The sequence below is a fragment of the Oryza glaberrima genome, chromosome 6 (genome assembly GCF_000147395.1).
Source record: "Oryza glaberrima chromosome 6, OglaRS2, whole genome shotgun sequence".
Lineage (NCBI taxonomy): Eukaryota > Viridiplantae > Streptophyta > Magnoliopsida > Poales > Poaceae > Oryza > Oryza glaberrima.
The window spans coordinates 10501621-10570000 of NC_068331.1; the positions used below are offsets into that span (position 1 = coordinate 10501621).

A 68380-nucleotide genomic window follows, 5' to 3' on the forward strand; every position below is an offset into this window, starting at 1 on the left:
CTCACGTGAGCATACGAGCCCGTGCAGTTCAGTAAAGTCCACTATGGCATGGAGGATACGAGAGGCAATATATGCCCACACAAATGGAACAAAAGGAACCGTGTCCACGATTGCCGGCCACAGGCTGCATGAGATGGATGGAGCCTGCGGCTATCTTTCTCCTTTCACCGTCTAATTAATTTATTTCCAACCACTTCACAGTTATCATTTAAAATTCTATATGAAATGTTTACTAACAATTCTTTCCTCATTTTTTACTGGTTATTATGAGTAGATGCCGTATTTTGCTAAAAACGGATATTGCTTGTAAGCTGCATTTTGGAACTTTGATCTATCAGCCATGCACTTTTGCATTACAATTGCTACAAACGGGAAAACATAGAAACTACTACTAGCATTATTATTATTATTATTATTATTATTATTATTATTATTATTATTTTTTAGTTGTGGTATAGTACATGTGTGGGACATCGGGTTATTTTTTTATGTTTAGGATTCGCCCCTAGATGAACCAAACTACTCATCTCAATTTTGGTGTGTTTAGTTCATGCTAAAATTGGAACAATGTAATAGAAAAATTGGAAGTTTATGTATGTAGGAAAGTTTTGATGTGATGGAAAAGTTGAAAGTTCGAAGAAAAAGTTTGGAACTAAACTCGGCGTTTGACACTTGGAATAAACTTGGTGCTGCGACGACGGCGCCTTCAACGCTGCGCAGGAGGATCTACTCGAGGACGAACTCCAGCAAGGCGGCGGCGACGCACCACAGCAGCTGGTGCTGGCCGCTCGGCGTGCAGAGCGCGCCGCCGCGCCTGATCCACCGCACTGCCGCACGCGCGTAGGCGTCCGAGGTCACCGTGAACGGCGAGAGGCGCCTCTCCTCCATCAGGTTTTGCACCATCCTCGTCGTCACGAAAAACAGACGCCTGCGCATGTATAAATAAAGGGTTAATTGGATACATGCCATTAAAAATTTTCCAGTTTTGAAATATGCCACTGGTATTCATGTATTTGGAAATATGCCATTATAATTTCCGGAAATGCTAAATTTCTGTCGACAGAAAATACAACCTCAAATCTTGTAAATTTTGGATCACTGGATGTGCTTCACGATTCGTGCTCTTCTTCTCCAACTCCGGCGACCACCTTTTCTTCTCCGGCGCCGGCGAACCCAAACTCCGGCAGAGGGCCGATGAATTAGAGTCCCAGGATGGGGTGGGGGTGGGAGGGGGAGGGGAGGGGGAAGAGGGGGGAGTTCGCCGGCTTTAGAGGGATGGCCGTGGAAGGCGGCAGCCCGCGGTGGGCGGCGGATCGGGCGGGTGGCGAGGCTGCAGCGGCGCCGCCGAAGCCGCGGGGTCAAGAGCGGGCGGTGGGCCGGTGTAGGCGGAGGGGGCAAAGCGGAAAGAGTGGTAGGAGGAGGCAGCCGGTGGTGGTGCTCCACCGCCGGCGACGGGGAAGACGACGGACAGCGCACCGCCGCCGGCTTGAGGAAAAGGAGGGGAGGGGGAGGGGGAAGGGTAGAGGGAGGGGGCCAGCCGGCGGGGCCTCGCCGGCGCCGTTGACACTTTTCGGCCAGCCGGCGAGGCCGGGTGGCGGCACGGTGGGGCGGCGGGGGCGGTGGCGGTGAAGGAGGCACGCGGTGCTGAGAGGAGGGGAGGAGCGCTCGAGCGTTGTGCACGAATCTGGTTAGGGTTTGGTGGGGTTTGCACGAATCTCAAATCAATCCAATGGTAAAAAATTTGCAAGATATTAGGAGGTGTTTTCTGTCAAATGAGGAGTAGACAGTCCCCATAATTTCACACATATTCAAAATATACCACTACTTACCCCTTGGATGCATTTCTAGATAAAATTGGACCAAACTACCCATTTTCCCCTCTTCTTCCTCCTCTGTTCCTTCTCAGCAGCGACACGACGCGTCGATGGTAGCAGCAGCGGCAGCGCGGCGCGTCGGCGACGGCGGCAGCCGCAGCTGCGGCGACGCGATGCGGCTCGGCGGCGGCAACTGCAGCGGCAGCAGCGCGACGCGGCTCGGTGGCAGCGGCGCGGTGCGGCGGCACAGCAGCAGCGGCGGCGCGACACGGCTCGGCGGCGGCAGTTGCAGCGGCGGCACAGTAGCGGCTCGGTGGCGGCGGCGGCAGCAGCGGCAGCGCGGCGGCGAGCGGCGGCTACAGCAGGAGCGGCACAATGTAGAAGACAGAGAGGGTAGAGGATGGGGAAGAGAGAGGGGGTAGAAGATGAGGGCATTTTTGTCTAATACATGTAAAATACGTATCTTAGTGGCACCACTAAGATTAGAAATAAGTAGCAATGTCATCGTTATGAATACGTAAATAGTAATGGTATATTTTAAAACCGGCAAAATTTTAATGGTATGATCTAATTAACCCATAAATAAAAGATCATCACTGGCGTAAATTAATTTGTTGTGAAAAACCACGAAGCGTTTGTTTTTGGTTGCAAATTTCGTCGGATCCGATCTTGTCAGTATGAGGAGAAGGTTAGAGATTGGTCGTCGATTACCTGGCATTGCACATGGATTCCTTTACTTGCCTACTCGACATGTAGGCCCCGGGAGAACTGAGCAACGTGCCTCGAAATGAATGCAGTCAATAATATACTCCCTCCGTAAAAAAAAAAAAAAAGCAAACCTTAGAGGTATGTGACTCCTCACAGTACAATGAATCTGGACACCCCTCTGTCCAAATTCATTGTACTAGCAGGGATCACATCTCCTCCTAGGTTGCGTTTTTTTGAAACGGTGGGAGTATATAGGTCATGCTGCGGCAGTTGAACTTGGCGAGTTTAATTCTGGCGCACGTAAATATATATGTCTGTTCGAATAATTTATTTTGGTTCAGCGAGTAAATACTTTATGATAAAAAAATTAAAATATTATTGTAGTGACTTATTGTGGTGAAAATATTTTGCTCTCGAGGGGATTCCCCTCATTATTTGCATGTCACTCAAATGGTTATGAAAAAAATTGAGAAGATTTATTAACATATGATATAACAGTCCATAAACATGTAAGTTAAAATTCAACATCTATATCTCGTAACGAAAAAAACAAATTAAACTACAGCTAGATAACGTATATTCACAGTAAAATTTATTTTTTTTCGTTACGAGATGCAGAAGTTGAATTTGAACTTGCATATTTACGAAGTGATATAATACATGCTAATACATCTTCTCAATTTTTTTCATAATCATTTGAGTGGCATACAAATAACGAGAGGATATCCCCTCGAGGAATTAAAATCCATTCTCTTATTGTGCAGTTGTTAGTTGTATCGTCTTCATCTAATTAATTGAGTTCGACTAAAGCTTCTAGTATCTTTAAAAATTATTGCAACTTGGTGTTAGATGTGGACTGTGGTATGTACGCACCGTTTGGAAGCAGCGTACATGGTGCAGAGGGGAAGGATGGGATGGCCTCCGACGACGTCGAGCCGATGTTGACGATGGCGCCCCTGCAGCGCGCCACCGTCCCCGGCAGCACCGCTGCCATCTGTCGGGTTTAGTCTCACATCGGTAATTGATGATGGAGGAGCACGACTTAGAAGGTGGAGGCGGTCCTCACCCATCAGACTAGTCTTTTGGGTTGTGTAGGCTCAGGACCTAAAGTTGTGGCTCCGGTTGGAGCTGTGGTGGAGCAGGTCCAATATGACCTGGGTGACCCACGGTTGGTGGGCCGGGTTGCGCACTCTAACAAGTGGTATCAGATCCCAAGGTTTGGAACCCGGAACAATTTCCATGGGTCACATGGGTTAACAAGGGTTAACAAGTGGTATCAGATCCTAAGGTTTGGAACCCGGAACAATTTCCATGTCCCACATCGGTAATTGACGATGGGGGAGCACTACTTAAAAAGTGGGGGCGGTCCTCATCCATCAGACTAGTCGTTTGGGTTGTGTAGGCCCAGGACCTAAAGTTGTGGCTCCGGTTGGGCCTGTAGTGGAGCAGGCCCAATGTGACCTGGGTGGCCCACGATTGGTGGGCCGGGCTGCGTACTCTAAAACTGGTGCACTGTCACGCAACACGTGAATGACATAAATAGGGAGGACGCTAATACGCGGGTGGTCGCGTGCCCACCGCGTGGTGGGTTTCTTGGACCCCACCTCCTCTAGTATAATGTTTATATGTATGCATATCGATATATACAATATATATTATATTTTTTTATACTTTTGGTGTATAAAAGTATATATACATGTATACAAACTTTATATGTGTATGCGTACATATTCAAAACATAAAAAAACAAAAAAGAACACGAATACAAAGTTTGTATATGTATGTATAAAAAATATACATGTATAAAAACTTTGTATACGTAGGTATAAAAACTGAACTGAAAAACAGAAAAACCAAAAAAAAAACTGAGGAAAAAACAGACAGAGAAACCCGGAAAAAAAAAGTAACTTGGTCAGGCACGGCATGGTACTCCTCGTGCCAAGCTGGGCGCTGGCACAGTGAAACGTTATCTGTACCGCTGTAGTAGCTTTGCTCTCCGTAGCCCATTTGGCTTCGCTATGATTTACATTAGAGAGGTTTTACGGTGTTTACGTTTAAAAAAGATAATGATCCAACACTCCATAATAAAAAGTGCCACTTAAAAGGTATTTAAATATTAGCACATGTACTTAGATAGTAAGGATAAAAAGATAATTTTCTAAGAAATAGAGAAGGGTATAATTGTCTTAAGTATTAGTTATAAGTACATAGGTACCGCATCAGTATAGCCATTATCTTCAGGATGTTGTTTGCGTGTTCTTTTTGAGATTTACGTTTTTTTTCTTAATAACAGATTCGTACGGTAATCATATGTTACGTTATTTATATGTTTTGTAGAATTCACTAATTAAAAAAGTTATATATCTTAGGGAATTAAATAACTTATTTTATAATACCATTCATACACTTAGATTTTAATATTACCTAAAAATAACCATCTCCTTGATTTACTTCACATCTGATAAAATGGAAACTACCTCCTGCATGTCCATTTATTGGGCATATATGTGCATGCATGCCATCCATGGATTGCATGCCACTTTAGAAGGCCTGCAATGCCACAACGTCTACACCACATGCCAAATATCCATTGATATATATTCGTTGTAGATTGCATAGATGCTCAACCATGACGACTGTGTCTCCTTGCGAGTGCACCAATTCAAAATCTGGAAGAATAACAGGGGAGGAGAACTCATTCCAATCTCTTATATATGAATGAAATTGTGAGCTATGTAAATCACAAATCAACTGCGTAAATGAAATCTTGCGGATGCGCTTCGCTTTGCCATTGACCGGCTAACCTTGTCTCGCTTCAATCCTCAACCATATTGACAGTTCTCCCTCCTTTTTTTTTCTAGTGAACCAATTCAAACCCTAGTAAGAACGAAGCGATGTGGGAGAAGAGAAAGAAAACATAACCTAATTTTTTTCTGTGTAGATCTAATCAATGCCTAGGTAGATTTACATTTTCTCTATCGTACAGTAACGATCAACGAAGCAAGGTATTCAATTCGGCAATAATGGCAATATTTCACTAGTTAATTACTTCATTGCCATTGGTTATGATAATTTTATTTCATACCTTGCCCCTCTCTTGATCAACGGTCCATATTACTCCACCTCTCAATACTCTAAGTACTTCGCAAACACTGTAAAACCTCTCTTTACATTAACCGGTTAATAAACCAGGTAATACAGTGGGATTTTGTAGATTGAAATTTCTACTCCCCCGTCCCAAAATATAAGCATTTTTAACATAGTGACAAGTCAAACATTTTTAACTTTAACAATTAATAGCAAAAAAATAAAAAAAGATCAACATGTAAAATTAATGTTACTAGATTTATCATTAAACAAACTATTATAATATGCAACTCATTTTATTAAAAACATCTTAATTTTATAGATATTGATGGTCAAAGTAGCATCTCGGAGATCGTGTCAGGGTCAAAATGCTTATATTTTGAGATTGAGGGAGTATATGATATGGTCAGCATAAAACCCAAAATGAAAAATTCAAGCATGCGCAATGCGCAAGTGGATCTTACCGTGGGTTCTAGGTGGACCCCACTATTATATACCATCTAGAGTATTTTACAATGTATATAGTAGTAAGGGAGTGTTAAGTTAGCTGTGCCCCACCTTTTACCATCCAACCAATGACTCCTCTAGTCCTCTTTACTCCATTTGCTCAATCACTCATAACACAAAGACCAAGAAAACATTAATTTAATCTTCTTCTTGGCTGGATCACCTTGATGCATGTAAGCAATGTGATTGGGAGGTTTGATGGTATAGGATTTAAAACAGATCAATTTTATTGGACCAAGAGGTGCTAGTTAATGTATGCATGCATGCACGACTTATATTATGAGACATGAGAGAAACGTGGTTGTGCCGTATATTTTGGGATGGAGAGAGTATTTTCTTCCCCACCATCCCAACCAGGAAGAGCTCATATCCAGCAATAGTTACGTTGCCTCGTGGAAGGAAGAGGTGGTGGAAGCAGTGACCATGGCGCCATTGGGAGGAACTCTACGGCTGTGTGGTAGCTCGTGGGAGGAGGCTACATCGGCGGGGGCGGCTGAGCAAGCAGCGGGGCTCACAGGAGGAGGAGGCCGCAGCAGCATAGCACTCGTAGGAGAGGGATCTGCGATGGAGAGAGATGAAGAATGGTTTTTTATTTTTTATTCCTCGTAGCCAGTCCTTATGGCTAATGGTGGCTATCTAAAAGATCATTATAAGGTGCCCTAAAACAAGGAGGGATTTGCATGCAGATTTGTATGTAGAACCTCGGTTCAGCATACATGGTTAATGCAGTGATGTGGAAAGTGTCGATGTTATTCAGTTCGCATGTCAGGAGGCTGAATAAATAAATCACGGATGCTCATCTCCCCTTTTTTACACATGTAAGGCTTCTCCCTTCTTCTCTACAACTCAACTTCATTTACTACCATCGCCTGTGTGGGATGGCCAATGGTCTACTTCGTGATGTGAACTAGGAGCGAATGTTATGGGGTCAATGTGGTCGTGGAAGATTTCGACAATGTTGGCTATGGTGGAGTTCCTGGCCAGCAAAACTCAGGTGCCGGATTCTCAAGTACAAAGCGGATGACGTCTCACATGAGTGCGATTGTTGTGGTTAAGTCCACGGTGACGAGTGTTGCGCTCGTGCTCTCATTGTGGTATCGTACACAAAGCTCGTGCTCTCATAAAAGTAAATTCAGTAAAACCTAAGGTAGTGTTTGGTTGCTGGGATGGGATGGGATGAACCCATTTTTAGAGGTGTTTGGTTCAGGGGTGAGTGGGATGGGTTGGTCCCTAGAGAGGAATATTCCTCTCAGATCCAGGACCAACCGATCTGGCCAAAACTGGCGGACGAACTCGTCCCAGGTGGGACGAGCGAACGGCGTGAACGAGCGAGCACGCTCGCTGCCCTGCTCGCGCGCTCATCCTCGAGAGATGGCGGTGGATCCAGCGATGGCGGCGGCGGTGGGCTCGGCGACAGCGGCGGTAGACGGCTTGGGCGACAGCGGCGGCGGTGGGCTCGGGCGACGTCGGCGGCGGTGGGCTCAGCGACGGCGGTGGCGTGGGGCTCGGTGGCGGCGGATCCAGTGGTGGGGAAGGCGGCGGCGGCGGATCCGGCGATGAGGAGGGTTGCGGCGACGGATCCGGAGGCGGTGGGCTCGGCGACGGCGGTGGCGGGGAGGCTCAGCGACAGCGGCGGTAGACGGCTCGGGCGACAGCGGCGGCGGTGGGCTCGGGCGACGTCGGCGGTGGTGTGCTCGGCGACGGCGGTGGCGGGGGGCTCGGTGGCGGCGGATCCAGTGGTGGGGAAGGCGGCAGCGGCGGATCCGACGATGAGGAGGGTTGCGGCGACGGATCCGGAGGCGGGGAACTCGGCAGCGGGCCGATCGTGCGTCGTCGCGCTTCTCCGCCCGCCTGACCGTGATGGTGGCCGTGCTCGCCCTCCTCTCCACCGGCCTCTCCCTCTCCCTCTCCCGCGCGGACCTCGTCGCCGTCGTCGTCGCCGAGCCGCAGCTGCTCTGCGCGAAGGCCAACACCATCGCAGCCAGCGCTTGGTTGGGTCATCCCGTCCGTCGTCGTCGCGCTCCTCCGCCTGCTCATCTGCGATGCCGACGCCATCATCTCCGCGGTGCGCGCGACCCAGGTCCCCGACCAGACCAAGCTCATCAACGCCATCAAGGAGGCCGGCGGCGACCATGTCCAGAGGTGAGCAGAGGCGGCGTCAACCATGGTTGTTGCAAACGGCGTTGTCGGTGGTTGCAAACGGCGCTCATCCCATCCCTCCCTCGTTCCTTCAACCAAACAAAAAACTGGAATCGTCCTATTCTACAAACCAAACACCCGAATGGAATCATCCCAATCCTAAAATCAGGGATGGTTTCATCCCATCCCACCTAGTCCCAGAACCAAACACACGCTAAAAGTAATTTACATATATTATAGAAGTAACTTAGAACAAAACGAAGGTAACTTTAGCATGTCATTTGAAGTAAATCCGTTGTAGAGATAAAAAACATGGCTCTATCTAGAAATTAAATTAATCAGCACAAATTATGGAATTAACTAAAAAAATAATAAAAGTAATCACCTTAGAGCATTATGAATGTATAGGAATATTTTAATCAAATCTAAAAATAACTTATATATATATACGTATATACATATACGTATATATATATACGTATATATATATATATATATGATAATTTGTTCAATGAAAAAAGGCATTAATTAAAGTTACTTTCGTTTTGTTATAAGTTACTTCTATAATATATGTAAATTAATTTTAGGCTTTACTGAATTTACTTTTATATGTCTAAGAAGACTTAGTGAAATCTAAAAGTAAGTTAGACGTATCATAAAAGTAATTTGTGATTTTTTATCAAAATATAATAATGTGAGATCTTGTTGTAAAGATTTAATTATTACGAACACAACGGTATAATCGGATTGTAAATCGGATGAGTAATTTAAGAGAAAATTTTATTTGAAGCATAGATGATAGGAATATTTCCCCTACTTGCTTAATGGATTAATAGCAACCAAAACTCCTAAAATACTAGCACGTGGGTGTCTCTAGTTAAGACTAACTGGAGAGGCCTCTCCAATTTGATTTACCGATAGGGAAGTGTTACCAGTGCAAGAGGGTCAACAGTAGGGATGAAAACGGAGTGAATAGTTTCCATCTGCTCCGGATAAAAACTGATACGGATACCTTTCGGATCGAATAGTTCGGATATGGATAGCTATACAAATATGGATATTTTCTCCCAGATACGAATACTGATATGTTATTGGGGTTTCTGTCGGATACGGATAATAATTCGGATATCCGGTGAACAGTACTATTCGGATATCCGTAGAAGCCATGAGTCATACTCTATTTCTTTCTAACTCTATAACCTTTAATATACCTTTATAGATTTTAATAGTAGTTTATCTCTTAACACTAGTCCATACTATTAGTATTATTTTAATTTTAAAAAATATTTATAAACTATACTTCATTTTTATATAAAATGAGCTAATTATATATGTTGATATTTGTTTCTATTAGAAGTTGAGTTGGCATTTGTGTCCTGAGAAAAAAATATTTCTGTATTCGTGTCCGATCATATTCGATTCTTATTCGTATTCGAGATAATCCGTATTTGTTTCCGTATTCAAGCTATCCGTATTCATTTTCGTATCCGGTAAAAAAAATGAAAACAAATATGGTATGAGCATTATCCATCCGTATCCACTCCGTTTTCATCCCTAGTCAACAGCGGTAGCGAGCTTGCTACTGCAGAGAAGAAGATGACTTGTTTGTTTGCTGCTATTAGTTTAATGATGTGAGCTAGAGTAACAAAATCTGTGTTAAACTTGTTGTAACCGTGAAGCTTGATGACACTTATTATTTTCCTGGATGATTTTTGAACATTTGGTGGTTTGCTACTATCAACTAGAGCTCAAATTCAGTCACTTCTCAACTGAGCAAATTTAGACACTTGTCTAGCAGAGAACCAACAGCTTACCATCTAAATTTTAGTCACTAAATACAAATTCAGTTTTAGCTTTTCGACTTGAAAATTTAAGTTTCAAACTTCAGAACTTGACACATTTAGGACTTAAAATATCAAAACATGACAACATTGACAATATCAGATGACATAACTTGACAATTCTCTAACTTTGACAACTTCCGGTTTCATAACTAGAGTATTTCAATGAGAATTCATAACTCCATGTTCATGAAAAAACACAACAGAATCTAACACACAAATTGCAGATATTGTTTGTATTGGTGCACAGGACACAAGAAGCTTATGGGAGAGATCACCAAGCATCTGGTATGTTTTCTTCATGAATAGGATGTTATAGTGCTTACCTCCACCGTGCTTCATGATCTCCTTCATGCAACCCTACTGGGTTTGGAAAATCTAGTTGGCACTTTTCAAAGGGTACTCGCGATATGCGTAAACAATCTTTGCTACAATTTAATCGACATTGTTTTGAGTGCCATTTTAAAAGAATGCCTAGATTGCTGCAAAAAATAAAGATCCAATATATTAAGATCAGGTGAGTTCAGAGGTTGGCATGTTAGCCGTATGTTCCACCCATCTGCTTGAGCAACTTGTAAAAATTCTAAATCATTTTATGTCATTATGCGCCTTGTTGTTGTCTTTTTGTATTAATATGGACAATCCTCTTTCTTTGGCAAACTACTTTAATTTGATTGTGGGCATGACATTGTTCTCAAGGAATTCTTAGTTGATTTCGTCAGTAACCGATGTCATTTTCTTTGTTGCCAAGGTACCTATGGTAGTATAAAAACAATTTTAGCATAACTTGATCAATTAAGATGGCAACTTTAAACTACACGTGCATGTCATACCGTTGGGCCTTATTTGTACTCGATCTCTTAGCTAGCTCTAAAAAGACAATGGAAAAGGTACTAATTTCACCATCAAATACACAACTACCATGCTTGTCAAATCGGGGCCGAGTAACCGCAACAAGAAACATCACCTTCTCTATGAAGTATATGCTCTTAACCCCTCTTTCCGGTCTTGGTTCAATGTTGATGAAATAGTATTTCTAGTCCTGCATTGTCCTATAGAACTATTTCTCATCAATGTACACAATGTTACGCACTCGCCTGAATTTAAATTAAGTTCAGAAATCAATCATATATTGTTAAGGACGAAACTGTTGTGATTTGATTAGTTCTGTAACATGGAGTATTACACATCTTGTTCTCAAATCTGAACATGTATTGAACATTGCCTTTAACAATATAGGATTGATTTTAGAAATTAACTTAAATTCAATCCAATGCACGGCAATGTGTACACAGATAAAAAAAAAAGTTCTACAGGACAAGACAGAACTAGAAATACTATTCACCAATAATGTTGAACCAAGAACGGAAAGAGAGGTTAAGAGCAAATACTTGATGTTCATTGTTGTGGTTACTCGACCCAAATTTGATGAGCAAGTGTGGACGAAAAATCCGTGCTCGGTCGATGGTGCCGGAACTGTGTTGGCACGAACTAAGTCGACAACAGCAACGGCCTAGGAGATCTGCTTTGCTCCAGTGTAGATCTAAAAATTGATGAGATACGGGTGTGCCAGCCAGTTTGATCCTGCAACTGACAAGATATGTAAACAACAGATCAAATAGCTGATTGGCTGACAAGCCGACGGAGTAGTTCCAGTCGATGCTGATACTAGCCGATGCCAATAGGGTTTTGAGCAATCATTTATATGTCCAATGTAGATAACGATATAAAGACAATCGGCTGATGGTAATGTAACAAAATAACAATATAATCCGGTAGAAACCAATCAGCTAATAGTGATATGATAGAATAAGCGACCTGATCCAAAGGTTAAAGCATACATCGGCTGGAGGTCTGATGTCATAAAATCCACAAGATTAGATAAACATTAAAACCTTTGTTGCGATTGGCTCAAACCAACTTGTATGTAATCCTTGTAAGCCGATGCAACATCCATATAACTCATCGGCTGAAACCCCGATGAAACCGTTACTATAATTAAAGACAGGTTAGCCTTTATGATTCTAAGCACAGCTAGGAATGATGCATCGCGGAGTATGCAAAGAAGCATAAAGTCTAAACAATCAAGCCTTTGACTAATTTTTAGGGTGGTGAATACCTTAGTTAATTTAATCTAGCTAGATAATTTAGCCAATACTAACATAGACCCTAAAATGAATCTCAGCCGATATGATCAAATTAAGATTCTAAACTAGATTAACTAAGATATATGATAAATATGTAGGGAAATATATCAACCGAACCGAAGCGATCCAAAAGATCGAAGCAATGCAGCCTTGAAGCACACCAATGTAGCCGATACAATTGTCTGGGCCAACGGAACATAGGACTTACCCCTTCGCCGGAGATCAAAAGCTGATGCAGCCCCGCGTCAGGTGCCATCTTCCACTGGATGATAAGTAAAATCCTCGGAAAAGAGGGTGGCGATGCGGCGAAAGTAGTTGTATTGATATGTAAGATAGTTTACAATGACTCCATGTGTACATATTTATATCCATGGGTAGATACTTATTGGACAAGAAAGAAACTTTCCTAAAAATAAAAGGAAACTACTAAATCCTACCTAATTAATAGATAGAATTATGCCGCCATGCCATAGTCTTCACGATTCTTTCTTAAACTCGGTCTCTTCTAGGGAAGTTTCAATCGGCTAAATGTGCTCTTTTCTTAGCCGAATCCACTAAAGAATCTTACCAATTTTTGGTGTTAACAACAAGGTAAATATGTATTTGATGGGAAAATTGGTATGTTGCTCTCCGTTTATGTAGAACCAGCTAACAGATCAAGCATAAATAGGCCTAAAAGTATGACATACATGTATATTTTAAATTTGTGGTCTTAATTGATCAAGTTATGCTAAAATTATTTTTGCTACCAGAGGTAGCTTATTAATAACAAAGACGATGATGTCCGTTACTAAGGAAACTAGCCGATAATTCCTTGACAACAAGGTTTTGCCTGCAATCCAGGTAAAGTGGAAAGCCAAAGGAAGAGGAATGTCCAAATTACTCCAACAAGACAACAAAAGACGCACATTGACGTAAAACGATCCAAAATTGTAGAAATTCCTCAAATAGATGGGTGGAACATATGACTAACATGCCAACCTCCGAACTCACCTGATCTTAATGCACTATATCTTTTTTTACAACAATCTAGGCATTGTTTTAGAACAGCCCTCCTAACAATATTGATCAAATTGTAACAAAGGTTGATCAAGCATATCGCAAGTACCCTTTGGAAAGGGCCAACCAGATTTTCCCAACCCAGCAGGGTTGCGTGATGGAGATCATGAAGCATAATGGAGGGTAACGCTATAACATCATGCACATCAAGAAGAATACATTGAAAATGCACTGTAATCTTCCCATAAGCTTGTTGTGTCCTAGACCTATACAATCAAGCTGTGCAATTCATCGATTGGATGAAGTACTGAATTGCCACTGAAATACTCTCTCGTAGAAATCTAATGTTTCCAAGGTCTGAAATCAACAAGTTCCGATATTGTTAGGTTATGCAATCTAATGTTGTAAGCATGGAGTGCTGAATTGTCACTGAAATGGGCTATACATCTAAAATCTGAAGTTGTCAAGTTCTAGAATTGATAACTTCTAAAATTGTCAAGTTATGTCATATGAACTTGTGAACATGAAGTGTTGAATTGTCACCAAAATACTCTAGTACTGAAATCAGAAGTTGTAAAGTTCTAAAATTGTCATGTCATATAATGTTGTGAAGTTCTGAAATTGTTAAGTTCTAATTTTTTTAATTTCTCAAATCTGAAATCTGAAACTGAATTTAAAATGAATAATGAATGAAGATTAGATGTCAAGTTCTGGTTTCTCCCTACTTGACAGCCGAACATAGTGCAAAAAGTCGGACCGGCCATCGAATTGGTCGAGCCCTTGGTTTGACCGTCTGGTCATGCAGTTCGACTACAGAACCGAGCCTTCATTTGGTGTGAATATTGTTCACTAATTAGGTGCATGGGTGGTCTCTAATTGGCTTAGGGTGAGTTTGTTTGCTTGCATTCCTTTAGCCTGGCCCATCTCTCTCATGGAATCAGAGTTTAACCTTGATGAGGAGATACTGTTTGGTTGTTTTCATCGGTTTTGTTTGGCTGGGATGAGATTTTGTTTGATTACTTGCATGATAGATACTGTTGGGAAGAGATTTTGTTTGGTTGGTCGTATGGCATTGAGCATAGACCTCTTCATTTAGTTGGGTGAGCTTACCTCTACAATATCATATGACAAGTTTATATTACCTCTACTATATAGCAATAGTGATTCTCCATATAATCGATTTTTTTTTTCAATTTTCATAGTGAAATTGATAGTTAAAAATAGACTTCTTCAAAAACAAGTTTATAAGACGAACCGGTCAACTAATCTGTAATTTATTACCTGAGAAAAACAGATAAAAAAGAAAAAAAGAAAAAGATGGGAGGTAGAAATAAAGGGGATCGGCTATAGATGGCCATATGGCCCGAGGGCACGCCCAAGGCCCGGTGATTTGGCCTGGCCCAGGCACCACAAGACTCGGGTCATGCCCGTGCCGGCCTGGCCTAACAGCCGTGTCGTACCGTGCCTGGACTGCTATCTCGGCACGCTGGGCCAGCATGGCCCGGCATGAAGTTTAGGGATGTGAAACAGACTTATTTTCAACCATATGTAAGGCATGGCACAAAGAATATAGTGGAGAAATAGATATATTATATGGCATGGCCCAAAGAGTAGGGACGTACAATAGACTTATTTTAGCTATATATGTATCAAAGCCCAAAGATGAGGGACAGGAAATAGACATATTTTAAACAATGCACGATGGGCCGCCCGTGCCTTCGGGCCGGCATGACACGGCCAGACTACTAGTGGGCTGTGCCTGGGCCTGAGGTGCAGCCTGTGGGCCGGCACGACATGGCTCGAAGTGCCGGCTGTGCCGTGCTGGCATGATCATCTCGGGCCGGGTCGGGCCGGGCGGGCCTTACGACCATCTATGGGATCGGACGTGGTGCCTCGTTGTCATTGCCGTCAACTCGCCTTGCATCCGGTCTCTCTCCTCTGACCTAGCATCTCCGACAGGGCCTCCTACGCTCACCGCCGTCATCGTAGTAATTGGATCCTGTGGCCTCCTGCTCCAGCCTCCAGGCCATCCAATTTGGTGCCTTTGGCTTCCAAGGAGGAGAGGGTGGTAGGAGTGAGGAAGAAGAAAGGTGAGGAAGAGAGGAATCTGAGGTAGAGAAAGATGGTGTAGGCCCAAGCGGTGATGACCACAGCCCTACCTCCTTGTTCCCTTCGATTACTGCTCCTCCAAGACTCCACCCCCACCACTCACGAAGCAGCCAGATCTGAGGTGGCACCCGTAGCACCTGCTGAAGAAAACGACGATGGAGGCGTCGATGACTTGGGAGGAGTCAAGCATGCAAATGGGGTGAGGGAGGTAAGGGGATATGCGACCCCTCTTGCCTACTGCACGCGCGCATCCCGCTCTATATATGCTCGTCCCTACGCCAACACGGCCTCGGCCTAGACGAGAAGCGAATCTCAATTCGAGCGTTCCCCTCGGGCCTGGCTAGAGAAGCGATTTTGCACGCATAGAGTCAACCGTGGTGGCTTTGCAAACACCCATCCACTGCACGTGCGGATGTGAGCCAACCCTAGTGTAGGTAACCAAAAACACCCTTAGCCCATAGGTGGTGACTGGTGAGCTAGTACATGAGCAACCATGGTTCGACGCACGCATGACTTGGGGCCTAGTGGGCAGCGTCTCTTTCTAGCCGGGACCATCTGCTCGTTGGGACCACCTGTTCAGAAGCCTCTGATTCACTGGCTTTTGACCAAAAATTATCCGGTTCATCCGAGATAGCTTGGTGGCGGTGGCGGTGCCTGGGTCTGGACGGCGGCGGCGCTCCTGCTCGGAAAGATGGACACAGCAAAATCTCCCCGAAGGGCTGGCATGCATGCATGTCCACAACATTAGAGAGGTCCCTATGAAGCTACACATGCGAATAGTTGAACCGTGGCTCACCGGAGAAGAAGATAACGACAACAGCGACGGTGGCCGAAGTTGAGAAAGAAATGTTAGATTAATGGGCTAGGCCTAATTAAATCCTAATAAATTCCATTGGCCCACCTTGAAAATCTAAGTCACCTTGAAAATCTAAGTGAAAAGATCTCAACTTAAATACGGAGCTAGTGGAGAGTCTATGTTGATTGGTTGAGATGGTGCGCTAACAGCCAGGTAGGGCGGGGAGAGGCGAGGCAAGCTGCTACTGCTGTTCTCTCTCTCGTTTTGTAACAGACGGTAATAAACACGGAGAATTGAGATGTTCTTCTGACTCTTGCACTTCGAGTTCCTATTGAGATGTTCTTCCGACTCTTGCACTTCGAGTTCCTGCTTGAGAACTTGCACAGGTAGCGCTTGCACGGGAGCAGGAACTTGCACGGGTAGTGCTTCAAGCGCGACTGCTCCTGTTCTTCGTTCTTCGACGACAACGTTGCATCTTCCTCTGCTTCTGCTTCATCATGGCTTCTACTGGAGAGAACGGAGGAGACAACATCAACGAAGGCAATACGAATGCCTCAACATCTTCTGCACCATTCTCTGGATATAAGATTCTAATTTTATTCGATTTTCTTCTTGTTATTTACATGTTCACAATGTTATCCATAGGATTTCAATCCTATGTGAATGTCAACAATGTCTATGCTTATTTTACCTTAAGCATGCTCATGTTTATGTTTAGCCTTATCACTAGATCGCTTCTCATTGTGTATGTCATGTTTATCGTCTTAATATTTTAGATTAAAATATGTCGAATTATGACCAAATTTCCAACAAGAAAGAGAACGATCTCCCCATTCTTTGTATCTCCCGATGGGGCTATTGAGGGATAACGGAAAGGAGGTCGAGGTGATGAAGATGGCGCGGTGGTTTGGCCTGCAACTGTCCACGGCCGCTAGAAACGGTGATGGGGATGCGGCGGAGTGCGCTCCAGAGCGTCCGAGTGCGCGGTTGCATTCCTGTTTAACCGCTGCATGGAATAGCACAAAATTAGATGGAACGGACACGGCATCGAGAGTAGATAGAGGAACGCAAAAGAAGAGGAAATGACCGCGGCTCTATGGTGTTGGCAACCTTCGTCTTCTCGGTGGCCGACGATGGAGATGAGGGCGACGGAGAGACTGAGCCTCCTCCCTCAGTTTGGTCGGCTCTGGAATGAAGTGTGAGCAGAAGCAACCGAGTAGGGGGAAGTTGGAGGCGAGATCAGCCACGGCCACATCCTCGGACACACGTCGAGCACCTTGTTCTCCCGGCTTTTCTCTCTCGCGCGTGTCCCCTATGTTGAGCAGTGATGGAGGAAAGTGGAGTATGATGCACAGAGAAGGGGCAAGTCTACGTGGCTGCCAGGTGGGTCCAGCGCATGATAGGCTAGGATAGAGTAAGGGGTATGGGTGGGGGATTGAGTGAAAATCGATTTTCAGTTATTGTCACGATTAATTCTCCCCTTTACTTTGTAAATTCAATAGTTTAATTTGTGGGAGGTGACTAGGGATCGGTCGCCTGATCCAAATCTTCTAAAATCGGGCGCTGACATTAGCATGGTCGCCTGATCCAAATCTCCAAAAATCGGGCGCTGACATTAGCATGACAACAGGTATATGCAAAAACCACTTTAAACTAATTTTTCTCTTAAATTATTTATCCAAATCATGATCCGATTACACCATTAAATTCATTGCAATTAAATCTTCAAAACAAGACCACACATGGATATATTCCGACGAAAAAAAATTAGATTATTACTGAATTTTTTTAAATGTTGCACGATGTTCCACCAGGTATATCGGAATTGTTTCACTAAGTAGATCAAAAATATTTCAATCATTTAAATCGGGCGTTGTTTCACCTTATATAAAAACAATGTTTCAGCAAATAGTGAAATAATGTTTCAGTTCACTGCAACATTTAATCCATACATAGTGAAACATTATAAGTACACTAGGTGAAACACTTTTGGTGGAACAAAAAATAAACCAAATTCCCTTAATAAAGGGTTTCCAAAATATTTAGGTGATTTGTTGCAATGGAGTATTTCAGTTCACTGCAACATTAGATCTATACATAGTGAAACATTGTGAGTGCACTAAATGAAACTTTTTTGGTGTAACAAAAAAATAAACCAAATTCCCTTAAATAGAGGGTTTCCAAAATATATGGATGATTTGTTGCAATTGAGTATATGCTGGAGACACGTGGCAGGTGGGGGCAGGGACTGTGGTGAGGCCCAGGCGGCATGCACGCGCACTGGAGGTGGGGGGCGGGGGGAGCACCCGACTTTTGCTCCCCCCGCCCGGTCGACCGATCCCTGTCATTCTCCTAATTTGTGGGTGGGATAAATTAGAGTTTTTTAGATAGATGATGGTACCTAGATTCCATTTTCTTTGGTTTCACACAAAAATTATGTGTAGTTTGCTCTCAGAAAAATAAAGAAAAGGGCTCGGTAGATCTAGTTTAAATTTTTAGGAGGTTCAAACTAAAGAAATAAATTCTGCAAAAATTATATTTATTTATGATAATTAACCTAGTATTTGAATAAATTATTTTCCTTATACTTATTTATGCATTTTAATTCACATTTTGGTGAGGTAAGATTTTAAACATTTAGGCCCCCTTTGATTCAAAGGAAATTCATAGGAATTTTAAAGGATTTCATTCCTATATGAATATTTCCTATATAGCTCTTTCAATTAAAGGAATGAATCCTATGAAATCCTATGAATTTTCTATGGAATGCCTAATGCCATGCAAGTTTCGGAGGAAATCTAGCATGAGGTTCTACCTCATGGAAACTTTCCTATGGGTCTTCATCTCTCCTGTAATTTCTGCATTTTTCCCGCGGTCCAATCAAATAGTCATTTATGTGTTTTTCCTGTGTTTTGCAATCCTTTATTTTTACCCTTGTATTCATATCAAAATCATGCGTTTTTCCTATTCGTATGTTTTTTCAATCCTGTGATTCAAATGGTCCCTTAGGGTTTATAATTAATCTAGTATTTGACTGGTTTGACTTATTAACTTAAGTGATAATATTTGACCAAAATTACAGCGAATACACACTGGATAGTATTTATGTGAATTTTGTTCTAAAGATTTTTAGAATTTCATCTAGTCATTCCTTTATATGTGTTTTCATTTATAGAAATGCATCTGAGCAATTTTATAAAATTTATAATTGAACACTTCTTGCTCTGAGATGGTGTTATTTAAGCTTAGTTTCATACCCAACATGTACACAAGGACTCAAACCTAGCCATGCTCTATATGCATATGCTTGCTCGCACTAAGTTTGTAAAATTTCATTTTGGGTTGGAGAGGAAAAAGTTTATATAATTTGCCCTCAAATTCCTTACATTCAAAACTTAGATTGACCTCAGCTAGGTTTAAAATGAAAATTTTAAGCTCTCAAAAATGGAAAAGTTATATTCCAACTACTTTGTCAAGAAATTTTAAACCCCTATAATTCGGGTACGTTACATCATTTAACACAAAAATCCAAACCAAACGCTTGACATGACTAGTCATTCAACTCAACACAATGAGTTTACAATAACTAGGTTGCCAACAGCGCGGTGAAGCAATTTAAAATTTTAGGGTCGTTACACGTTGCAACATGATCTTAAATGGGTTAGGTTTTACGGTATTTTTTGAGACGGTTACTCTGAGAAGGGGATAAAACAGTTTTTTTAGATTGTTTTTCTTTGAAGGGAAGAAAGGACAACAACGGCAGATTCTCTGCATAAGAGCACCTAATGTAATGTGAGAGATAATAAATAGAGTACTGTTCATTCCTTTTGGAGGGGGAAGTGCAATTCAACTCAAGTTCCTCTACTTCAAAACTAAAAAGAAAAAATCCAAATCCAAATCAATTGATATATTTCGAGGAAGAAATGGGGTTACCTGGAGCCTGTTGGATTCACTCAGTTATGTGCAAATTAAATGACCTACTTAGGTTACATGGAATGATACCATGGCTAATAAGCAAAGTTCAGGGCAGGTGTGGTGCTGCATTGCTACATCACGCAGCAGACGGTCACCTGAACCGTAAATTTGACAAATTGGCCCCTTTAGAAAACTTATTTCAGAAAATAGGCCATGCAAAAACTTATTTGCAAAAATGAGCCATGGGTATTTTCTGCGCGGGTATTTTAATTATGAATGAAAACGGTCAGAAAAACCCTACCATTTTCATTTTCATATTTTTTCTTCTCGAAAACAGAATCGGAATTGTAGACTTGAAAACGGTAACGATATCGGTAATATCGGTACATCAGAAATGGGACGTCAGAACGGAATATACCGATATTGGTAGGAAGTCGAAAAGTCATGTCGAAATAAGTGGAGTGTGGCATAGCACACATTTAATTATGCACGAAGATGACTTTTAACTTTATTTTTGCATCATCACACTCTACATAACACCATTATATGATGATTAATTATATGATAATAAGTTTAATGAACAATATAAACAAAGTTCAACAATACTACAACATCGATTAGTTGAGGAGACCAAAGTTCAGGAAAATCCACATGCCACGTCATAGGATTAACAACATTTTCCCTGGTCACTTCCCATTTTTTGTGGGCTGCAAGTCTACCATGCTTCCTTCCTTCACGAGCTTTCAATGTGTTGGGCTGGCTGAGCCGCTGGGGAACTTTCGGAATTTTGACAGAAATTACCGTACAAATACGGTTACCGACAAAACGGACGGAAAAACCTCCATCCCATGTCCACTACCATTTCCGAAAGATATTACCGTTTCCATTTCCACCAACGTCGGCTACATATACCGACTGAAACGGTCGGTACAAACTGAAAACGGCAGCCGGAAATCTCATAAATTTACGTACCGTTTTCACCCCTAGTATTTTTTTGATATTTTTCTTTTTCATTTGCCACCTGAGGTTTTGCCATCCCATGTCCTAACCGTCGGATCAAGAGTTGATGTACGAAACATTGCTGACAGATGATTGATGACTAAGTTTTGCTAACATATAATTAGTTTCTGCTCTTAATATCGCTGACATATATTTTGACTAAAAATATATCTAAAATTGCCAACATATAGCATGTATTGTTACCTAGTATTGCCGACATATAGTTTGCCAATAACTTTTACTAACAGAGAGTCTATCAGTAATTGTTTATTTTTATTGAAAGATGTCTATTGGTAATGTTGTGTCATGGTGTAGTGTGGTTCGATGCGGCATCAGCACGAGCACTTCTGGATATTGTCGCCGCACTCATGTGGGATTGCCAGTGAGATACTGGAGGAAGGTGGGGATGACGTCAAGTCCGCATGGCACTTATGGGCTGGGCCACACACGTGCGACATATGGCAATGACAATGGGAAGCAAGGCTGTAAGGCAGAGCAAATCCGGAAAGATTGCCTCAGTTCGAATTATTCTATGCAACTCGGGAACATGAAGTTGAAATTGCTAGTAATCGCGGATCAACATGCCGTGGTGAATATGTACCGGGGCCTTGTACACACCGCCCATCACACCCTGGGAATTGGTTTCACCCGAAGCATCGAACCAACAGTCACCCATGACTTCTATGTACCACTAACGGAGGAGTACCCTCCCTAGGAATTTGTCTTAGGAATAATTACTAACGTGGAGGAATATCCGTATTGAGCTGTCACCATCAGTGGCCCACCTCTACTATCCTGCAGCATATATTCCTAGATAATGAGACACCACGTCTACATTATTAAATACTACTCTATATCCCTATGAATGACATACAGCAACCGGATAATCGGACATTAAACCCACACATTGCACCTCTCTGGTAGGCTAGCTACACAACTATAACGATACAGATATAAAGTAAAGCCGATACTCAGATAAACTAAAGTACCGAGAGTATATAAAGAATAATATTCCATTAATTCCGAAAGTCTTCCAAAAGAATAAAGAAGAGCTACTAGAGCCATACCCGAATTCCTTCGAAGACTCCGCGAGAGCTGTTCTATTCTACTCCACTTAGCAATAGAATACTAAACTAAAGTATAAAGAGAAATGTTGAGCTTGCTTGAGTGTAGGGGTGAAAACGGTAATGGTAATTACCGGCCGACCGGCGTTCGTTTCTAACTTTCTACCGGCCGAACCATATGGAAATGGTAATCGACTGAAAAAATATGGAAATGGTAAAAAATACGGAAATGGAAACGTAAATGGTTTTGTTGTTATACCGATCGTCTCCGTATTTACCATATTTTTGTGGAAATTACCGTTTCTTATCATATGGTAATTACCGTATTTCTAAATATGTTGATATTTATAAGGCATATCTCTACTTGACCCATAGTTTAGACATTGATCGACTCTTCAATCAAATCCCTAATTTGAGTGAATGGCTAAAATGAAGTTAACTTATAATTTATATAGTATGAGCTTGAATTTATTTATACATATAACATACTTATGTAAAGTTAAATATATGTTTTTATAGTTTATTATTTACATATTTGTTACCGGTTTCCGATCTGTACCGATATGTTTCCGTCCATATTATTCCGTTTACGGTTTTCCGATATTTCCGATATTGTTTTCGTTTCCGACTTTACCGTTTTCGATTTTGTTTCCGAGAAAAATATGGTTATGGAAATGGTTGAGGCTGTTTTCTGATTGTTTCCGACCGTTTTCATCCCTACTTGTGTGTGTGTTGAAGTGAATGAAGCCTCCTTCTTTTATAGGCAGGTAATGACGGTTACACTGTGTGAATTGTCCAAATTGCCCTGCAACCATCATTGAGGAGCAATCAAGAGCATCCACGTGGAAGGCCGGGATGAGAGGAGCTTTCCAGGGTTTGGCCGAACCCTTGGCTCAGCCGAACCTGGGCCGGCTCAACAGGCCTCCACACTTTCCAGGGTCGGTGACAGGTGGATTCTTAGGGTGGTTATGGCAGTTATGGCGGTTTCCGGGACGGTTACACCTGACATGTGGGTCCATCTTACCCTTAAGCTTGCTTCGGAGTGAAGTGTCCTTATTTCTTCTCCATTTATGTATTAATCGCTGCAAAATAATAATACTCCAGGTACAAGTGGAACTACATTATTGTAAAATAAATATGCATTGCAAGCATAGCTAGTTCTCCTTTATTTTAGTTATATTGACGGTCGAAATTGGTCTATAACGACCATCAACAATACCCATAATTAATTGGAGCCAGATCAAACTGAAAATTGACCACTTTGATGAAGATTCCATCTAAATATATCATGCTCCATTATTAAGTTAGCATTCACATTTGAACCACACAAATTATGCCATCTAATTAAGTTCAAACCAACTAATGCTCTCCTAAAAGGGACATTAAGTGGAATAGTACTCATAACACTTGCAATCGAGGAGTTTTTCCTTCTAACTATAGAAGATAACGATTGGTATTTGTCCTTTAAAGATGAATTACCTAACCACTTATCCTCCCAGAATCTAACTTGTTCACCATTATTAATAATCCAGTAACCCATATTTAGAAAAGAACTTTTAACCTTCATCAAACCTGACAAAAAATGGAAATCCCCTTTTTTCCTGTCAACTTGAGTTATAGATTTAATACCAAGATATTTCCTTTTCAAAAGATTTTGCCACACACATTGCTCATTTATTAATTTAAACTACCACTTACTTAATAAACACTGGTTTTGGATCTCTAAATTATGAACACCAAGGCCCCCTTGATCTTTAGGCTGACAAATAATATCCCATCTTGTCAATCTATATTTATTTTTATGTTCATCATCTTACCAAAAGAAATGAGGTCTATAATAATCAATTTTTTAAAGAACCTCTTTAGGAATCTTAAAAAACAAAATCATAAACATAACTAAACTTGATAACACAGAGTTAATCAAAACCAATCTCCCACCTACAGACATATGTTTACCCTTCCAACTACTAAGTTTTCTCTCAATTCTTTGTTCAATTGTTAGCCAATCTTTATTATTAAGCTTTCTAAAATGCATAGGAATGCCAAGATACCTAACAAGAAAACCTCCTAGTTTGCATCCAGAAATATTTGAATATTGCTCATGACATTTCTTTGCTCGGCCAAAGCAAGATAATTCACTCTTGTGAAAATTTGTCTTCAGGCCAGATAATTTTTGAAAAGCAGTTAAAATCAATTTCATATTTTTAGCTTTCTGTAAATCATGCTCTAAAAAAATGATAGTATCATCAGCATATTATAAGATAGACAAACCATCATCAACCAGATGTGGGACCACTCTAGAAATTTAACCATCATCTTTTGCTCTATTAATATAGCTAACATATCAACAACTATATTAAAAGGAATTGGAGATAACGGGTCCCGTTGCCTAAATCCCTTATAGGTTTGAAATTTTGGTTCCACTTGATCATTCACTTTAATGCCAACATGTCCACCTTGGATAAAAAAAGCAATACAATCACACCATTTTTGAGAGAAACCCTTCATTTTCAAAGTTTGTTGAACAAAAGACCATTTTACTTTATCATAAGCTTTCTCAAAATCAGTTTTTAAAAGTACACCACTCTTTTTTTTCTGATGCAATTCATGTATCGTTTCATGAAGAATAACAATCACCTCCCTAATATTCCTCCCTTGTATAAAAGCTGTCTGTGTGGGACTAATAACCTTCTGAGCCACTCCAGAAATTCTATTTGTAGCAACTGTAGTAAAAATTTTCAAACTAACATTAAGACATTAAGTAAACAAATAGGCCTATATGTTTGAATTTTCAAAGCCTCTTTGCACTTGGGCAGTAACCAAAGTTAAGAGAGTAAAGAGGTAAACTACCACTATGAAAATCATTAAATAAATCAACCAAATCGGACTTAATAAAATTCCAAAAAACCTGATAAAACTCAGCTGGGAATTCATCCGGACTCAGAGCTTTATTATGTTCCATTTGAAAAATCGTATCTTTAATTTCCTTCTCAAAAAAAATCTTGTACTAAAGCATTATTTTCTAATTGAGAAACCTGTGGAATATCAGTTATTTGGCTTTCATCTAACGTTAAAGAAGAAACTTCAAGACGCCAAAAAGACCTGATATGCGCCTTTAAATTCGCATCACCATAAATTACCCAATCACAATCCTGTAGCTTATAAATCCTTGTTTTCCTATGCTTACCATTTGCTACCAAATGAAAATATTTAGTATTTGAGTCCCTTTCCAAAATATCTTTAGTATTAGCTCGCAGATACCACTTAATTTACTCTTCTATTAGCACACAAGATAACTTATTCCTCAAATAAAGTCTTGAATCAAGCTCCTCTTGAGTTAACAAAGTTGATTATGTTTTTTTATCAAGAAAATAAAATAACGAGACCTTCTTCTTTTTTCTATAGAAACCACTAGTCTGTTTGGCCCATCCTCCTAAAAATTATCTTAGTCTACGAATCTTATCCTGCCAATGCTCTAAATGAGTATTACCATCAACAACAGTTAACCAAATTTACTTAACCATATCCACAAAACCATCTCTTAACAGCCAATTCCTAGTAGACTTAATTATAAGAGTTAATTATATATGACCAAATCAATAATATGTCTTAAAACTATTATCTTTTTTCGTTGTTATTTTTAAAGGGTGGTTTGTGCATTATAATGTCTTTACCATTAATGGTCGGACTATATATAATTTTGAAGGAAATATGACTAGTTAACATGGGCATATGTATCTCATATAGAAGCAGACAAGGATCATCACTGTGGATAATGTAATCTATATTATACTCATCAAATAGTTTTTTCATGAAATCTTTAGTTATGGCATAAAGTACATCTGGAATGACATCGTGCACTCATTTTACCGCACAGAACATTATCAACCTGTGTACTAGAAAAGAAAGCATTAAAAAAATTAGATACTTAGTTTGGAGATTAGGATGAGATATCAGTCTTCACTATATATATACTATCAATTCTATATATAGTGAGTATATTTAATACAATACCATCTAGATAGATTACATATTCTCGGGATCTGTTTGTTCTGTACATTTTTTTTCACCAATTTCGAGATGATATGGTATCTAAATCTATATTCTCGGGATCCATTCGTCATGTTAATTTTTTTTGTCACTAATAGTATTCTCGGTTCTAAATAGATATATATAGATACTCCCGGATCTATTCGTCATGTTCATATTTTTTCCCCAATTTCGAGATGATAGGTAGCGGGCCCGATTATGAACTCTAGAGAAAGGCCCAGAAGTGTAAGTATTGGTCCACATTTCATAATGTTTTTTTCTAGCCCATAAATAATCCTGGGAAAAAATAAAAGAAAAAATAAGTTAGTTTAGTACTTTTAATATAAATGTGTATTTTATTTTCTTGACATACTGTGGACAGAGATATATTATAACCCTTACATACATATAGACTAAATGACAAATTGCTATATGTTTATAAGTGCACATGTGCAAACATACCTATATTGAAGGCCCCTGGTTTTGTACACCAGAAACCCAATGTGTTGACATCGTTATGTAGGTTGAACTATACATTAACAATACAAGGGTAGCCCAAATGTGACTCAAATAGACCGAGCATGGTCATGTACATTGCAAAATATCAAAAGAAGTAGATTAGATAGCGGAAGTGAAGCAGCGGTGGTCCAACGTACTCCACAGGCATCGACGGGTGAACCTAGGTCCCGACTCCACCATCTTAGACATCTCTTCATTAGCATAGTTCTCATATAGTTAACTCCAACTCCTTTCTAAAAGATTTAGTTAAGTAAGGTGAGTACCAATCGTACTCAGCAAGCCACCACTATAGAATGCATTTAGTGCACATAGGAATTCAAGGAGTTCGAGGTGAAGAGAGACGAACGTCCTTATACAGGGATGCCAGGGCATGGCTTCGGTGCACGGCGATGTGCCTGCGACCGGCGCGGCACACGGCTGGGGTAACTGTAATAGATGTGTTTTGTATATAACTATAGATGGAAATTGTAAAGGGAATTTGTAAAGGGGATTGCACAACTGTAAATGATGTATATTTGGACTTTTGATTTGGCTCTGGGTCGAAATTTGGAACTGGGGTTTGGAACTGCAAATATGGACTTTTGGTTTAGCCCGCACTCGGATTGTTTGGCTGGAATGGTCAGATTCAATTCGGCCGCTTAGTCGCCTAAGTGCTCAACTTAGGGTTTTTTTTGTGATCACTCGAGCGAATGAAAAGACAACAATGCCGAGGGTTCTAGAAGTGACGCTTGGCATACAAATCCGTTGGATGCGGTAGGGTTTCAAGGATAGAAGTATAATCGATAATGTATGAATCAACGTACGGCAATTAAATCCGTCGAACGATTTTAGAGTTTCAAGCGAAAGGCCTTACTCTGTAATTTCGAGTCAAAGTGATAGGGGGGAAAGAATCCGTGGAGAGCCGAGTCGAATAGCCGAAGCAGGTTTTGATCCGATCGCAAGGTTCCAAGGGTTCGGGGAAAGAAACGACATTGCGAAAAAAGGAAAGGATCTTGGGATTTCGATTCTCTTAGCATTGAAGCATTTAGCGAAAAGGGAAGACGTCGATCGGAGGATGTCCTTTAGGCTGAACGATTTAATTGAGGTAATCCAACGATTCAAGGGAGGGACGGGGAATTGTAATTGTATAGGAGGGTTGAGAGGATAGAGAAGGGATTTTACCTTGAGAGGCGATTCTGCAAGAACTACTAAGAGTTCGAATAATCCCAGACACTAGAACAATTGTTTCGAGAGGGGTTTGATTGAGAGGGAGGATCGAACTACAAAATTCGAATCCTGAGGAATTACGGCAAGAGTTGGGATTCACAGGGATGGATTAAATCGAGATCTTGGCACGAAAATACAAATGCACACAATTAACATAAATCCCATTATGCAGGTCGGCTAGGCCTTTCAAGGAGGAAAACTAGACTTTTCTGTGAGTTCTTTAGAAATAAACTCTTTTAAGATTTTAGTTTATAAATAGAGTTTTGCTAGTAAATTCCTTCTAGTCTTTATTTGTAAATAATTCCCAAACACTTATAATTTCAAAATAGGGTTTTCAGAAGTTAACTAATATTAGCCCTTATTTGTAAAAATAGTTTTCTCGGGAAAATATCTCTCAAAGTATGTTTTCGAAATATTTAGTATTTGTTTTTATTTATAAAACAAATACCTCAAATAGGTTTCTAATTCATAGAAAAGGGTTTTCAAAAAGACAAATGGTATTTGCAAATATTTTCTTAATTAATATATTTCATAATCATGGTTCTTTTAATAAATAAGATTTGAATCCAAAATATATTTTGTTCCTAGATTTCCGTACTCGTGGTCCAAGCGCAACCGAAAAATAGGAGATAAAATCCAGCATGACGGATTTTGAAAAAGATTTTTAATTATCCTGAATTTTTAATTTCACAAATCAAAACCGAAATTTTCAGGGTGTTACATAGCCAGCCCCAGGACCAGCCTTGATCTTGACATTATTAGCACCGACCCCTCCAAATTAAAGCTGGTGGCAAAGTGAGGCGCGACCTGCAGAAATATTAGGCACAGTTGTATGTATATTACTAGTATATATACAGATTAATTATGTTAATGAGCATGTACGTACGGTAGTATGCATCGCTGCCGACTCAGATGCCCCGGCGGTTTCTTGAAGCGTGGAGACTTCTCGGGCGACGGTATCAATGTAGGCAAGCGAGGTGAATCGAATGGAACCGAAGTGGAACGGACATGGGGGCGGTTGAAGCATATGATATTTTTATTTTATTTATTAAAATAATTTAATTATTTTTATTTTTAAATTATTACAGAATCTTTCTCTAATATTTTTTGGGAGGGCACTTTTTATAAAAGAACTATACTATGAGAAGTGTTTTTTATGATGCGGGATATAATTATTAATCAACGCTAACGTTTGTATGAAGAAGGGTTGACTATTTTGCAAGGGGATCACCTGCAAATGGTATAGGTGACATTTTACAGGTTACTCCTTGTCCTCCTCTGGGATGGTTGTAAGGAGTGTTCACTAAATGGTTAGTTTTACTCTGTGTGGCGGTTAGTATACGCTATTATATGTCAAAGTCATAAAAAATTGTTCTTAGGAGCGTTGGTGGTTTAAATATGTACTACTTTGAAAATAAAAGTTATTTTTAAAATATTTTAATAGATAAAATTTAAAATAAAAATCCGAGAGAGCACTTATCTAATGGCTAATAGAAAGATGTCTACTAATATGATGGTTGGAAACTCCTGTGAAGGCTCTGTTTGACTAGGCTGTAAAGCTTGGCATATTAGCAGTATGTAAAACAAGATAACTCATTAGCATATGACTAATTGAGTACTAATTACTACAAACATAAAACATGGATTTATTTAATTTTCTTAAAGAAACTTCTATAAGGGGTAGAAAAAAAAGCTCATGTCTCAGATCAGCTTGGAGCAAGCTAGGCCTCTAGCTTGCGAGCTTAATGAGCCAACTTACAAGCTACTCGTTTAGCTCATTAGTATTAGTATAAAAGATCACTTCATATGTATGCTGTGCTTCCTATTTAGTGTTTAGTCATTTAATTACATCCAAATTATTTATATTTAGTAGGTTATTTATTAGTCAATGATTATTATTATATTTGTATATGATAAAATGGTAAAGTTGAAATTATAAGAATGATATAAATGCATTAACGAGCCTAACGAGCTTAGCAGTTCTAAGAAACATGCTAATGGAAAATGAGAAAATTAACATAGCCAAAATCACTTCCGAACGGGGCCTTGTAAATACTCTGTGGAGCACCTGTAAGTCGTCGTTCTATAATCTATACTTGGGCGTACAAACTATAAACTAATCTCAAACATGACTTAATTGCCCTATATTTATATTGAGTTGGAGAAATGGATCACTTATTTACAAGGTAACCACTATCGAGATACTATATAGAATCGTTTTCTATTTGTAGTATCATGGAATCGGTATACTATAAGATTTTAGAAAGTACATATTTTATATCAAATATATATTATATTAGATAAATTAAACCATATAATATTAATGTTGATAAATTTAATTGGTTTTTATGAAAACTTGAGCATATTTAATCACAATATTTTTCAATCCATTTTATGTTATTAAGCAGGATCGTAGTGTCGTAAAATCGGGATAATAACTAAAATTTTGTAGAATCATGTGAAAATGAATAATAAGATCGATATACTATAAAAATTGATACTAAATAGGACCGATTTTGTTTCGTCATTGCACTATCGTAAAATACTGAAATACGGATCCCAATACTAATTAATAACCTTGCTTATTTTTAAGAGATGCCCCAACTACAATAAAGATCTCAAAACATAAAAAATAGCTCTATATATATATCGGATGAGGCTCTCTTATGTTATGTACGTTAGAAGGACATGGGCCACTGACATGCGGGGCCATGATGGTGGGCCCCACCCATAAGGGACACATGTCCCTCTGAATTTACGTCATATGAGCTGCTTCCATAGATATCAGATTAGAACAGAGATGGGAGAGTAAGGCCCTGTTTAGATTCCACACAAAAATTTTACATCCTCTCACATCAAACGTTTGAATACATGTATAAAATATTAAATATAGTCTAAAAAAATAACTAATTGCAGATTGCGACTAATTTACGAGACGAACCTTTTTAGCCTAATAGCTCCATGATTTGAGCACCACATTAAACATTTGCTAATGATGGATTAATTAGGCTTAATAAATTTGTCTCTTGGTTTATTGACGGATTCTGTAATTAGTTTTTTATTAGTGCCCAAACACCCATGCGACATCCTATATAATATCCAATATAACACGCCAAAACGTTACACCCCTTTATCTAAACACCCCCTAAAAAGACTTGTATTTGAAAGCACGTGCACATGACCGTTGCTTGACCGTTACCCAAACACCCCATGCGGCATCCTATATAATATCCAATATGGCACGCCAAAACTTTACACCCCTTTATCTAAACACCCCACTTGTATTTGAAACCACGTGCACATGATTGTTGCTTGAATGAATGACGTGAGGCCACTCGCATATATGCATGCAACGGAACACATGATTTTGGCTAATTAATTAATACTCACAGATTAGAACCTACTACTTCGGTCTCACTTCGGTCCCAATCATGAGTTTCCGTGCCCAATTTTAATGTCCGGCTTATTTATTTTTTTATAATTACGCTAGTTTTACACCTCTGCTCAATCAGTCATCACTCATCAGAGAGCTCAGGCAGAAACACCCAACGAGCTAGCTATATAGCTATAGCTACATATGCAGCGCGCGAGGCTAGCTAGCGAGCTAACTAAACCAATGACCAATCAACCATCGATCTTTGCCTTTGGTTGATCATCAGGAGGTGGCGGCCGGCGACGCAGCCGCTGGAAGAGGGCCCTCTGGCGGAGGTTCTCCCGGAGGCGGACACGGTCGTGGACGGCGTCCGGCACGGCGCGGGACACGCACCACTGCAGCCGGTGGCAGAGGTTGGGCATGCACACCGCGCCGTGCCCGATCCACCGCGCCGCCGCCGCCGCGTAGGCGTCCGCGGTCGGCACGAACAGCGGCGAGAGCCACCGCCGCTGCCGCCGCTTGCTCCTCTTGGCGGCGGCGTCGTCGCCGCCGCCGGCGGCCTTCGCGACGCCGGAGGTCATGTTGGTCGCCACGAACAGCGGAGCCTGCAAGCATGCGCGTACATCGCGTTCGTGTGTACCATTAGTTAATAGGACTATCACAGTTATGACATAAAAGAGGGTTTATGGACAGAGGGACTTCAACCCTCCTCACGACTTCGAAAGTTGAAAAATTTATCGATAAATTTTTTTCTAAAAGGTTATCAAACGTAAATTTAGTACAATTATAATATAGTCATATTATAACTTACATATAACTACAATATAAATGATATATAACTTTTTATATAAATTTAAAACTGTTAGATTTACTTTAAGATTTGTGTAAGTGGAGAAGAAAAAAATCACAACGTGCACATAAAGAGATTTGGTCACATAACCTCGCTTCGTGAAAATAGCATATTACTGCAAGATTTTAATATACAAGTTGTATTGTATTTATATACAACTTACAATATAATTATACTATATTTGTAACTGTCAAATTTTTAAAATAAAATTTGTCAACATATGTATAACAAAACTGTTCATTAATAGATTATGTTTTATATACATATTCTGCACCTTGAACGATCATCAAGTGACAAAAAGCTATACTATGATGATATGGCTTATCTCGGAGTATCAGGTATGGCTTAAATCTGTCGTTCTTTATAACTTCAAAACTAAGCTCATGTTTGAGTTCACTGAAGATAAAAATTAAGTATGAACACGTGAAATAAGAAAACTATTAGCGTCTGATTTATAGATAGTTTTACAATAAATTAATAAAAGTATACGTGATTTTATAAAATTTACTCATATAAATATATAGGATCGGCGCCTTTTGACTTGAATCAAGTTCCAACTTCCAAATCAACACATGGTTGTTTGTTTACTTTCGCTGTTACACTGTCACTCACCACGTGAATATACTGCAGTTTCACATGCGTGGATCAGAGATTGGACCCTACTAATTAATGACAGTTGGGCTGGCAAGGATTTGACGGTACGGTGTGCATCAAATTAATTGTTGGAACTTAAGGCCTGTTTAGTTGGTAAAATAAAAAATTTTGAGAGTCACATCGGATATTTGACTGGATGTTAGAAGGGGTTTTTGACACGAATGAAAAAACTAATTTCATAACTCGCCTAAAAACCGCGAGACGAATCTTTTGAACCTAATTAATCTGTCATTAGCACATGTGGGTTACTGTAGCACTTATGGCTAATCATGGACTAATTATGCTCAAAAGATTCATCTCGCGATTTACATGCAAACTGACAATTAGTTTTTCTTTTTATCTAATATTTAATGCTCCATATATACGTCTAAAGATTCGATGTGATATTTTTGGAGCTAAACATGCCCTTAAGGAAAAGTAGAGGAATTCTAAAGGATTTGGATCCATTGAAAAATTTCCCTACATGGTTTTTAGGGAATATAGGAATTGCTTCTCCAAAATCCAAATTTTTTTAGGGAATATAGGAATTGCTTCTCTAAAATTCTTTGAAATTCCTATGAAATTGCTCACTTTGAAGGAATTTTAGAAAAAAAAAACTAACATAAGGCTTGACCACATGTTTTCTCATCCTTATGACTCAAAGTTCCTTTACTTTTCTTATGGTATTATCTAGGACTGGGCACTTAGCACTTAGTTTATATGGTTTTCTCGGTTCGGTTTCTTAAGTTTGCTGAAAGTTCGGTTTTCAAGAAATACGAACCGAATTTGCTAAGAAAAAAAAAGGAACTAAAACCGAGCAAAACAAATCGAACTACTTCGGTTTGGCCTTTTCGGTTTACCCAAGGGGCATTTAAATTTTTTCCACTTTTAAATGTGGCAATTAGGCATTTGCCACTTGCTGTCTATAACATGTGGGCTCTCATGTGTTAATGACATATGAGCCCAGTGATAAATCTTTAATTACCATTTATAAGAGTGTCTGATAGGTAATTATTCCTAAATTGGGGATTGAATTGATTAATCCTACATGAAGATACAGATGCGTTCAGTTTTTATGGGTTTATCGGTTTCTAGCAACATCAAACCGACAAGGGTACAAGGGTGTGTTTAGTTCACACCAAACTTTTCCCCAACTCTCAATTTTCCATCACATTCAAAACTTTCCTACACACATAAACTTCCAACTTTTTTTCCAAACTACCAACTTTCCTCAAACTTCTCTCCAATTTCAGAAACTAAACACAGCCAAGTTTGGAAAAAGGAAAACGAAAGACCGAGAAAACCTGACTGTTCAGGTTGGTTCGGTGCTCGGTTTTCGAGAAGTAATTGTACCCACCTCTAGTACTTCCTCCATTTTAAATTGTAAGTCATTCTATCATCTTCCACTTAATGAATCTAGATAGATATGTATATCTAGATTTATTAACATTAATATGAATATGGAAAATGCTAAAATGACTTACATTGTAAAACGAAAGGAGTATTATCAAACAATAATTATTCAAAATCCTATTAAATATATTTCATGTAGGATTTATTGACATGATATCCTATTCGTATGATTTTTCTCGTGTGCTTTTAAATCATACGTTTTAAAGTAGCCCTAAATTTGATCAACCGGTTATTTCTAGTCATCCCCATTTTGAGAAGCGAACAGATGAAAGCGTTCGTCAAACCACCAGCAATACATGAAAAAATTGTTTTCTAAAAACTTAAACAAGAGTACAATATATACCTGACATTGCACGTCGATTCCTTTGCTCTTGTATTCCACGTAAAGGCTCCTCGAGAACTCAGCGACGTACCTGCAGCGTAAGTGAAAGTACAAGAAGCAAAAAAAAAAAAAAATTTAAAACCAGCTAGCATATGGAATTGTGGATACAGAACATTGAATCCAATTAGAGCAGTATACTGGACACTCCAATTATATCGAGTAGTACTAGCTAGTACTATATTTAATACATCATTATTAAGCGAGTGTACTCCATATATCAGGATATGATGCATTGCTCGTCAAATGATTTAAATCCAACATTAATTAGTCTGATGGCATTGGGCAGATACTGAAGTCATTAACCATCTTCAGATACTGAAGAACACAAGAACACCGTTCAATTAGTCTGATGGCAAAACAAATATATTTGCCCAAACTGCTAGCTATTATTCAAAATTGCCGAGATTAATATGCTTTTATATATACTATTAGAATGCACAAAAGTAATTTTTGTGGGGAATATTAGTAAGACACAAACAAAGATAATTAGCATTAATTAGTATACCGTTTAGTGGCGGCGTAGACGGAGTAGAGTGGGAAGGAAGGGATGGCCTCCGTGGAGCCGGAGCCGATGTTGACGACGGCGCCCCTCCCCCGCGCCACCATCCCCGGCAGCACCGCCGCCGTCACCTCCGTCACCGCCCACAGGTTCACCCGTATCATCCTCACCCACGCCTCCGCCTCCGCCTCGTGCAGGTACACCGCGCACGGCCGCGCCACGCCCGCGTTGTTCACCACCACCCCGACGTCCAGCCCCGCCACCGCCTCCCGCAGCCGCCGCACCGCCTCGTCCCCCTCCGCGGTGGACGCCAGGGCCAGGTCGAACACCACGCTCCTGGTCTCCACGCCTCCGCCGCCCAGCTTGGAGATGGCCTCCGAGACGTCGCGGAGCTTGGCCGGGTCGCGGCCGACGAGGACGAGGTTGAGGCCCCGGCGGGCGAGCTCCAGCGCCACGGAGCGCCCGATGCCGGACGTTGGCCCCGTGACGACGGCCCAGGCGCCGTAGCGGCGGCGGAGGTCGCGCGGGCGGCGCAGGCAGAGGCAGAGGTGGGAGGCGAGGCGGAAGGCGAGTGCCGCGACGTGGATGGCGCCGACGATGACCAACGCGACGAAGGGCCACGGCGGCTGCTGCTGCCGGAGGACGGCGTCGGCGGCGGCGGCGGCGGCGCTGCCACCCATCCTCACTCTCGCCGCGGATTGAATCGAGTAGTCGCCTGGATGCTGGATCTGCCTAAGCTGGAGTAGTTAGCAACGGCAATATAAAGGCAAAGCTGGATATGCTGGAGCGAACGAGCGAGATTAATCAGTACAGTACGCTACATTATCCAGTGAATAGTGAATTAGCACGGTGGTTTTTACTGTTTCTATACTGCGGCTACAATGAAAAACTGCAAAAACACTGTTCTGCATTGTAGCACCAGACTCATTTTGGGTGTGTCTAGTTCGCGTTAAAATTGAAAGTTTGATTGAAATTGAAACAATGTGACAAAAAAAAATTAAAAGTTTATGTGTAGGAAAATTCTAATGTGATGGAAAAGTTGGAAGTTTGAAGAAAAAGTTTGTCACTAAACAAGGGCTTTACTGTAATTCCTTGCCGTTCGCTCGCAAAGTTAGAGGAGCCGGATCCCTTTCCAATAGTTGGGTTAGCGAATGGTGACGGCTGAGTTTGCGTGTAAATCGTGAGTCGAATCTTTTAAGCCTGATTGCGTCATGATTTTATAATGTGGTGCAACAGTAAATATTTGCTAATGATAGATTAATTAGCCTTAATAAATTTGTCTCGCAGTTTCCTGACGGAATTCGTAATTTGTTTTATTATTATACTACGTTTAATACTTCAAATGTATGTCTGTATATCCGATGTGACAATCAAACTCAAAACTTTTCCCCAACTAAACAAGGCCTAAGTTTGTAAGATAAAAATGATCATGCTCTATTAATACATAGTACAAGACAAAGATAGTGTCCTCTTTATTAAAAAAAACAAAGAGAAAAGGAAAATTTTGGTTTTTTTAGCTGTTTCGGCATCAAACTCTATTTTTTTAAAAAAAAATATGTATATATCCAACTGCAACTATGTGAATTTATGTTTGCCTCTTATCCCTCTCTTGCTAATAAGTAATCTTCCGCATGAAAAACGGAGCGGTCCGTTAGTGCGTGATTAATTAAGTATTAGTTATTTTTTAAAAAAATAGGAAAATATGATTTTTTTAAGCAACTTTCGTATAGAAATTTTTTACAAAGCGCACTGTTTAGCAGTTTGAAAAGTGAGCGCGCGGAACATGAGGGAGAGGGGTTGGAACACTAAGCAAATAACACAGCCTAATTTTTTTAACACCGAGCAAATAACACATCTCCACGCCTCATATCCACGCTGGATTCAAAGTTTGTTTGTTAGATTATATTGGTTTAATTTTTTTTATCTCATCTAAAATAGGGTCAAAATGGTTCTCCAAATGTTATTAATATAATCGTAGATCCAAATTCATAGATCCAAGAAGCTACAAATATCCAGTTTCAAGTAATCTTGGATCTAAATTTGTGACTAACAGAACCTTAAATAATTTCAGCTAGATTCGTGGGGTAAAAAAAATTAAAGAAAAAAGTATGAATCACCCCCCACCTCCCTGAATAATTACGACAGTACAAATTACCCTCGAACCACAAAAACGGACATTTGATACCCTAAACTATTGAAACTGGACAAATTACCCCCTTGACTCAATCCGGAGTGGTTTTACTCCTACATGGCATACACATGGCACCAAGGTGGCAATCCAATCATAAAAAATAATAAAAAACTATGGGCCCACTTGTCATGTACTCCTACCTCACCCCCCTCTCTCTCTTTTCTCTCTCTGCCATAGAGGAGCATGGCGGGCACGCGGGGAAGGCGGGCGGCGACTGCGAACGCGAAGCACGGGTGTCGGTGACGGCGTCCGTGGCGGCGACACGCGAGATGGAGCTGCGTAGGAGGCGGACGACAACGAGGAGGGTCGTCACCGCTGCTCCTCCCTTGCCCCTCTCCTTCTCTTCCGACTCCCTCCCATTTCCTGCAATGCGTCGGTGGTGGTGGTCCGGGTGGAGAAGGCGGTGGCAGCCCAGGCGGAGAAGGCGGCGACGTCGACAGTGGTCCGGAAAGAGAAGGTTGCGGCAGGGAAGGGTGGACGGCAGGTGTGGCGGGGAGGGCCGCCACCTTCGTTGGAGCACAAGCTCTCTATCGCGTGCGGCACCAGCATCGCCTCTGTCGCCGGCCTCCCGTGCGAGCTCCGCCTTAGTCGCCCGAAGCCCGGGTGTGCTTTGCCTCCACCGCCAGCCTCCCAATCCGCCTCCTCTACTGTGCAAGCGATCGCCGCCTCCGCTGCTGACCACTCGGTCCGCCTCCTCCCCGCGCCTCCGCCACGGCCGCCGACGTGCACATGACCGCCCCTTCTGCCACTCCCCGCCTGGCCTGCCACAGCCCCCATCCCATGCACTCCACCACGCTGTGCATGCCACCATGAGCGCTAGCGTCTATGCCGACCGCCTGCCCCTGTGCCGCCGCTGCACGCAAGAGAGAGAGGAAGAGGGGAAGAGTAGTGTGACCAGTGTATCCCAAATTTTTTTAATAAATAAAATGCTGACTGGATTGCCACGCGTATTCCACGTAGAATAAAACCGCTCTAGATTAGATGGGGGGGGAGGTAATTCGTCCAGTATTAAAAGTTAAGGGTGAGCAATGTATGGTTTTTGGGTTAAGGGGGTAATTCGGTCGACCGCGATAGTTCAGGGGGTAATTCGTACTTTTTTTCAAAAATAAAAAGGCAATAACTATCATACCTCATAGCCCCTTTGAAATAAAGAATTTCTGGAGGAACATTGGATCCTATTGAAAATTTTACGATTTTGCGTTTTAAATAAAACGTTAGACAATTGGAAAGACTCTATGTCGAAATTATTAAGAAAAAGGTGAGCATATCCAGGGTCAAACACGGGTTGCGTGGAGCACAACGGCTGCACCTCGCCATCTCCATGGTTCTTCGCCGGTCACTATGGATTTGTTACTTCACCCTATGTTTTTCATTTAATTAAAAATATTATTAGTTGCAAAACATACGCGAAAAAATTACGACGTACGCTGCTGCGGTAATCAGTTGGCCTAAAACACTATTTTTCAGGGAATCATTAGCCTAAATACTCTATTTTCATTGCTTTCTAGATCCACAATTAAAAAAGCAAAGCCCATAAGCCCAATCAGCCACTCCCTCCCACTCCACACAGCTCACAAACCAAGCAGCTCACTCACCAGGTAGTCTTTCATCTCCTCTACATTATATTTTCTTTAAATCTGTTATCCGCTTTCCATGGACCACTGAGATTTTGGTTGAACTGGAATGTGAAATCAATGAGATTGAAGTCATGTTTGCTAATTGATAACCAAAATATAAAACAAATAAATTCAAAAGTTTTAATCAATGTCCAAACAATTATTCAATAATTGGTTGGTCATATTTACCGAGCAAGCCATTTTGTTGAAAAATGAGCAACAATAATGTAATCGCATGTTTTTATGCTATGAAAATATCTCATGAGATATTCTTGCTATATATTTCACTCGAATTATTTAGAGTATTCTTTAGAAATTTAGACCTGCTATGTATTTATGTGGATGTAGGCTGCTAGAATCAGCCTGCAAATTCTCGTAGGCACACTCAATATGGAATTTCTTGTCCACCACTGGCAAGCGGCGCAGACAATAGGAATGTAAACTATTTTCATTATCTTAAATATTCATAAAACAAGCAATTGATAATTGTCAAAATTGTGAATTTATTTATGCTATAGAATTAGTTAGTTTTGCCAATAATTGGCTCTATGCTTTTTGCTTAAGTTTTCGTTATATGAAATTATTATATAAGATCGACTTCTAATTTCTAACATGTGTATTGGCATGTGCCCATGAGCCCATCGCTATAGACTGCACACAATTCACATTTGTTCGTGCGTGCACTGAACCTGCCTTGGGAAGGATGTAGAGGCAAAAGAAAGGTCCATGTACCTATTTTTTAAAATAATATTATTTTAATGAAAATCGCAGAAATGATGGCTGGCCGGAATTTTTTCGCCAAAATAGAACCCTGCCGAATAGCAGTTCGACATGACCCTATTGAACAGCGGAGGAGGGATGGGAGGAAGCTTTCGACAGGCCCTGTCAATCAGCAGCAGTTTTGACAAGGTCCACATCTGGTAGTGTGCAAGACCTGTCGAATTGTGGTTGCTCGACAGGCCCAGCAATCAACCCTATCGAACTGGCATCTTGACAGGGCCCTTTATATGTTCCACTCATTTTCATTGAGGCCATGTAAACATAAACATGCAATCGATATAGTGACTATCTCACATTATGTACAAATGTCATATGGCAATGAATATTATCTGTTATTATCTCTGTTCTAAAGTATAAGGGATTTAAGTGATACAAATGCATAGTGAACATCTCTCATATATTTTGAGACAGAGGTAGTAAGACAATATTTCTTAACTCCCATAACTAACACTTTCCGCTCTACCCTTTACTTCTCTCCGTACAGTGACGGATTGATGTGACCGTGACAACTGTGATCAAAATTAACATGTTTTCCTCTTAAAAAAGCAAAATATATACTACATCCGTCCCAAAATATAATAATTTTTAGTTACGATATCCAGATTCATATGTAGAAATACTTATATTTTAGGACGGAGCGAGTATTATTTAACTGTATTTTAGGATGTTGTTCAGCAACTGACTGCTGGTTAATTAAGCTCTATCCCACGATGGTGGATTGTCAGCCTTCTTGTAGTGGGTACGGATGACACCTGCGGCTTCGAAAGATGGCTCGCTGCTGCAAGTGGAGCCGCAGGCGGTACCAGTTCAACACGAAATCCGGGGTGGATCTCATCCCCAGGAGCTGCACTCGGTGCGCCATGTTGGGCACGCACATCCGCCCGTGGCCGATCGACTGCACCGCCGCACGGGCGTACTCCTCCGGGGTCACCACGAACTGTGACAGGAAGATGCCCTTCATGGCTCTCGATATCATGTTCGTCTCCACCAGGCATGGCACCTGCAGGAGATAGGCCGGGGAAGAAAAGTCATAATAGTATTGTTCATTGGGTCTAGCTTAGTTAATTTAGTTTCATCGATCTTTAGGTTGTATCACTGTATATAGGTACTATTTTTTTTTCAGGTAGCCACAGCTGGTTAGATTGCGCCAAATTAAACAAGATCTAGGATGACTATTGATATGTGACATGCGAGAAAAAAGCGTTCACTCGAGAAATGAAAATCCATCTCCTAATGCTAACCTGGCATTGCACATCGATTCCCTTGCTCTCGTACTCCACGGAGAGGCCTCTTGAGAACTCACCAACATATCTGATTCAACAAGAATTGAACCAAACAATCCTTTAGTATCAATTAACAAGAAAAGAACGCCAATACGCGAATACATGTATATATATATATATATATATATATATATATATATATATATATATATATATCGCGCGCGCGCATGCATGCATGTGTGGGTACGTACGCTTTGGTGCCGGCGTAGACGGAGTAGAGCGGGAAGGAGGGGAGAGCCTCCGCTGACGCCGAGCCGATGTTGACGACAGCACCCCTGCCCCTCATCACCATCCCCGGCAGCACCGCCGCCGTCACGTTCGTCAGGGCCAGCATGTTCACCCGTATCATCCTCATTAATGGCTCCACCTCCGCCTCATGCAGGAACATCGCGCCGGGCTTTGCCACTCCGGCATTGTTCACCACCACCCCAACGTCCAGCCCCTCCACCGTCTCCCTTAGCGCCGCCATCGCCTTCTCACCTACGCACCGGAGATGGAGAAGACGATGGATCTCATGAACCATGAGTCTATGACACACCATAAATGCAACCACAGATATTAACTTGTGTTATACTTCGAAACAAGGTGGAGCTAAAACGAAATGGAGAGGGGTGCTACTCGCTTGCTTTACTCTACTTTAGACCAAGTTTTGACTGATACGAGTGTCTGAGTTTGGATTGGGGGTACACATATGGTGAAAATAGATGAACTATAGCTAAAAAAATTTCTTGACTAGGTTACTGAGCAACCTGGGCCCCCACCTCTCCTACCTAGCTATATCTGCCCCTACTTCGAAACGAAATTTTCAAAATTTCTTCCCCTACTGGCAATTACATATCTGGAATTTTCGGTGTTTTTCAAATTATTGTAAATTTGGTCAAATTTTATTTAAATTCATTAAAAATTTGTCAAATTTTTAAATAATTTTGGACAAAAAATTACAGAAATTTCTGAAATTTTGCTGGAAAAAACAAATTAATGTGTAACCCATCAACCTTGCACGGTGGAGACGAGGGAGAAATCGAAGACCACGGTCTTGGTGCGCACGCCGTGGCGAGAGTGGGACCGGGCGATGGCGCCGGCGACGTCGCGGAGCTTGGCGGGGTCACGGCCGACGAGGACGACGCTGAGGCCGCGCCCCGCGAGCTCCATCGCCATGGCACGGCCGATGCCGGACGTCGGCCCGGTGACGACGGCCCACGAGCCGTACCGGCGGCGGAGGTCCCCTCTGGGACGGGCGCGCAGGCCGAACGTGAGGGTGGCGACGAGGCGGAGGACGTCGGCGGCGACATGGACGGCGCCGAGGGAGGCCAGCAGGATGAGCCATATCGGCATGGCCATAATGTTGGAGAGCAATTAACCAGCTCGCTCTTAATTGTTTCCTTTATTTAGCCTATTGATTGTATAAGTTGTTTTCTGCGAGTGCAGTCAAGCCAAAACTTCCATCTGTATATGTAGGAAGATGCGCATACGAGGGCATGTATAAAGGTAAAGTCGGATATGAGCTCTGCGTTATCTAGAGACTAGTATTCTATAACAGTTAAGAGACAATATGGTCTCTAATCATTAATGTATCAAAATATTTTTTCTTACTTTTCTTTCCTTTCTTTCACCACCATGCAACAAAATTTGCTCTAATAAATGCTAAGAGTCGACTCTGAGCCGTTGTCATGCATAACAACCATACTCCTTTCGTCCATGTCACCAAATTTACTTGCATGGCAGTAGAGAGAGACCACTAATAAATACCGTTGTACATGCCCTGAGGGCCCCTTTGAATTAAAGGATTTATGTAGGAATTTCATAGGATTCGAATCTTATAGGAAATTTTCCTATTTGGTCCTTTGATTCAAAGGATTAAAGCTTTCTAAATCCTATGAAATTCCTATGGAATGACACATTACATGTGGATTTTGGAGGAAATATAGAAAGAGCTCCAACCTCTTGTAAAATTTCCTTTGAGTCTATCTCTCTCATCTGATTCCTGCGTTTTTCCTACGCTCCAATCAAACGACTATTCCTGTGTTTTTCTTATATTTTTTAATCCTCTGTTTTACACTTCAATTCCTATCAGAATCATGTGTTTTTCCTATTCCTTTATTTTTTTAATCCTGCGATTCAAAGGGGCCCTAAGTTGATAATCATGCTTTTTTTTTTTGCATCAGCAACTGTCTAAGTTTTAACAACCAACCAATTGTACAGTATATGGGAGTGAGTGACAGTTGCAGCAGATGTCACTGTATATCTGCTGTTGATACTTCAACACCAGGCGTTCACATTTTTTTGGACGCGACTATACGTCGGTCGCCCGACGGAGGAGAGCATGGGAAATCGGGCGCTACGTGCAAAACTACTTTTAAATTAATTTTTTTCTCTTAAATTACTTATTCAAATTATGATCCGATTACACCATTAAATTCGTTGTAATTAAATCTTCAAAACAAGACCACACATGGATATATTCCGACGAAATTTTTTTAAACTTATTATTAAATTATTTTTAAATGTTTCACGATGTTTCACCAGATATATTGGAATTGTTTCATTAGGTAGATCGAAAATGTTTCACTCGTTTAAATCAGGTGTTGTTTCACCTTGTATAAAAACAATGTTTCAGCAAATAGCGAAATAATGCTTCAGTTCACCGCAACATTAGATATATACATAGTGAAACATTGTGAGTACACTAGGTAAAACATTTTTCGGTGGAACAAAAAATAAACCAAATTCCCTTAATAGGGGGGGTTCCAAAATATGTGGGTTATTTTGTTGTAATGAAATGTTTCGTTCACTGCAACATTAGATCTATACATAGTGAAATATTATGAGTACGCTAGGTGAAACATTTTTGGTGCAACAAAAAATAAATCAAATTCCCTTAATAGAGGGTTTACAAAATATATGGTTGATTTGTTGCGGGTGGGGGCAGGTAATGTGGTGGGGCCTAACAGTATCACTGCGCACGGGGGCGGGGCCGCGGGGGAGCGCCCGATTTTTTTGCTCCCCCGTCGATCGACCGACGAAGAGCATTATCGCATTTTTTTAAATAAATCTGTTCCTTTTTGAGGTAAAATTTACTTAACAGATTAAGTATGAATATTTGAAGCAATAATTGATCGGGATACTAGGTAGTATCATTTTGCTCAAAGTAATATCGTATCGTAGAATCGTATCGTAGTATCGGGATACTATGAGATTTTATTTTTTAAAGTTTAATTAATATTTATATTAATTATATATAGCCATTCTATATAAAAAAATATAGTAATGATATATATCATGCAAATAGAGACATTTATCAAGAGAAACTACGTTGGTTTTGATATATTTAACTGATTTTTATATAAATTTGAGCATATTTAGTTACATTATTTTCAAACCATGTTATTTTAAATAATATATTGTAGTATCGTAGGGATCGTAGAATCAGGATACCACCTAAGATTTCGTAGGATCGTGTAGTAATGAATAGTAGGATCGAGATACTACGAAAATTAGGATACTAGGTGGGATCGGTATCGTTTCGGCTTGGTAGGATCGTAGTATCGTAAGATACTAGGATACGAATTGGGATACTGACAACCTTGGGCATGCTTATATTGGAAGTGGATTTTAATTGAACTAAAGCTAAAGCGCAAAGTACCATGCATGGTACTAAAGGGTTTGCAAGATCCCATCCTTATTGGGATTAATATAAGTGTGTGGGATAATTAATAGTCTCATCTTTTCGTATACTTATCAGCTAAAATTTAAATTTTCAATCTTAAATTTTTAAGTTGATTTTGGGTTTTTTTTATCGAAGTTTATTTTTTAGCCTTTGTTTTTAATTTAAGAACATGTATATAAAAGTTTTATTTACAAATTATTTTTCGTTTGCAAATATGTCGTTTGGCTTATTCGCCAAACGATGAAGAAATTATCTTGATCATACTTCAAAATTCCATATACACTTTATTGACATGAAAGATTAAGTAAATATCTACCAGCATGTCGTATTGTTTGGAATTTAAATTAATACATATAAGATATTTTAGAGAAAAAAGTTAGGACCTTAACATCAGGGGTTATATGTCAAGTCAAAATATCTGGTGTTTCTGTAGCTTCAACCATAATATCTATTTTTCTAAAAAAAACTCTTTTAATTAAATTTGACAGAATTACCGTATTTTCAAAGAATTGTCACATAAGAATAGATTTGAGTGCCAATACACCAAAACTACAGGTTTTCACTGAATCCACAACATTGAAGATATATGCTTTGTTTTTCATCTCTAAAATATGTTGTTTTAAAGATAAATTTGCTACTAAACATGTAGTTTTGCAATATTATAGCTTATTTATATATGTAGGTTTGTGATATATTTGATGCTAAATATTGTAGTAAATCAGAAGGAACTGAATAACGTAGATTGTAGTATCATCTATCACCACACAGAACTTGTAATGAATGAAGGCGCATACCTCTTTGAGAGCTTAACACTTTCCATTTAGTTCTTGTTGTCCTTTCAAATCTAGATGTGGCATGATGCTATGATGTGTCACCAATGACCGTATGTTTCATATGCTAAAGTTCTCATTTAGATTGGAATTTATGGTGTGTATGAGAGCATGGAAAAGATAAGGAAAACGATATTAGCCATTAAGTAATGATTAATTGAGTATTAATTATTTTAATACTTAAAAAAAGATTAATATGATTTTTTAAAGCAACTTTCATATATATATATATTTAAAAAACACATTGTTTAGTAGTTCGGTGATGTGCGCGTGAAAAACGAGACTTTCTCTCAATCCACTACTAACGAAACAACCGGAAAGGTTGTGCTTGCACAATTTGTAAAACGCTTTAATAAATTTATGTATCAAGAACAATCTCAAAATTTGATCATAGCTAAAGAAAATGGAAAAGTTTTCTTTCTTTTCTTACAAAAGATCACTCAAGGTATTAACCTTGTACTATACAAACATGCTCCATTTTTCACAGAAAAATCAAGAAAGATATATATATATATATATATATATATATATATATATATATATATATATATATATATATATATATATATATAATTAACAAAAATACCAAAAACAATGGATCAATTTCATTTAAAAAATATTAGATTTTTGGCAAGATTATTTTTTCTAGGAAAAAGTTCAATCTTTCTCAACTTTAATTTTTTTTATTAAAGTTCAAAAGGCCGAAAATCCATTTTTAGCCCATGAACTTTACTCGGAGTCTGTTTTTCACTCTATGATTAGAAAGTTGTTATTTTTCACCTTAAGCTTTCAAAACCAAACAGAAAACAACCTACGACATATTTTTAATTGTTTTGTTTAAAACAGAGGTGTTTTCCTGGTTGATACTCTTATTGTGTGTTTTCTGTTGATGCAGATGTCACATTTAATTAGGTCCATAACCATAAACCATATGTTTTTGAAGTTCATGTTGGTGAAACACATTGGCATAGCAATCAAAATCACCATGAAATGTGTTACAGGATCTTGCATATATCCGGTCCTAAAAAGTTCCAGATGAAAAATGACCCTTTTTTTTTTTTGCTTCATGGTGAAAAATGGACTTCAAGCAAAGTATAAGGGCCAAAAATATACACATATTTTCAAAAAGTGGCCCGTGTTATTTGTATTTCATTGTTTTCATATTTTTTTTTCTGGATTTTCCAAATTTGATGGCAGTAGAAAAAACATGGGATAGATATGACAGTGGCAATAGAGAATGGTGTTTCTTGAGAAATGAGAGGAGATTTGAGATTCAAGGAGTGAAGCATAGGGGGCGGGTTCATACTTGAACTTTAATGATTCACGATAAAGATAATTTTGGAAGGTTTATTATTTGTGACGTACTGACTTCTTTCAAAAATGAATTGCAATTTAGACCATATTTTATTGCCCTAGCAGTATATTGGACCAAGACTTATATTTTTCACTTTTATGTAGGATTTGTTACCAAAACTAGCAATCCGTCTAAAGTGATGGGATTTTTTTTTCTCGAAAACGCAATAAAGTTGCGCTTCGAGCTTGTTCACTTTGCTACCATTTTCAACCTTATCAAGTTTTGGTATTACCAAAACTTAGTAAGGTTTCCAAAATTTTGGTTTTGGTATTACCAAATTTTAGTAAGGTTGTCAAAATTTTGGTAAGGTTACCAAATTTTAGCAAGATTTTATATGTACTTATTAAAATTTGACAACAAACTAAATGTAGCCAAAATTTTGATAAATTTACTAAAAAAAAAATAGTATGGTTGAAAATGTCATCAAAAAAGTAAATAGGCCCTTCATCTCATTAAGAAGAAGAGAAACTGTACAGCTGAGTCATCAAAGGACCCCTCTAGAATCACCAAAACAAAAGAACATCACACAACATACACGCAACTGAAACATCCGGAGCAAGGAGAGTGACCCGCACAAAAAAAAAAAAAAATCACGGAGTGACTTAAGCTCTAGCAATACACCAAACAGAACCCTCTCTAGCCACCGCATGCAAAATAGCCGAAATGCTTGGGGAGGCACTGTTGAAATCATTACGATGCTTCCATAATTCACATGCCACTAGGATAACCAATTTAGTCCAAACCATAAGAAAACATTGATAAAAAAAAACACTTCAAGTTACATTCCCTCGTCACTTAAAGAATCGCTGAAGGTAAGTAATTTTGTTACATATATAGAGAAGGGAAGGGGTGAGCAAAACTAAGACAAGCTTATGTTTTTCATTATATAGAAGACACACAAACGGACACTACTACACACCAGCAAACCTGCGCGGGTGTGCTTCATGCTCTCTTAATACACATACTAAAGAGACGAAAATTAGTAGAAAAAAGAAGAGGTCTGAAGTTCTAAAGATACTACTCCCTCTGTTCTCTGCTTAGTTTAAATATGTAAAAATATGTCATGCTCAAAACACCTTTAATACTTGCAAAGTTTTTTAATAAGATGAATGATTAACGTTTATCTAAAAGTAGATGACATCATTATTAAAATGGAGGTAGTAGTTGGAGAGTTTACACTAAGGTGCTAGCAGAAGAGCAGTTTTATTTTCACCAACGTATTAAGAAAAAACATCATACACAAGGAAAGGACAGCTTTATTTCCACAATATAATCGCAAGGACCTTCAGATACATAAGTACGACAAACTTTTTTCTCACCCCGTATTGATCTTAGTCTAAACAGCAACAAGCATGAGTAGGAGGGGTGTCACAATCTCTCTATCGTTGATCAGTGCTACATACAAAAATACTGCAAGAAAAATGAAGGATATATGATCAAGTAGTGGTCATCCTACTCAGGTTACCGGCCAAAACAGCTCGTTACTGATGACAAGAGACTCGAGGAGATAAATTTCAATCCACTGGAACCCCCAGGAAAGTAGGATATGGTGTAGTAAGCAAGAGATAGAACCTGTAACAGAAGGAGATGAAGGTTACTCACGAAGATATAGCCCATATGCTTCATGGCTTTGTTTATGTGAAGGGATGAGGTAGGAGGGATGGACATCATACTATCAAAGAACTATAGATCACCGCATCCAACTCAAAAATTTAAAGTATTGAAGAAATGGAGAAAATATTATCCATTTAAAGCATGATTTCCACTAGTAGCCTGTTCTTAGAGACACAGAAGTATGCTTACTATCCCCTAGACTAGAATAACAATAAAATTTAAAGATAAAGACAAGTCAAAAAGATTTATTCAGAGGAAGGACGCACCTGAAGGACAGAGAATATCACTGAGAGGAAATAGCTGTGAAGAAACATTGACACATAAATGGTACCAACCATGCATCCAATAAGTGCCCCTGTAAATGGTAGCCTCTGAAAAGAACAGGCAGATTATTTTATTAAATCAACTATACAATTAATTTTAAAAACACAGGAGCACAAAGATATCACCCTGCAAACTATTTAACAAGTTTGAGCCAGGAGAAGCAGCCATTCAAAAATATTAAAACAACAAGATAAATAGTTCTTGAATCGTCATAAGATTTCTATTTTATCCACAATTTTGCATTGATGACCCTTGCATAATGTTTACAGGCCTACATGCGAGATTTGGAGTTTTTCATCTAGATGAGGATATGTAAATTTGTAGTACAGGTAAAAAAAACCAATACCTACAACAACTCTCCTTGATGACTTGGAGATATAAGAATTATAAAATTCATTGCATATATGGCATGTTCAAAGCATCTATCAAGAAAAAGAAATGTTCTAATGGGCTTTGCAGTTGTGTGAATGTGCTAAACAATCTAATCAGGGAATTGCACTAAAGTCAAACTGTACGCATCTGTCTCAATTGTTTGCAAGCCAAAAGATGGTGAGAAACCAGTTATATTTGATAACAAACTGCAGAGCACAATATCCTGATTAACATTGCTGCCGCTACCACCCCTAACCTGAGCACCTGATCCACACAGCTTATGCAAGAGGCAGCGGAAGTAGCACCCTGTGACTATGAGGCTATGAGCCAAGGCCTCCGACTAAAGGGAGAGGGGAAAAAGTGAGTGGATTGACAAAGGGCGCATTAGTCATGAGGTAGCTGCAAATTCATGGTCGAGTGGAGGAAGAACCTGACTATGTCAAAAAAATGTAGCAACCACAGCAATACTAACTGGCCATGGACAGGAAAAAGAACTGTTGAATTATTCATAAAAGTTTTTCCCGTTTTGTTGTGGATGCAGAATAAGGTGCTGCCTCTAGCACTTCCATCCACTGTATTCTGGCTAAGTGGCTAACGTTTTAGTAGAACTGGTATAAGCAAAAACCTTACATTTAACTCATTGAAATCAGAAACCTTTAGGGAAAAAGACTTCTAGTTCTATCCAGCTTATTAAGATGCATGGAAGTTTAGAAATCATTTTAAATTTGAGCCAAAATATATTCCTTCACAGGTTCCATATCAAGTTTTCCTTTTAGATTGAGCCAATATATTGTCTCATTCATATGAAGTAAAAAGGATGACAACATGTCTTCTTCAGTTGCACCTCATTGGAAAAGCAAAACGAACAGAAGAGGCTAAGCAGAAGCAGCCAAGTTAACATCATATTCTTGCATGTTGTTCAGCTCAAGTGCCAATGAGGCAGTGAGCACTCACTCGAAAGATCAAGGATCACTCTCTGCCATGACAATGTTCTCAACTAATACTGTTCACATTTCTTTTGGACGTGCTCAAATTAGTAGCGTACACCATACAGGTCCTTCATTTTGCTAGATGTTTTCTTCCCTTTTTTCCTTCTTTTGGGTCTTAGGGTACTTGGATTCTTGCATTAAAGACTTGTGATAGTTAGAAAATCTAGGCTTGATGCTACATGGATATTGGAGTATTTTTAAATGGCTTCTAAAGAAAATTTCTGTGTTGCTTGCTGAGTATAGTTCAGGAGACAAAAGAATAAAGCATCTGGAGGTGCAGGTGCCAAAAGGTCAATGAGTTAGAAACGTTGTTGAGGTCAATGAGTAAACATTCAAGAGGTGTACCAAGAACCAGAAGAAGAACTAAAGGTCCATTTCTATGCTTTCTAATCTGTGATTTTTTTCTGCATTCATAGACTAGAGTACTCATGCAACCCATATGGAGAACAGGAGAATAAAAAGGGAATTTATAACCGCTACCTCCACACGAAAATTCCATCCCAAGTACAAAATCCAAAAGAAGTGCACCCCATGATGGAAGGAAAACAGACTTAAAGCATGTAGGTCCCTTGATGATAAGGAAGAAATAGCTTCGTTTTTGGGGTCCTATTCTGAGGAGTAAATGATGGTCTGATGATTACCGAGGGATTAAAAAGCACCTCATGAAAGGGACGTTTCGTAGGTGCCTCTTGTTCCATAAAGAAAAGCTAGTATGCACAATATATTTTTTCCTTTCATAAGTTTACAAGGTCCTATTTCGGAAAGGATCATAGACAAATCAATTCATATATGGAATCTGGATTACAACCATCCAAGAGGAACTAAGAAAAAAAAGCAGCAGTTTGTCTTTTTCTAGTCAATTCATCCAGGTTTTGCCTTCTCTCTTTTTTTTTTCAAGTTGCACTGTTTTAACTCGTAAGTACATTTGGCCGTTAGAATCCATACTGTTCTGTCTAAACATTGCTTTAGTTCCTACACTTCATCGTATACATGGAATTAATTACGGACAACCCCATCCAAACAAACCTACAGTGTTTCTCTAATCCAGCAGAGAAAATTTAAAACACCATACAGGTAGTAAGTTATGCACAGAGTAGTTGTTTGTGCTAAAAGAACTCTTTAGATGCATGGAAGATAGATGATCTACAACTGGGCTGAGGTGCGGGTGGCGGTGGGGTTTTTCTTCTCTTTTTCTATGGCTGGTGGCAAGAATATTTATATTACTGTTTAGTATTTACCTCCAATGTTGTTTGATAATAATGTGAATGACAACCTTTGGCTATATACACAGAACACTCTATGTGCTTGAGAGTTAACAGCAAAATTTGTGAGCAAATATTGCAGCTCCAAAACGTTAAGGCCCTCTTTGTTTAGGCTTATAAGCCAGCTTATGAGCCAAAAAAGTCTAAGCATAAACAAATAGGCAGCTTTTCATTTGGCTTTTTGAAAACCATAAGCCACTCTACACTATTAAGCCAAAAGCTGAGTTGGAGAAGCTTTTTTTGGCTTTTGTGAGGTAGAGGTATGACTCCAACAGTAAACTTACGACTTTATATCCAATGGCTTATAAATCATATAAGTCAAAAAGCTGAGTTAAAAGCCTAAGCCTAAACAAAGAGGCCCTAAGCCAATTCGACCAAATTTGCGGTGTCAAATTGGGTGTTGTATTGTCTCTACTCCAAAATTGAGATATATCACTACAGAACAATTTAACAATCACCAAAACAATTTACGAGAAGAAGAATAATAATAGCAAAGAAGAATAATAATAGCAGTTGTACCTCCATGGAGGTCATGTGGGCGAACTGGCTGGCGGGTCCTTTGAGCGCGAAGATGGATGCGATGATGAGCCCGCAGCCGAGCGTGAAGCAGATGGCGAACTTCTGCGGCATGATCACCATGACGGGGAGGAAGAGCGCGAACGCGATGAAGACGAAGAAGATGCCGGTGGCTAGGAAGAGGCCGAAGTACATGAGCGCCTTCCCCGACGGGAAGCTGCTCGTCGCGCTCTGGAAGCTCCCCGGCAGCTCCCGCACGCCCTTGGTCACCCTGCATCGGAGAGGGCGATCGATCGCTGAGATCTCGATCAGATCTGGCGGCGCGAGGAGGAGGAGAGGAGAGGGGTGTGGGTGGGTGGGGTTACACGCTGAAGGTGCCGGAGACGGTGTCGTTGGCGGAGCGAACGGCGGCCTCGATGTCGAAAGGGAGAGGGGAGGAGGAGGAGGCGTCGGGGCGGGAGGCGGCGTAGGAGTTCCAGTCGGCGAGGAGGGATGGCTGCGACTCGCCGGCGGAGGCGGCGGGGGCGGCGGGGCCGCCGGTGAACCAGGCCTGCGCCGTCTTGTGCATCGCGATCCGCGAGGAGGTGCGCGCCGGCGGCGAGGCGAGGCGCGGCGCGGCGGGAGGAGGCGTGCGGCAGGGCGACGCGGAGGCGGAGGTGGTGAGAGTTTGGAGTAGTTAGTACAAGATGAAAACGAATGGACTCGTCGGTGGTTTTCTTAACGAAGAGGTTTCTACTACTACTGCTCCTCATCCGACCTCTTGTCCGGCTGTGTTCTTTTGGAGGAGAAAATGGACAATATCAAATCACATTTTCGAGATGGCAGAAATCGTGTTTTGAACTTAACTAAATGTCCATTTTCTTTTTTTTGAGGGTTCCTCTCTCCACGCAAAACAGAGCAACGATTTAACACATCATTAATTAAGTGTTAGCTAAATCAAACTTAAAAATGGATTAATATGATTTTTCACAACAACTTTTCTATATAACTTTTCTTTTGCAAAAGATACACCATTTAGTGGTTTAGGAAGCGTGCGTGTGGTAAACGTGGGAGTGAGGTTGGAATCGCAAGTTAGGAACACATCAGTGTTTTCCTTCGAGTTATTAATGTTAATGCAAAAGTATAAAAATTGTAATGGTCTATTAATTATTAAAATAAATTAAATTAAACAACCTCTCAATAAAAAAAAGTACATGTAGAGAAATTCCGAAGACGTGCTATATTTATAAGTAAATTGAATGGTTGAGCATCGTGGTAGTAAGTTTTTTTTACGAATGTTTTAGCCCGTGTAGCGGTGCTAAGTATTGTACTCCTCTTGAAAAATTTAAACAACTCATTATTCATGAACTATTTAGAAACTTCTTAATAACCTTACAATACCACTTTTACATTTATAATATGTTGTGGGGTTAATATATTTGTTCTTGCTAGTGCAGATAATATCTTTATCAACATCGATATATGAAGGAATATCTAGAGCCCCATTGGTTACTCTAATAAGCCAAAGCAAAAGCTAAATTTTGAATTTTTTAAATTTAATTTTAAAGTCGATTTTAAAATATTTTCAAAGTCGTTAAGAACACATGTATAAAAGTTTTACTTATAAATTAATTTTTATTCCCATTTTGATTTATTAGGAAATATGGGCAACCGATGTGATGAGGGCTCTAAAAATCTCATCAGGTGTATGGTTCTTTGAAATTTAATCCCAAGGTGGAATACATAGAGGGAGAGAATCCCTCCCATGTCACTTAATCCCTATGGGGGTTCGGATCCCTTGCTCTCTCCAATTCCCTTTTTTAAACCCCATGTTCGTTTTGTCTAGGGATTTTAGCTATCAAAATCTGATTAATTTAATGGCAGAATAATAGCTATATAGTAGTAGTTTGCTTCCCCTAATCCATAGAAGTTTGCTGCTGAGCAACAACGGAATACATGCGAGACATTGTCAATAAAATTATTGTGAATTATGTTCCAATATCCAAATCAACAGATCAACCAATCTCAAGTGAGAACGATCAAACCCAACACTGATCACTGAATATTTAGGATACAAATTAGGGAGAAGTAGAAGTTTGGACTGGGGAGAGAAGCAAGGGACCAGGAACCAGAGTAATTGAAACATTAGGTTGGGGAGAAGCTGGACGAGGAAGAAGAGCCGTGGCCAGTTCATCAATTCATCGATCCCTCTTCCAGTGGTGCCTGGTTCCTTTTTTTAGTAGCTACTTGATGTAACATATAATACATATTGGGCCTAAGCCACAGTCCATCATGGATGTTCAGCCCAGCACGAGTCCATGACAATCATCAACACAAACTGGGTGTCCAGTTGCTACTAAAAATCCAAACAAATGAGCATTAATTGGAACTCATCACAAATTAAACAGGTCTAATATGAGTGGAATGAGCTGAGCAGTAGGAGACACTATAATGATGCCCTTACTTTCACCATGCTGTCTGAAGCAATAAATATTCAGGAACTTCAGGAAATTGCTACCACCAAATAAATTACATAGAATTACCAGTAAATTTCAAGGAACCTACAAAACGCAATGAATAAACATCAGTTTTTCTATCTCACAAACAGATAAAAGGAAACGGAATTTTGGTTAATGCATTTGCACATAACCTCCATATTTTTAAACTACTACCCACCAATTCCACTTTTTTCCCTTCTAGCAGACATAATACAATGGATAGTATATAACATCTTGAAGTCCATTCAGAAGTTAATCCAAACTAATCAACATGTATAATAGATGTTAATCTTGAGATGTTTGAATTTTCAGAAGATGCAGAAATCATGATAACAGATAGATAGATATCTGGCCAATGTAGAAATCATGTCAATCTTTAAGTTGTTTATCTTGACTTGTCTGCATTTTCAGAAGATGTAGAGATCATATATACTTCTTATATAGATATACAATAAAAGAATAATTGTTGATCCACGGATACATGTTTTTTTTGACTTCGTATTGCAGTACAGAGAAATGGAGACTGCTATGTTATCTAGCAGCTACAGGCAAAAGGTCAAAAAGGGAAAGCAACATGTATACTGTACTAATTACTAATCTACTATAGATAAGTATGGTCAAAAGAGCTAACACCAGAACTGTATGCTCCACTGAAATTAATAAACTATAGGGATCACGGATCAGGACCTTCAGTAATTAAATTGCTAAGATCAACATTTATGTAGAACACACTTCAGTAAATAAATTCAAATGTAAAGTAAACAGTGGTAGCTATGGCTGAGGAATTATACTTGTCCTTAATCAGGGAATAATCTTTGTGCATGGCATGAAAAAACTAGGATTATCAGCATCAGTATATATATAAGTGATTTTAGGATATCTAGAGAAGAAAAAGAACTTGACAACTCAAAGTTATGCACAAGACATGAACTAGGATCATCGTCAACTTTGGGCATTCTTAAACATGTTAGACATGACCTGAAGTAGAATCTGATTCCATAACTAGAGCATATGTGAACTAAAAAGAGCAGAGCAACCACCATCTGAACTAAACTTGTGACTACAGAAGTTTCCTGTTGTAAAAACATTTTCCTTAACAAATGACACTTGATGATGCCTGCATATATGTGAACTAAAAAGAGCAGACCAAGCATCATCTGAACTAAATATGAGAAAGAAACTACCTCAGCAACATCAGCTTGAGTAAGTCAGCTACCTCATGATAGGGGCAACATTCAGTGTGGTTCAGATAACTTAGTGTCATTTTAATGAACTGGATGGCCCTGTTTTTTTTTTTCAGTCACTAAACACATTCAAGATCTTGAATAATTAAATTGCTAGCTAGGCAGGCATGATACAATGCCATACCAGCAGCAGATGGCACTAGTATAGGAGTTTCCGCCGATAGAACAAAAAAGGCTAGCTAAGCAAATCAATCAGATGGCGCACAACATCATGGTTGGCGCAGTGCGGTGCAGTTGCAGCAGAAATAGCAGGTCGGGCCAATACAGAGTCAGATGGAAAACCATATTTCTCAGCTATCAAGTAGCATCACGAATTTTCGTTGACAAGATCGTGTCATACTGGCTCAGCATTGTCGCCAAGAACACTATCCTCCTCGGCGTGCAGAGACTGCAGACATTGGCAACATCGCCTGGCGCCCTGGCGCTGGGCAGGTGCAGCTCGAGGCCGTCGACCGCAAGATCGATGGCGAGGTTGGCGCTGACCATGGGGAGCTCGCCGCGCAGCTGGAGGAGAAGAGAGGACTCTCGCCACCAATGGAAAACCCTAAGGACATGGCCAAATGGGCGTAGAGAGGGGAAGGAAGAGAGACTCACCGGGGAGACTCCCTCCAACCAAACAAGCCGTAAGAGCAGGTAAAATAGCATATTATAAGCTAGCTATAAACATATTTTAAGGAGATAAAATAGGAGAGAGAATATCGGTAGCCAGCTGTAGCACGGACTCTAAGATGAAATGTATGTATGATAGGTGGGACCATATATTAATAGTATAGTAAGTAACTATTGTACGAATTGACTATTAATTTGGCTATATATGATTTAGAACTAGTAGTTGGCTGTACTATTAAACTTGCTCTAAAGGGGGAAAGCCCTTGAGGGGAGTGCGCGCAGCGTCGTCATAGCCAACCAGTCGCGTGAATCTTTTTAAAATTTTTGACTTTTTAATTTTTAAATTTTATTAATAGACCTTTCAAAAAAAATTATGGGACTGCCTATACATCATGTGATAGATTTTTTAGCCTCATATCATGCAAATTTCTTACCCTTTGGATGAACATCTAACGAATGACATTAATATACACAAACAAAATACAAAACAACAAACAAACGGGCCACGTGGACAATCTGAAGCTCACGTGGGCTCAAATGGGCTCAAGTAGATTTCAGACTTTCATCGTAAATACACTAAAATTACATATGTAATTTTCAAACTTACATCGTAAATACACTAAAATTACATATGTAATTATAGTGTAAGTACGATGTAATTAGTACGCGTGGGATCATAAACAAATTAGTATTGGAAAACACGGCTCAAATTGATAATGATGGAGTTGGCAAGAATACAACACGAATCTTGAGACCATCCAACGTATATAAATCTGCAAGATACGGGACTCAAAAATCTATCGCCAGACAGATAGCAATTCCAAAAAAGTATTTCTTAAAACTAGCTCGTTTTCTCTTTTTTTATTTAAGTCAAAATCGGAATCGGAATCGAAAACCCGAATACGAAAATGAAATCGAATATTATTGAATACAGATACGAAACAAATACGGCAACGAATATTATGAAACAAATACGGCAACAAATATTTGACGTGATATAGAAACCCCTTAAATTGAGCTTAAGTGATTTTGCTTGTTATTTTAGGTCAACATATTCAAAATTTCTATCGTTGATTCTGTAGACAGTCCCACAACCGTATATGAAAATCGATTTTCATGACTATTCCCCTAACAGACCCACATGTAAATATGGTTATTCACGTTCTAGTCCAAAGACTTTTTACTTCACGTATAGCTTACTTATCATATCGCTTACTAAGGTCTTGTTGTATAAATTGAATATACTATTTATTTTATTTCACATCTTCGAAACTTGTAATATTTATTTTATATTTTAAATATTTTCAAATACAAATGTTATAAACTATAAAGTGGTAGATTCCATGGAGCTCTACAACTTTGTATCGAACACGTCTCTAACGGGTGTCGTTTGAATTGTAGATCTGAGATTTTATAAAAATAGATATGATATTTTATAATAAACATTTAGATGATTAAATGATCTCAAATAATAAAATAGTCAACAAGAAAGTTGTAGATCTCGTCGAGCTCTACAATTTTGTTAGGAAGTTTATCTTCATCTAACTCCATATGAAAAAGTTATGTATGTATACGTGTTTTTTTTTTCTAAAATTTCATCCCTGTCTGCGTGTATCTGAAAGAAAAAAATTCCGGATAGTTTCCGATTGTTTTCCTATTCGGAAGGATATTGCCCTTATTGTATTCGTTTCCGTTTCCGAGAAAATATCTGAATTTGTTTCCGAATCTAAAAATATCCGGAATTGTCCGACCGAACCTATCCGATTTTGAATAAACGTCCGAACGGACGGAAACTATCCATACCAATTTCATACCTATCCCTGAGGATGTTTTCCACGCTTCTCAAGTAGATTATTTTTTTACTGGGCCAGGGTGAGGGGAAAAGGCCGGGATGGGCTAGGTTAGAATCCCGATTGGACTTAACCGTACACACATTTTCATGCATGTCGTGATTTTTCCCACGCTGGGCTGATCCACAGGGTTTGGGCCACAGTCCCACCCAAATACCCAATCCCGTCCGAAATGAACAAGGCCTCAATGAAAAAGGACCGCTCCTTTTTTATCTTGTCTTTTCAAGGACAATGCTTTTAACTTGGTATGACCTAAAAAGAAAATGGGATGCCATCCACGTCGTAATGGTCATCCATCTTTTCTCCTGACTCTGATTCTAAGTTGGTGTTTAGATTCAGGGGTGTGTAAAGTTTTTAGCATGTTACATAAGGTATTATATAGGATGTCACATGAGGTGTTCGGGCACTAATAAAAAAATAATTACATAACCGTCAGTAAACCGCGAGATGAATTTATTAAGCCTAATTAATCTATCATTAGCAAATATTTACTGTAGCACCACATTGTCAAATCATGTAGCAATTAGGCTTAAAAGATTCGTCTCATAAATTAGTCGCAATCTGTGCAATTAGTTTTTTTATGCCTATATTTAATACTCCATGTAAGCGTTTAAACGTTCGATGTGACGGATGTAAAATTTTAGCGTGGGATCTAAACACCCCCTAAGTTATAACCAGGGATATTATTATATGATGTTTTCTACCTGGGGATATTACTATACGCCGGACATCCAATCCGACTCAAACTTATTGGACGGTTAAAATGTTTCGATAAAAAGCTTGATGCAATATTTGATAAAGAGAGGTGAAATAGTTTGTGGAATTGTATAATAGTGACATATTTCATATGATGTTCGATACAATATTTACAACCAACGTGTGAAACACCACTTTAAACAATGTGCAGCATTTGCTTTAAAAAGTTGCAGCAGAACGTCTTTGAAACAACTGATCCAACATCATATAAGAGAGTGAACTATTTCTAAAATGGGACAATTTCGTTTCTGCCATCACTTTCATGTCCAATATTGATTTTACTCATACTTTTTAGGGTTTTCGTTTTTGCCCCCAATTTTTTGAACCGAACAATCTTTTTACCCCTGTTTTGGATGGAGAAGTTAACGGTGTTAACTACTTGGCAAAAGGACATTTATACCCTCTCCCATCTCTATTCATTAATTGTGTTTTTGCCCCCATTTTATACATGACTTTAGAAATTTATTTTTTGAATATGTTTAAAATTAAATGACGGATTTGGACAGATTTGCACATTACAATTTGGACAGATTTTGAATTTGATGGAATTTTGACAAAATTTTGGCAGCATTTTAGCAGAAATTAAACAAAATTTTGACAAAATTTCAACAACCAGCATGGCCTGTTCCGCAACTTGGTGTGGCTGTTCCTTGCCGCCGCCTAGCCCTCCCCCCACCACCACCTAGCCCCGTCCCCACCGCCGTCTATCCCTCTCCCCACCGCCGCCTAGCCCTCTCCCCGCCGTCGCTTAGCGTGCGCCTTCCCTCGCTAGCGGGAGGGCCTGCACCGGGCTGCCACCCGCTCGCCGCTGCTTTGCCGCCGCCCGCTCCCCACCACCTGCCCCTCTCCCCGCCGCCTACCCCTCTCCTGCTCACCGGCGGGAGGAGTTGCGCCTAGCCCTAACCCGCACGCCGCCGCATGGTTCGGGAGCCGACTTGTGTGCAAGAAAAGAAAGACAGGAAGGGTTAGATATTTTCTAGGGGTAAAAAGGTAAATCACAAATTCAAAAAATCTTTATTTTCCTTTATTTCTCTATTTTTTTTACTGCCATGAACCTGGCCCCACTAACTTTCATTCAAAATAGGGGTAAACGCCTCTTTCGGTTAAAAAAAAAGTGGGGGCAAAAACGAAAACCCTAAAAGGTAGGGGTAAAATCAATATTGGGCATAAAAGTGAGGGCAGAAACGAAACTGACCCTTCTAAAATAGTAGGTGAATTATCGAGATACAATGGAATGAAACATTCTACTGCAACAAGTGTAACAACAAAAGACTACAACAAAACCATAAAAAAAATATATGCAACAAGCATCGCCTATGAGTCTAAATCCTCTTCTTTCTCTCATCCGATCTCAAGATCAAGGTTCTCTGTGTCCTCGACACCAAATGGCCGGAAAAAAAATAGAGTGTGAGTACAAGGAGCATGAATGAGTAGTGAGAAGTGAAACAATAGTGTAGTCATGAAGTGTACGCAATAACAAGCAGCACAAGGCTAGGAAGATGCATCTTAATTATATAGTACTGAGCAAAAGAGGGTAATGTAAAAGCCGTTTGAAGGTTCTTCACGCACTGGCACCCTTAGAGCAAGTTCTATAGTATAGCCAACTACTAGCTCCAATTCATCTATAGCCAATCTAATAGATCATTCATACAATAGTTACATACTACACTATTAATACCTAGTCCCACCTATCATAAACACACTACGTCTTGGAGTCCGTGCTACAGCTGGCTACAAATCTATAGCCCGCTGCTCTTCTCTCTCCTTATTTATCTCCTTAAAATATGCATAAGCCAGCTATTGTACCTACTCTTATATCGTCCTTGTCCAATAGCACGAGCACTAGCTCTATGTAGATCAAAGAGTAGTAGTAGAAGCCGTCAATGGTACTGTAGCATTTTTTTTTTCATCTCGTGTGGAAATTGAAGAGTGATGAGTGGGAGGGGTGTGTTGTACTTAAGCCTCAAAGCTTTTTGCATGGCTGAAGAGAAGAAAAGTAGATGGATAAGGAATGTGGAGTGTAGCAGTGACAGAGCCAGGAATTATCTTGAGCCTGGACAGATTTAACAAGAGATAAAAACTATATAGAAATATGTACCATTTATCATAGACACAAGTAAAGTTGATTGTTGCCGAGTTATAATTTATCAACGAAATGTTGATTGTTTATCGTCAATGAGTTAGACTACGAGGCTAGTATAAGAAAGATCGATAAGGTGTGCTACAACTCTTTGCTTTGGCTTTATGTTTAAAAACGTGATGATTTTGCCCTTGCTTTGCTTGCTTGTTGGCTAATTATCTAATTAACCTCAATTAGAACCAGGAAGTAAGGTAATTAGGTAAATAATTAATGAGTAAATGCTATTTATACTGCGGAGCAGTGTGTTGCTGTGTAGCTGGAGCCCGGGCACCTGTCCATGCTGGCCAGGCGCTGGCTCCGCCACTGCAGTGTAGTGTGCTTGAGCACAAAACTATAGTAAAATATCCAAACAAACAACCCACAAAACTACAGTAAAATGTCCAGACAAACATCCCACATCGGATGCTGAACAAGAAGCATTGTCGACATACCATAGTGCTATTCACCATTTCTCCTAGCTATATGATTATCACAGTACTATTTGTCATTTTGTTTTAGTTATTTTCTCCTTTGTTGCTTCACTCTCTCCTTAAAGCTCTGATCTTTAATGTGAATCTTCTTTTTTTTTTTCCTGTGCTACTTTAAAGCTCTAGTCATAGGTAGTTTCGCTGTTTGTGTCCTCCCCTATGCTACTTAACCACTCGTTACTACTCCTACCTACCACATCATCATCTGCTCCAATGCTAGGCTATATGGAACCTAAGGAAAGAAAGATAGGTTGCTAATCTTGGATTAGACGGCGTACGCCCTTTACTAGTAAGTTATTTCATGCGCTCTAAGCCTGGCCCACATGCAGTTAGGAGATAAAACGAAAATAAGTACTTCCTCCGTTTCAGGTTACAGGACGTTTTGACTTTGGTCCAAGTCAAATTGTTTCAAGTTTGACTAAGTTTATAGAAAATTATAGTAATATTTATAATACTATATTGGTTTCATCAAATCAATAATTGAATATATTTTAATAACAAATTTGTCTTGGGTTAAAAATGTTACTATTTTTTTCTATAAACTTGGTCAAACTTAGAGCAGTTTGACTTTAATAAAGTCAAAATGTCTTATAACCTAAAACAAAAAGACTAGATACATACATAAGATCAAGACTAAAAAAATCAAACAATGTTTGAGCCGTATGGCATAGAGAAAAAAAAAACATGTTAAGCATGTAAAACCTGAAAATTGCATTTCCGCTTGAGCTCTAAAAGAAAAACAACCAAGATTGAGTGACACACTAGTAAGATAAGAGAACCTTTTAAATATGTAGAAAGCTCTATGTCGCTATTTGGCTATTCCGACCGTTACCTGGTAGACAGAAGCACTGGTTCCAATATACTAGACATAGTACTCTCCATGAATTGGATATGTCTATGGTAAAGAAATACGATCATTGGCAGGATGCGCTAGATACGCTAAACGAACTTCAGTTTTTAAATTCTTATAGTCAACAGCTTAATGAAAAATAATTGAAGGGTATCGAAGAACCGCTTGCCCAAAGCCCAAAGGAGAACCCCTCTACGGTTGCCTCTACGGGATATATATGGTAAAGGGATAGGAACAGATAGACAAGAGGTGGCTGAGAAAAGGAGGGTATGAGTGCCAATGACAGCTATAGAGGGGCATCGATGTGGCAAGTGCACAAATCACCATCACCAACTCACTATCGCAGGTGCATAACTTCATCTACCTAGGTTCAAATCCTAGTGTCTATGGATCATCACGCCCAGAAAATATAACACTATATTCCTTTTGTGAGTGCATTATTCCTTCTCCCAGGAAACAAGTGTCACACCCCGAAGTTCTTTCCCAAGCTTAAATTGAAGTTATAAATGGTCTCAAGAAAATACCAGTGTAAAGCAAGAGTAAACCTTAATAAATTAATGCAAATAATAATCGGAATTTGTATGTGGAATTTTTCTTGAGTTCTACAAGCCGAAATACGCTAACAAGATTTTTAGTGGAATTTTCAGAGCTCTCGAAATAATTTTAACCAATTAAAATTGAGCATAAACAATATTTAAATCCCTGGGAAAATTCTTTTTCTTTTTCTTTCTTTTCCTTTCTCTTTTACTTTGAATGGGCCACCGGCCCATTCTCCTTCCTTCCTCCCCTCCCGCTGGGCCGGCCGAAGGCCAAGGCCCAGCTAAGCCGCGCGGGCCGGCCGCCCGCCTCCCCTCTCTCCCCGGGACGCCGACAGGTGGGCCCCACCTGTCAGGGTCGTCCCCTTCCTCCGGCCGCCCGCTCCACGTCGCCACCACCGCCGAAACCGCCGCCGCGCCCATGCCTCCGCCTCCTCCGGGCCACGTCGGGCACGCCCGCGCATGTGCCGCACCGCCCGCGCACGCGCCCGAGATGGCCGGGATTCGATTTTCGAATCCCGCCTCTCTCTCCTCCCCCACTCTTCGCGTTGGCCGGCGGAATCCCGCCCCTACCGGCCACGTCCGGGATTCCCCTCCCCTATTTAAGCTTCGTCGTCGCCCTCTCTCTCTTTTTCCCCATTTCGCCGAACTCCCTCGTGCTCCCCATTGCTCCCGCGCCGTGTACCCACCCGCCGCCGCCTTTCTCGCCACTCCGGCCGCCTCTAGCCGCCGCTAGACTCGCCGCCGCGCCGCGCCATCGCCGCCGTCGGGTTCACGTGGCCGAGATCCACCCCGTCCGCCCCTCCTCCGTCGAGGTTCGCCGCCGGAGCGCCGTTCCCACCGTGCGACGGTGAGAGCCGCCATGTCCGCCGCCTTCGGCCATGGTTTCCGATCGCCGTGGTTCGTCTCCCTCCCTCTAACCTCTCTCTTTTCCTCCCTTAGGGCATTCCGGACCTCGTCCGCCCGCCGCCGTTGTCCTCCCGTCGTTCGCCGTCGCCGTTCGCCGTCGTCCTCCTCCGCGCTGGCCACTCTCGGTGAGGCATTCCCCCTCCTCTATTCCCCTCCCTCTCCTTCCTAGCCGCCGCTTAGCGTCGCCGCCTTCGCGTCGCCTTTGCGCCGCCGCCTCCGCCGCCGGTTGCCGTCGCCGGCAACGCGTGCGCGCGCGCGCCGTCGCCATCGCCGTGGCTGGTCGGCCGGCCTTGAGCCGAGCTGAGCCGGGTCGCCGCCGCCCGTCCGATCGGCCCCGGGGCGATCTGGGCCGTCGATCCCGTGGACCGGCGATGGACCACCCGCGTGGTCCCGGTCCACGGTGGACCGGCAGCCTTGGGCCGCTGACCCGGGGGCCCCACTTGCCGGCGCCCCTCTCTCTCCTTGAGCCGCTGACATGCGGGCCCCGCCCGTCGGCGCCGCCGCCCCCTGATGACGTCAGCCCTGGGATTAATTGCGCAATAAATGATTTAAGGACTTTTTGTTATAGTAATAAATACAGTGAATCTTCTAAAATTCATAACTAATTCATCTGTGCTCCGTTTAAGCCCATTCAAGTCTCAGTAAATCAAGAAAAATGTGTAGAATCCATTAAAAATGGTTTTGTTCTCTGTTTCAGTAGTCTTATAGCCTATTTGCATTGTTTGCCGTGTATGTCGCTTAGATTCCGGTTCTTCTGACGCTCCGGTGTACTTCGAAATAGTCGCCGAGGTTCCTCCAGCAGCAGCAGAGCAAGGCAAGTCATGCTTGTCACTTGAACATGTTGATCCTATATTGCAAATGCTCTATTGTTTTTCTTCAAATACTGCATTGTTTTATAATGTTACTATGGGATGTTTACCTATTGTTATAGTCATGCTATTGTTGTACCATGTTCCTTTGTTAGCTTGGGTTATAACATGACTAGAGATTGGACTAGGGATTGCTTAGCCATGCTTAGTTCAACTAGTACACAATGGGGAAAAATCCTTTTAATGTTTAGACTGTTGGTTCTATGGTATTGTTGGATTAGTGACACCGTTTCAGTGTTGGTTAATAAAAATGAAGCACATGGTGGGCTGTGGGTGCATGGTTTTGTTGGTCGCACCCATGGCAGTTAAGGACCGGTTCGCGAGATGCCCTGGAAGAACTTATCGTACTTACCACAAGCCAGCGTGGGCAACGGCTGGGCTTGTAGTGTAGGTTCCTCTAGCTGACGCATCCGGGCAAGGGTGGGCGTGATGGAGCGGGGCGGGCCCTGCGACGGTCTCTGTCGCTTCCGGATTCACCTAGGCACGAGAGGGGACTGCCCGCTGCCTTGCGAGGAGTGGGGGTGAAACCTGAGGTGTGGTGTGCTTGGTTAGAGGGGGTTATGCGAAGGGTCCTGTCACGGCCTCTTTCCGGTATGTCGTGGTGGCATGTCGGCGCACGGAAACGTGTCGTGGGGCTGTGTCTTGTGGGTACAGTTGTACACCTCTAATCAGAGTAAAACTATTCGAATAGCCGTGCCGGCGGTTATGGGCGGTCAACCAGATTCACCGTGATTAGTCTCACTCTAGTTTAGTCTAATGAAATTGGATAGTATAGGTGGATGGTTGGGCCTGTCGCAACGTGGTATAGCGTTGGATAGTGGATGATTAATATTGATTAATTATTACAACTGTTTAATTCTTTCAACTTCTGTTTATAAATGCTCGCTTTATGCAAATGAACCACTCTAGCTCTCCTTTGATAATTCCCTGCATCATACCCCTATTCCGGTGTGACTTGCTGAGTACAGTGGGTAGTACTCAGTCTTGCTCTATTTTTTTTCCAACCCCAGAGTATGAGTATGTGTCGGATGGTGGTTTCTCCGAGGAGTAGGCTTCGTCTGTGCCGTCGAGGATGCCTGTGGAGTGGTGTTCCCGCTGCAGTTCAAGTCAAGGCTTAGCTCCTGTTATCTTTCGTTTTCCGCTGCATTTATGTAAGACTTTTATGATGTTTGTAAGACGTGGATCTGAATGTCAACATTGTCGTTTGTGTACCCCGGCCGGTCCTGGATGGGGATTTTAATGCACATTCTGCTTGGAATTCTATTCGAGAATTTCTGGGCGTGACAAGTTGGTATCAGAGCCGACCTTGACCGTAGGACAAGCCAAATGGAAAGACCTAAGAGCCCTCTGAATCCTTTTCATTGCATATGTTCTTTGCAATTGGATTTGTTCTGGGAAAATTGGGATCTGCTCTTGTGGTTCAAGGGAAAAATCTTGGTCGCTCGTTTAAGTGAGATTTGTCAAAACAAGTCAGCCTAGGGTTTTAGTAAAATTATTTGAGATTTATTCGTCAGTTGGGATTTGATGGGTGAAATGCATTAGGTCCTAGCTCAGGAATATGGGTTGCAAGGTATTTCTGTTTTTATTGTTATTATTCGTATGTATCTAATTTCCCCATTATTTTATCGTTATGTAAGTTTGTCTTATTTATTCGCTCTCATACAAAATGATCTATGCATAAAATTTCGTTCTTACTCGCTTCTCTTATTTGAGTCCTTTATTGCTTTATTTAAATTTGGATTTGAGCATGCATTGATCCTACTCCTTTGTCTTCTCTAGATGGCCGACCACCCACCCAACCACCGCGGAGAAGGCATGATTGACTTTGTGGCAGAGTTGGCACGCATGACGCTAGTGGCGGGCTACCCCAACGCGCCAGAGTACACGACTATTCCACCGCTCAGTGGCGAGCTTCCTCACCATGTCCGCCTGGAGGTCCATGGCTACGTGGGTACTTGCCTCGCTAACATGTTCAGTTGAAGGGTCTCCCAGCGCCAGGAGGAGTCCGGATCCGCACCATGCCCCGCAAGACGACGACTGCACCCGTGCGCATTCAGCTTGCGCCCAGGAACCCACCTCCGCCCGCAATTCCCGCAGCTCCAGCTCCAGCCCCAGCTCCAGTTCCAGTGCCAGCTCCCGCGTCCGCTCTCTCCTTCGCTCCAGCATCGGCCGCCAGGGGTCCAGCCAGTGGCAACGGAGGTTGGTTGTCTGCTACTCCCAGTGGCAGCCGCGACCACAGCAGCAGCAGTTCCAGTGGCACAGAGCCGGGCAGTGGCGAGACGTATCTGCCAGACTCCAGGAGCCGCTCAGAGGGACCTGGTGACGAGCAGGAGGACGCTTTCGACTCCACCGACCGCAGGAGCCGTTCCGAGCATTAGGCTCGCTTTCCATTAGTTTATCGACTGTTTAGCATTTGCCTGTTAGTTTGAGTGTTTAGGTCTGTTCGCTTGGGGGTCAGTCGACGGTCGATATCATGTGCCTATGATATGGTTGTCCTAATAAGGATTTTTGCTTGCTTTTTAAGTGTTTTAATTCAGATCAGAACAATTGCAGTTTAAACTCCTATATAATAAAGCTTAGTTCCTGAGCATCTGTTTTTCTTCTTTTTCCCCGTCTGCTCTTCCTCAAGATGGTCTACACCAGGAATGGTAGCCGCACAACTGACGAGGGCAGCAACGGCGAAGAACGCACTGACGGGGTGCACCCCAACAGCGATTTTGGCAATGGTCCGCCACCACTCCCCGAGAATCCGACCCTTGCCCAAGTAATGGCTCATCAGACGCAGATGATGACAGCTATGATGCAGCAGATGCAGCACCAGCACCAGCAGATGTACCAGAGGATGCAGCAGCAAGCCGAGCAGCAGCAGCAGCAGTTTGGTCCCCCTCCCCCTCAGTCCAAACTGCCGGAGTTTCTACGCGTCAGACCACCCACCTTCTCCAGCACCACCAACCCTATGGAGGCGAATGACTGGCTCCATGCCATAGAAAAGAAGCTAAATCTCCTGCAGTGCAATGATCAGGAGAAGGTCGCCTTCGCCACACACCAGCTTCAAGGTCCCGCATCAGCTTGGTGGGACAATCACATGGCCACACGTCCACCAGGCACTGAAGTCACTTGGGCAGAGTTCTGCCGCAGCTTCAGGAAGGCGCAGGTGCCAGATGGGGTCGTGGCACAAAAGAAGAGAGAATTCCGAGCACTCCACCAGGGCAACAGGACGGTGACGGAGTATCTCCACGAGTTCAATCGCCTCGCGCGATATGCACCGGAGGATGTCCGCACTGACGCCGAGAAGCAGGAGAAATTCCTAGCAGGTCTGGATGATGAGCTAACCAACCAGTTAATATCGGGAGATTATGCCGACTTTGAGAGGCTGGTTGACAAGGCAATCCATCAGGAGGATCAGCGCAACAAAATGGATAGGAAGAGGAAGGCGGCGCAGTCCCGGTCCAACCAAGGGAGCCACCAGCGACCGCGCTTCACTCCCGGACAGCAGGGTGGACCTACCACCCTGATAGTCCGCCAGCACCACCCTTTCAATGCCAGCAACTTCCATCAGGGCGTCAGTGGTAGCCAGAACCACCATGGCGGTCAGCCCAACCGCAGTGCAGCTCCACGCCCACTAATGGCACCAGCACAGTCAGCTCCGTCCACGCAAGCTAAGAAAGAGACCGGGACAAAGCCAGGGTCCTGCTTCAACTATGGCGAGCTTGGCCACTTCGCTGACAAATGCCCGAAGCCTAGGCGTGCCGGACCAAGGTTCGTCCAGGCTCGTGTCAACCACGCGTCTGTAGAGGAGGCACAAGCAGCACCAGAGGTCGTACTGGGTACGTTTCCTGTTAACTC

General features: G+C 41.0%; 4 protein-coding genes across 4 annotated transcripts; all 4 read right to left on the minus strand.

Annotated features, from left to right (window-relative positions):
- Positions 1 to 726: 726 nt before the first annotated feature.
- Positions 727 to 3516, minus strand: LOC127776895 (uncharacterized). The gene is made up of 2 exons (XM_052303464.1): positions 3392 to 3516; positions 727 to 928 (listed from the first exon to the last, which is right to left on the minus strand). The coding sequence occupies exons 1-2, from the start codon at positions 3514 to 3516 to the stop codon at positions 727 to 729; spliced, it is 327 nt and encodes a 108-aa protein (XP_052159424.1).
- Positions 3517 to 31321: 27805 nt separating this feature from the next.
- LOC127776738 (very-long-chain 3-oxoacyl-CoA reductase 1-like) lies at positions 31322 to 35864 on the minus strand. The gene is made up of 3 exons (XM_052303269.1): positions 35036 to 35864; positions 34492 to 34561; positions 31322 to 31857 (listed from the first exon to the last, which is right to left on the minus strand). Exons 1-3 carry the CDS (start codon positions 35707 to 35709, stop codon positions 31504 to 31506), a joined length of 1098 nt encoding a protein of 365 aa, XP_052159229.1. The 5' UTR covers positions 35710 to 35864; the 3' UTR covers positions 31322 to 31503.
- A 4046-nt stretch (positions 35865 to 39910) lies between these two features.
- Positions 39911 to 42309, minus strand: LOC127775981 (very-long-chain 3-oxoacyl-CoA reductase 1-like). Its single transcript, XM_052302295.1, has 4 exons — positions 41895 to 42309; positions 41091 to 41379; positions 40858 to 40927; positions 39911 to 40616 (listed from the first exon to the last, which is right to left on the minus strand). The coding sequence occupies exons 1-4, from the start codon at positions 42238 to 42240 to the stop codon at positions 40338 to 40340; spliced, it is 984 nt and encodes a 327-aa protein (XP_052158255.1). The 5' UTR covers positions 42241 to 42309; the 3' UTR covers positions 39911 to 40337.
- A 5661-nt stretch (positions 42310 to 47970) lies between these two features.
- LOC127775426 (protein transport protein SFT2-like) lies at positions 47971 to 52524 on the minus strand. Its single transcript, XM_052301669.1, has 4 exons — positions 52193 to 52524; positions 51831 to 52098; positions 48631 to 48735; positions 47971 to 48322 (listed from the first exon to the last, which is right to left on the minus strand). The coding sequence occupies exons 1-4, from the start codon at positions 52393 to 52395 to the stop codon at positions 48212 to 48214; spliced, it is 687 nt and encodes a 228-aa protein (XP_052157629.1). The 5' UTR covers positions 52396 to 52524; the 3' UTR covers positions 47971 to 48211.
- Between the last annotated feature and the right edge of the window lie 15856 nt (positions 52525 to 68380).

What these genes read in the sequence shown, in the direction of transcription:
- LOC127776895 (XM_052303464.1), bottom strand. Translation starts at nt 3,516, where the DNA reads ATGGCAGCGGTGCTGCCGGGGACGGTGGCGCGCTGCAGGGGCGCCATC. An exon ending in ACGCTGCTTCCAAACGGTGC is followed by an intron (nt 929 to 3,391) that starts GTACATACCACA and finishes ATACATGCGCAG; the next exon opens with GCGTCTGTTTTTCGTGACGA.
- LOC127775981 (XM_052302295.1), bottom strand. Translation starts at nt 42,240, where the DNA reads ATGGCCATGCCGATATGGCTCATCCTGCTGGCCTCCCTCGGCGCCGTC. An exon ending in CCTCGTCTCCACCGTGCAAG is followed by an intron (nt 41,380 to 41,894) that starts GTTGATGGGTTA and finishes TCCGGTGCGTAG; the next exon opens with GTGAGAAGGCGATGGCGGCG. An exon ending in GTCTACGCCGGCACCAAAGC is followed by an intron (nt 40,928 to 41,090) that starts GTACGTACCCAC and finishes TTGTTGAATCAG; the next exon opens with ATATGTTGGTGAGTTCTCAA.
- LOC127776738 (XM_052303269.1), bottom strand. Translation starts at nt 35,709, where the DNA reads ATGGGTGGCAGCGCCGCCGCCGCCGCCGCCGACGCCGTCCTCCGGCAG. An exon ending in GTCTACGCCGCCACTAAACG is followed by an intron (nt 34,562 to 35,035) that starts GTATACTAATTA and finishes CTTACGCTGCAG; the next exon opens with GTACGTCGCTGAGTTCTCGA. An exon ending in GAATCGACGTGCAATGTCAG is followed by an intron (nt 31,858 to 34,491) that starts GTATATATTGTA and finishes GCATGCTTGCAG; the next exon opens with GCTCCGCTGTTCGTGGCGAC.
- LOC127775426 (XM_052301669.1), bottom strand. Translation starts at nt 52,395, where the DNA reads ATGCACAAGACGGCGCAGGCCTGGTTCACCGGCGGCCCCGCCGCCCCC. An exon ending in GTCTCCGGCACCTTCAGCGT is followed by an intron (nt 52,099 to 52,192) that starts GTAACCCCACCC and finishes TCTCCGATGCAG; the next exon opens with GGTGACCAAGGGCGTGCGGG. An exon ending in TGATATTCTCTGTCCTTCAG is followed by an intron (nt 48,323 to 48,630) that starts GTGCGTCCTTCC and finishes CTTCTGTTACAG; the next exon opens with GTTCTATCTCTTGCTTACTA.